The sequence below is a fragment of the Rhododendron vialii genome, chromosome 7a, assembly GCF_030253575.1.
Source record: "Rhododendron vialii isolate Sample 1 chromosome 7a, ASM3025357v1".
NCBI lineage: Eukaryota > Viridiplantae > Streptophyta > Magnoliopsida > Ericales > Ericaceae > Rhododendron > Rhododendron vialii.
Window position 1 is genome coordinate 14,706,982 of NC_080563.1, and position 59,948 is coordinate 14,766,929.

The 59,948-nt window shown below is 38.5% G+C and overlaps 4 protein-coding genes and 1 long non-coding RNA gene across 6 annotated transcripts; 2 read left to right on the plus strand and 3 right to left on the minus strand.

Annotated features, from left to right (window-relative positions):
- Positions 1-10,232: 10,232 nt before the first annotated feature.
- Positions 10,233-14,064, minus strand: LOC131333719 (glycine cleavage system H protein 3, mitochondrial-like). Its single transcript, XM_058368419.1, has 4 exons — positions 13,768-14,064; positions 13,559-13,647; positions 11,398-11,568; positions 10,233-10,500 (listed from the first exon to the last, which is right to left on the minus strand). The coding sequence occupies exons 1-4, from the start codon at positions 13,874-13,876 to the stop codon at positions 10,372-10,374; spliced, it is 498 nt and encodes a 165-aa protein (XP_058224402.1). The 5' UTR covers positions 13,877-14,064; the 3' UTR covers positions 10,233-10,371.
- Positions 14,065-31,284: 17,220 nt separating this feature from the next.
- LOC131333711 (uncharacterized) lies at positions 31,285-40,009 on the plus strand. 2 transcript variants are annotated; one of them, XM_058368405.1, is made up of 7 exons: positions 31,285-31,579; positions 33,699-33,831; positions 37,232-37,317; positions 37,421-37,499; positions 37,613-37,722; positions 39,165-39,229; positions 39,591-40,009. In XM_058368405.1, the coding sequence occupies exons 1-7, from the start codon at positions 31,457-31,459 to the stop codon at positions 39,682-39,684; spliced, it is 690 nt and encodes a 229-aa protein (XP_058224388.1). In that variant the 5' UTR covers positions 31,285-31,456; the 3' UTR covers positions 39,685-40,009. The 2 variants fall into 2 exon arrangements, 1 of the variants encoding a protein (XP_058224388.1); XR_009201869.1 differs by lacking the exon at positions 39,591-40,009 and adding an exon at positions 38,486-38,581 and having other exon boundaries at positions 31,296-31,579; positions 39,165-39,225.
- Positions 40,010-43,458: 3,449 nt separating this feature from the next.
- LOC131333677 (pentatricopeptide repeat-containing protein At5g46580, chloroplastic) lies at positions 43,459-45,868 on the plus strand. Its single transcript, XM_058368335.1, has one exon. The coding sequence runs from the start codon at positions 43,627-43,629 to the stop codon at positions 45,787-45,789; it is 2,163 nt and encodes a 720-aa protein (XP_058224318.1). The 5' UTR covers positions 43,459-43,626; the 3' UTR covers positions 45,790-45,868.
- Positions 45,869-45,925: 57 nt separating this feature from the next.
- On the minus strand, positions 45,926-51,016 carry LOC131333731 (uncharacterized). Its single transcript, XR_009201872.1, has 3 exons — positions 50,812-51,016; positions 50,113-50,187; positions 45,926-48,157 (listed from the first exon to the last, which is right to left on the minus strand). It is a non-coding gene; the product is annotated as an uncharacterized LOC131333731 (long non-coding RNA).
- A 3,801-nt stretch (positions 51,017-54,817) lies between these two features.
- Positions 54,818-59,253, minus strand: LOC131333686 (protein ABCI7, chloroplastic). Its single transcript, XM_058368350.1, has 3 exons — positions 58,080-59,253; positions 56,583-56,842; positions 54,818-55,260 (listed from the first exon to the last, which is right to left on the minus strand). The coding sequence occupies exons 1-3, from the start codon at positions 59,001-59,003 to the stop codon at positions 54,942-54,944; spliced, it is 1,503 nt and encodes a 500-aa protein (XP_058224333.1). The 5' UTR covers positions 59,004-59,253; the 3' UTR covers positions 54,818-54,941.
- Positions 59,254-59,948: the final 695 nt, after the last annotated feature.

The following is a 59,948-nucleotide window of genomic DNA, read 5'->3' on the forward strand; positions in this document are numbered from 1 at the left end:
CGACAATACAAAAGTTCAAAATCCTCTTATGAAGTTTCCAATCGTCATCAATAAAGTGTGCAGTTAGACACATGTAATTTAGATTTTGAATCGATGTCCATGTGTCCGTAGTGAGAGAAATCCTACGACCTCCTAGTACATTCATCAACTTAGCCTTCTCTCTATTGACAATCTTGACGACATCTCTAGCAACAGTATAACGAGATATAGGTTCAAACTTTGGTTGTAAAGCCTTGCAAAACTTTCGAAAACCAACTCCTTCTACGAACGCAAATAACAATTCATCAAGCATAACCATCTCAACAAGAGCAGTTCTAGCAGATTCTGCAGAAAAATTTGTGGCAACAAGTTCAAAACCTTCTTTTCCATCTTTTTTAGGTTCAAAACTTAAAGTTTGTTGACCACCTGTTGGTTCTCTATTGTAAGGGTACACTTCTTGCAGACTGTAATATGAGCCAACATGCTACTTGTTCCATGCATTTTAGGATTAGCCATATACTCGTTATGACAATACTTACAAATACCTCATTGTATCCCATCCGTAGTGTCTTTAGCCTCAATTTTATCGAAGTGATCCCATGCTACCGATTCCGGTCAACCAGTTGGTCCAGTTCCTTGTTTTTGTGCCTTTGGGGACTTAGCCCTAGCCTTTCTCTTAGTAGATTTTCTGGGCACAGTAGGAGTATCACCACCATGGATAACAGCTTCAACTTCATCACCCGAAGCAGAATCCATAACCTGAACAGAGATCACAAAATAAATCAAAACTCAGAAATCTACACACGTTGCATAAACATGCAGAACACATAAATCAAAACTCAACTGAAAAGTGAAAACCCATGACCCAAAGAAATTAAAAACCACCAAAAAGTAAATGTCTGTTAAAATCAAAACCCCCAAAAATCAAACCCCCCCCCCCCCAAAAAAAAAATAATAATAATAAAATAGTTTTATTACGAGACAGAGAGAGAGATTTACCTATTGGAAAGGTCTGAAGTTTGGACTGCGGATGATGGTGATTCAGCAAAGTTCAACAGCTAGATGCGAGATGGACGAGAGAGAGGAAGAAACGACTGATGAAAGAGAGAGACGGTGACCGGCGAAGGGTCACGGTGGAGGCGAGGGAATGGGGCCAGTGAGCTCAGTGGGGTGCGGCATTTTTTTTCTGGGGTAGGGTCGGTAGGGTTTTGGTTTGGGGCATCTGGGAAGAATGGGGGAAAGTGGAAGCTTTTTCCTTTTATATGCCTAGGGTTGATAATAATATATATTATATATTAAAAGGTCGGGTCAGATCTGATGGTTAAAAAAACTTGAACCCGAAGTCCAAACCGAAGTCATATTTTTAAGGGAATATGAACCCGCACCGTCCGAAGCAAGTGGTCGACCCTGCCCGTGACCCTTCTGGTCGGGTCGGGTCAGGTCCGAGTACCCGCGGGTTTTTTGCACAGGCCTAGTCAAGACGAACGGTCATATTAAGCGCTGCAATGAGGAGCAGTGAAACAGTGCGGTTGGAGTAGCACGACTCGTTTAATAAATGAGTAATGCTATATGTACCGACTGAGGGGGAGAGAAAACGTACCGACGGCCACCGGCAGGCCATCTCCGGCCACCAGACGGCCGATCTGAGCCGTCCAAAAATTCTAAAAAAAAAATCGATGGGACCTACGCTGGAATCAACCTCATCCAAGATGTGTAGGGTGTTTGATCCGAGTACCCATTTTTCGTGTATATATACGTGTATACATATATACAAGAAAAAGGGATACTCGGATCAAGCATACTACACACCTCAGATGCCGTTGATTCCCGTATGGGGCACCATCGGTTTTTTTTTATAGAATTTTTGGACGGCTCGGATCGGCCGTCCGGTGGCCGAAGACGGCCCACCGGCAGCTGTCCGTACATTTTCTCTCCCCCGATCGGTACTTGTATCATTTTCGTTAATAAATGTATCCGCCCACATATATACGCTAATGTTATCAAACTACAGATGAGAGTTCCCGAAAGGGTTTTGATTTTCATGCTAAAAAATAATAATTATACCTTTTGTTTTTCACTTTTACCAATTTTCTTTTCCTTCATTTTAGAGGAGTGATTTACGGATCGGTTCAGATTAATAGGCCCGTTTCAGAACCGGAATAAGAACTTATTCTTTGTCTAATAATAAGATGTGTTCCACAAAAGGGTGAATAAATACTTATTTTTTAAAAAGGTAATTTCAAGTTCAAAAATCATGTGCTTATGCAAATAATTTTTTGATCACTATAGATCTTGTTTGATAGATCTCATTGAGATCTTTAATACGGTGCAAAAAAAATTAAAAAATTATTTTTTATTTACATTATTTTTGAGTTTGAAAATATAAAAATAAACTGCTTATTTGAATTTTGTAAAACAAATCTCCAAAATAAATATTTATAAAATAAAAAAGTTTCTGGAACGGGCCTAGACGCCCTCTTCCCAAGCACTCCACCTTATTCTGGAAAAAGCGCCAACAAGGATTTCTGAAAATTTCTCCCAAAATTGCCCCAACTTCCACGCATCCCAGTCGCCATCGCCATCTGCTTCGTTGTCGTTATCCCCAGATGGTCTCACCATCGTTGATAGTCCTCGCCGGTGCTTTCGTTGTTCAAGAGGCGCTTGATGTCGAACATGGAGCGATCGCCGAGGTTTGAACTAGATCTTTCTGGTCCGCCTTCTCTGACGAGTTGCCGTTGTATCTTGCCGGACATCTTTTGCTCTCGTCGCCGGCTACCGTCGACCACCATTCTGAGCCCAATCACCATCTGCCATCAATATCCCTACCGCTTCTTCAATTGGAATGTCATTTACGGGCGACATTTATCCCCTCGGCGTTCGCCAACGTGTTAGTATCAATTATCATCATGAATTTTGCTAACTAGTATAATTTAGGACTGCACTGGTTCTGTAATATCTAGTTTTACATGAAAGCGATCATGATATTGATCGTCAAAATGGTGGCTTAAGCACACTATTTTTGCAATCAAGAGAATGAAAATTTAGGAGTTGCCGTTATATCCAATGTTCTGAATATCGTACCGGCCAGGGTTGTAACGATCCGGATTTTTGTCCCAATTTTTTTTAATACAAATTTATATTGTTAAATTTCTAATTCAATAATTAATTAGATTGAATAATTAAAATATATTATTATGTGTACAATTGATATTATTTGCACTACTGTATAAGATATATATTTAAACTTTAGATATACAGGAAATTAGGAATTCATATTCATTTCTTATTTTTCCTATCTAAATCCTAACTAGAACTCTGTTCAAACCAACTCTCCACTTCTTTCTCTCTTTTATCCTATACGTACACGCGTCCACATACATTCTCACCCTATACATACACGTGTCCACATACATTCTCACTCCATACATATACGCGTCTACATACATTAGAATTAAAGAAAATCCCACCAAATGTGGCACTTGTCTCATATCCCTCTTATTATTATCAGTATCACTCACATTCACTCTCCTTCCCCATTCTACCACTTTCACATTTATCCTCTCACGTCTCACTACCTTATACTATCTCATTATACATACCCACAAAAAATCAAAAATTAAACACCAGTGTATTATTTCGCTCTCAATTCTATTATTGAGTCTAGAATAGAGAAAGAGAGAGAGAGAGAGAGAGAGAGACGGATTTCTACATAAAATCCCTTCGTACATCATTTTCAGGTTCCCAATCAACCACTACATCACCAAACATCCACAAACCACATTCCAATTAGCCTCGAGTCCCCCGCTGCAGCCGCCATTTTTTTTTATTTTACCGAAATCGTCCGCAACTAGTACCCGCTTTTTTGACCGAATTTAAGGTAGAATAATCACTTCCCTACTTTCCCTTAAATATATTTGTACTTATATGTGTTAGTTTTAATATTTAGAGGTGGGAAAAAAAATCAAATCCTATGTTGAAACCGAATAGAACTGACACGCTGTTTTTCTTGTCCTCTTGCATGCGTATTTTTTTATTTATTTTTGGTTTTTGAAATTTTATGTTGTTATTACACTATTAACCCTGAAATTTGTATGCTTCCTGAATTAATCCCAAATGGTTTGTTGTTTTTGCAAGTTAACCCCAAACATGGTTTTCTACGACCCCACTGTATATATTTGTCTTGTTATGGTGAACAAACTTCGAATGTTTGCAAATGTTAATTACATAATGCCGATAATTATAAATGTTAACTAAATGTTAATTTAGTCCCTAGAAAGAAATATATATATGTGTGTGTGTGTGTGTGTGTGTGTAATGAATGCATTTATTTACTTAAGCATATATATACAGTATAAAACCTAAGTCGATCTATCTATGTTGGTATAAAAAAATGAACTTATCAACCGTTAAGAAGAAGAAGTATAATAAGGATCTAATCTTAGGAGTTTCGCTTATTAATAATACACCTTAAAAACCAAGATAGTGAAAAGAAAAGAGGGTAAGATGACATTACAAGTGAAGCCTTATAAGTTATAGAATAGTAGAATGATTGGAAACTTTTTAGTATAATAGCCTAACTTATAAAATAAGAAATCATGTAACTTGTTGTAAACTAAATTATAAAAATAATATAAACGAATGCTACTGATCTACTTAGAACTTTCAAATTTTCTTTTAATTATTACTTAAAGTGATACTAATATTAGTTAAGTTAATGAAATTACACTTAAACCCCTACTAAAGTTTTTATATACATAGGTCATATAAAGTTATCAATCACTGAACCCTAGGCGAATATCGAATTTCTAAAATACTCTCTATAAATCACAAATTTAAAACATAATCAAAGAACATAACTGTTCAATAAAAATTATAAGTAACTCCAAAGCCATCGACCCAATCCAAATCTCTTATGTGTTTAATTATTTACACATATCAATTGTTATATTGTTGTCTCATTGAAATGTATCATGTTTGAACTGTTGATTGATTGTATCATGTTGAACGTGCTAGAATGGACTTGGGTTCATGGGTGGTTTCGAGTAGTGAACAAGTAGACGTGGTTAAGTAAAGGATAAATGGTAAAGTTGATTGAGGATGTAGGGTGCCGGTAAAGGACCCTGTTACGGTAAAGTACCTTTAGTTGAGTTGGGAAACGGTAAAAGACCCCGAGTACGGTAAAGTACTCAGAGTGTGTGGAGGACGGTAAAGGACTCCGGGTACAGTATTTGGGATACGGTAAAGGATCCTAAATACGGTACAATACCCAGTGTGTATGTGGAGGACGGTAAAGGACTCCGGGTACAATATTTATGATACGATAAAGGATCCTAAATACGGTACAGCACCCAATGTGTGTGTGGAGGACGGTAAAGGACTCCGGATACAGTATTTTGGGAAACGGTAAAGGATCCTTGAATACGGTACAGTATCCAGTGTATAGATTAAGGGTATGGTAAAGTACCCAGTGTGTAAAGTTGAGAGACGGTAAAGGATCCTGACAATGAGATAGTGCAACCTTTAATGCTGAGTTGTCATGGTGAGCTGTTCCTTTATTATGGTTGTAAGTGAATCCAGACTGGATACATAATTTAGCAGTATTCGCTTAGAACCCTGGTGCATGACAAATAAAGGGAGAGTTATTCCATAGGACGGTCAAAGTTAGTGGATATGGGAGGAAAGGACCTTGTGAAGAGGATCCTTAGATTTCATGTAAGATAATGGATAGTAAAGGAAATGGCGATGTGTTATTATTCTGTACCTTCTGTGAATTGATATATTGTTGATCTGCTAAATGTAGAGTAAGGGGTTGGTAGGATTGGGATTATTCTACTGGGTGAATTATCATTCACGGATACGTTTGTATCCTAGTAAATCGTTTGCTTCGGCGATCAATTTGCCAGAAAGTGTAGAGTTCAATGGTGAAGCTGTTTGACACAAGAGGAATACCAAGAGCGGAGACCGAGTATGCTTGAGATCTGAATCAAGACTAGAGTTGCTCTGAAGATATTTAAATAAAATGTTAGATTCTTTTTTTGTATTTTTTTTATGTACATTTTATATAACGACAAATAGAGGCCTAGTAGTTTATAAAATTTAGTGTATTTTAAGGTTAATACTTCCGAAATTCCTTGAAAAATTGGAGCGTTACAAGGGTACCGATTTTCCTTTTGGTACGGTACATATCGGTACCGGTCAGATACCGGGTACCATTTCGGATTTACCGCGACTACAATATATATAATAATTATATATAATCATAATTCAAAAAAATCCCCAATACTATGCAATTCATCATAAAATACTTATGTGTTTGCATCTTGTCCCACATTACCTAGTTACAAAGCTTTTTTCCATCTTAAATGACTTTGCACACTAGTGGACTTGTAAATGAGGACACAAGGATAGGCCTCGAGCGCTCGAAAAAATAGGTTGTGGCCGAAGGCAATTTGAAAAAATTGATTCGGAAACCAATTAACCGGGTGCGCATCACGGGTTATTCGCATGCAGGAGGGGTGCAAATCCAGGATTTGAGCCTCGCACACGTACTATGATATTACATGACCGGTATTTGGTCCAAAACAGTATTGGAGGGATTTTGTTTCCCGAGATGACCGATACTAGGCGGTAACGACCGGTATTTGGTCCGGAACGGTATTGGAGGGTTAGGGTACCGGTTTCTCTCAAATCCGGTATGTACCGGCTGGTACGGTACGTGATTGATAACATTGGTTGTATCTTGCAGGACGTCGTTTGCTCTCGTCGTCGTCAAACTAGTGAAATTCACTAGATAAAATCTACACTCAATGAAATTTGAAATCCAACAAAAACTAGTGAAATTTGAAATGGAGTAGTGAATTTTACTAATTTTTCGAAGTAGTGAAATTTCGCCGGAAAAAATCACCGGCAGGATTGGTCGCCGGCCAGAAGTGATTGTGGGGTGGAGGCGGGAGGGGTGATGAAAATTTTGAAAAAATAATAAAGTATGAAATTATATTTAGTTAAGGATAAAGGATAATCTTCGTATAAGATTGTCCTTAGAGGTAAATAAAAATTGAGTTTATCCTTAAATCTTGATTTTTTAGACCCATAAATAATTTTCTGACAGAACAGTTGGGACACAAAATATTTTTTAGAAACAAAACTTGTAAGTTACACCAGTAAGGCCCAAACAACCCAGTGGGTTAGCCCAGACCAAGTATTCCATTTCTTGAGCTAGAATTTGCCTTGTTTGGATGACTTTTTGAAAAATATTTTCAACTCAAAAAATATTCATTATTCTTACTTTTAATTATTACTTTAATTTCTCTCTCATTTCTTCAATCATTATTCTCATTTCTCTCTCTATCTCCCTCTCTCTCTATCTCCCTCCACCCATTATCTTAATTTCTCTCTCCGCTCATGATCTAAAAACCAAACTCAAAAATTTTCAAAATATTATCCAAATAAGGCAGAATCTAGTCTTCTTGGATGTGCTAAGGGTTATTTTCAAAGATACTCCTTCAATTATCACGTTTTATCAACATGACTCCCTTACGTTTAAAATCAACCTTACCCCCTCAACTTACATTTTCCATCAACTCTACCCCTTTTGCTCACTCCAGTTAAAAATTTGGATGGAAATGAATGAAAAGACTAAGGGGCTGTTTGATAAAATTGAAAACTAAAACTGAAAGCTGAAAAATTAAGTACTGAAAGCTGAATGCTGAAATTTTTAAGTTGAAAAGCTGTTTGACAAATATATTAAACACTGAATTAAAAAAATGATGAATTAATTTTGTTCAAATTCTCTCTTAATTTACTAACAGTCACAAATATACTTATGGTAATGGTGGAGGAGTGGTGGAGGTGGTGGAATGGTGGTGGTGAAGTGGTGGTGGTGGAGTGGTGGAGGTGGAGGTGGTGGTGATGGTGGTGGATGTGGTGGAGGTGGTAGAGTGGTGGTGTAGTGCTGGTAGTGGCGGTGGTGGAGTGGTGTGGTGTGGTGGAATGGTACATGGGAGTGGGGGGGGTGGTGTAGTGATGGTAGTGGTGGTGTGGAGAGGTGGTGGCGGTAGGGGGGTGGTGATGGTGGTAGAGTCGTGGAGGTGGGGGAGGTGGTGAAGTGGTGGTAGGAGCGGTGGTGGTTATGTAGTGATGGTAGTGGTGGCGGCGGTGGTGGTGGTGGTGGTGGTGGAGAGGTGGAGCTGGTGGTGGTGATGTGGTGGTGGTGGTGTAGTGGTGAAGTTGGTGGTGGTGGTGGTGTAGTGGTGGAGGTGATGGTGGTGATGTGGTGATGGAGGAGTGGTGGTGGTGGTGTAGTGGTGGAGGTGGTGGTAGTTGTGGTGGTGGTGGAGCGACGGAGCTGGTGGTGTTGGTGGGAATGGTTGTGGTGGTAGTATGATGGTTGAATGTAAGTACACAAAAATTCAGTCAGAATTAAGTAGCTCAAAGCTACTTAATTTTTTTCAACTTTTTACCCTATAGTTTAAGTGGTACTTAATTTGTTAAGCAATGTAAAATGTGGTTATCAAACCTACTAAATCACTTATTACTTAATTGATTCAGTATTAAGTGCTGAATTTAGGTTATCAAACAAGCCTTAAGTTACCAATTGTTATATTAAAAAATAGTTTTGGATATTGACGAACTCATGTCGGAACCCACTTCACCGCTACCACAAACCCCATCTCATGCACCGTCAAACCACCCTCGGTACTCTATTGATGATCTCACAAAGATTACTTTTCATGCACCGTCAAACCACCCTCGGTACTCTATTGATGATCTCACAAAGATTACTTTTCATGCACCGTCAAACCACCCTCGGTACTCTATTGATGATCTCACAAAGATTACTTTTCAGCAAATAAAAATTTACTGATCCCATCTTTTACGGAATCCACCACAATCAACCATACCCACCATTATCAACCATTTTAAGCAAATTTGATCACAAAACACTTAATTTCAAAAAAAAAAAAAGAACATTTCCGATCACCCCTTGCAAACCCAAAACACTTCACTGACCAAAAATCAAATTAAAGATTCAAAACACTATGCCTTGTTTGGATCATAACTTGAAAAAAAATTTCCAACTCAAAAAATACTCATTACCCTCACTTCTAATTATTACTCTTATTATCTTCAATCATTACTCTCATTTCACTTTCTATATCTCTCAACTCATTAACTCTATCATCAATTATTATCCTACTTTCTCTCTCCATAATTACCCCAAAAATTCTTTTGAAAATTTTCAAAGTTGTCATCCAAACACGGCATGCCAAAACAGATTGAATCACTTCACCAACCGAAAAAATAAAAAATAATTTGACCCTTTGCGAACCAAAATCACACACTTCAGATCAAACACTTCACCTCTTCACCGACACTTCACCTTCTATCAATGACGTCGGAGAACCAAATTCAGAACACCAGGCGACGATGACGGTGGTTTGCCCCAACCCTCGCCTTCTTTCAACGCCGCCTCCGCTGAAGTGGATCTAATGGCTGTAAAGGCGAATTCGACAGTAGTTGGTGACCCCGAATCCAATTTTTTTCCAAAATCAAATTGGTTCAAGTTTCAACAACATCCTAATCCATATGGAAAGAATCTTAAAATAAAATAAAATCAAAGTACATTACATTACATTACAAACAAAACCGCCAAGGTCTCTTTCTTCGCTCTAGTTGCAGATCTAGGATCTAGGTTGGGGGAATTTGAAAAAAATGCCTTTTTTTAAGAGTGTGCTAATGCTGATCTCACCGAATGGGTGCTTGGGGGTGCGTCGATTTCGGCAAAGTGTTGGTCACCGGTGGTGGTGGTTGTGGTCCTTCGTAGAGAGAGTAGTAGAGATGAGAGAGGAGGGGTGTTTTAGGGTTTTAAAGGGGTATTTTAGAGTTAAAATTTCTTTTCCTGCCAAAATCTTAAAACTTTTCTTAACACATTTGGACAGAGGGGATGGAGTCGATGGGAAATGAAAATTGAGGGGTGAGGTTGATGAGTTTTAAACATGAGGAAGTCATGTTGACAAAACGCGATAGTTGAAGGTGTGTCCTTGCAAATAACCCATGTGTTAAACTAGAGCAGCTCAGTTCCAGAATTTTATTTGGAAGCATATTTTGACAGCCAACATTTTACTCCAAAATCACTAACTCACCTGATAATTTGAAGGGTAAATATTAGCTTGATCCCTGGAAAGAAAACCGCTTCTTGTGGAAACCGGTCCACATGGAAATAACTTTTTGTTAGATGCAGTAACAATCACCAGTTCGGCAGAAACATAGCATAGGGTGCTTAAATTTCATCAAATCAGATAGTTATTGTCATAGCTTTTGTTTTGTACATGAAGCAGCAGTAGAACAAGTGCGAAAGTGAAAGAAAATGAAATGCACGAGCACAACGAAATGCTAATGTGCAGCATCTTCTTCTTCGCAGAATTTCGTGTATTCTTTTGGACCCATCAAGGATTCTAATTCTGATGCATTGCTTGGTTTCACCTTGATCATCCATCCTTCTTCATATGGGCTTGAATTGATCTTCATTAGAAAAGGTAACCAAGTTAGGAAGCTAGAAAACATAATGTTCCATTTGGTTGTGAAGAAAGTGGGGTGGAAGCAATATTGACAATAGAAACTTGCATGCAAAATCTGGTTGCCAAGAAGATTAGGGAAAAAGAACGTAATTCACCCAATGGTGGAGCAAGGATTTGGATTCGGTGGGAGCCTATATTAGAAGAAAGAAGATTTCAACAACCATTGTTTCCCCCTATTCCATGGGTGAAAATGAAAACTAAATTTCAACCATTTGTATCTTTACATCATTTACTTGAATAAAGCATTCACATATTTTCTAAGATTAATGATGGTAAACAAAAGTAGTTTAACGATATATCGAAGTGGACCCCGACGCTCATTCAAGCCCCGAAAAATCATCTAAGATAGATTCTGACATAAACTTCATCGCGATATCTAGCAATTAGAGAGAATGCTCAAACTCTTCTTCTTTTTGTTTGGGCAAGCAAAATGCTGAAGTTACTAACTGTAATTTGCAAACACAAAAGAATCCACGTATAATCAGTGAGTCACCATGGTCAAACCAAATATAAAGGGAAAAAAAGTGGCAGGGGTTAAGGCCGCTAAGCGCCTAAACAGCTCTGCTGATAAATTCATTGAAGTATCATAGGAGACATTGAAGCGAAATGACAAGTAGGTACTTCAGAAGTTGTTTTCACATCCATTTCTTAACTGCCAATGGTATAGCCATATAAGTATTCAGGTGGCATATTCGTGTCTTTTAGAAAAATGTACAAAAGTATCTAGCAGACTAATGCATAAAAATATGCAATGTTACTGCCCGCAACTTGTGTGCTCTGAGTGGACAAACAAAACATGTATCCACAAAAATATACAAAAGAGGCTGGAGTAGGGAATTACCAAACCAGGTGCTTCAGTAAGCTTTGTGTTGACCTCAACAATCTCGCCGGATATTGGGGAGTTAACATCACTGGTGGCTTTTACACTTTCCACAGCTCCAAAGCTGCTGCCTTGTGCCACGGAGCCGCCAGGCTCCGGCACCTCCACAAACACCACTTCTCCGAGATGGTCCTGTATAATTTGCAACTCAACAACTTTGTAGATTTTGAAACAATTTAGAATCTAAGAAGCAAATTAGACGACACCCAACTCAAATCTTTATGCTAAGTTCTGGGAACTTACTGATACCACTGGTATTTGAATGCATATCAACATTTGAATTCTGGTCATTGCAGAATATCAGAAAAAATGGTTCATTAAAACTTTTGTTTTGCTTTTCGTTTTATGTACTTCATAGATCATCTTTTAGAGGAAAATAGATTAGCCGCTGCCTCCACTGATATAGCTTATTAGCTTTTGGCCAGTAAAGGAATCAATTTGTAAGGCAGTAAAAGAATTACAGTTCTACACTGAAAATTGTGCGTAACATACATGGGCTCGTAATACTCCAAGGGATGGTAACCAGAAGATTTAGTTTTACTGTTGATGGTTAATTGAAGGGTTTTATTTACCGTACAAGGTCATACCGCACTTACCGCTCAAAAGCAAAAGATACTTAATAAAGCAATTGACAATTCTACAGAAAGAAAAAAAAGAAAAAAAAAAGGATTCACATACAGTGACACAGATACTTTATGCCGAATGATGTGGCCTATTACAACAGTTGGAAATTCACGTCATTCTGTATGAATTTTCTGTTACAGACTATAATTGGCGCCATGTTTCCTATATGTAGGATACTTTTGTAGTTTCTCTTTAGACATGTAACTCTAGCAATATAGTGAATCAATAGCTAACTACCATGAACTTCTCCATCGCTGTCCGTCTGAATGAAACAACTGCAACATAAGTGTAGTATTGGGTAAAGTCTGGTGTTCTTGTGTGATTGCACTTTTGATTTTCTTACTTTCTCCATTTGTATGCCGTGTCAAGTGTCCGCAAATTGCTAACATTTCCATTTAAGGAAAATTTAATAAGCGTTCTAAGCAAAAAAATAAGGTTAATTCCACTTGTATCCCCTAAAGTACTCAGATTTGTTTACTTCGTGTCTCAACTTTTCATTGCACCTATTTCATCGCTTTATAATTGGATTAAACATTCTGAGTCAAATTGATTGCATTACATGCATCCAAATTTTGGACAGAAAATGTCCCATGTTGTGTACACAGGGCTTCGACATGCCAAATTTGACATTTTTCTAACTCGATACAAGAACCGCCTCTTGGGTTCAAATTCTCCCATTTTTTGCCGCACCATAGCCGGGTTTTTTTTTTACATTTAGTGATTTGCGGCCATCTTCAGTCCTCAAATTTCGTTAGTGTCAAGTTATGCACACGTCATGTGGGACGGTTTTCTCTTGATTTTGTCTAAGGGTACCAAAACTCAGGGATGCATTCCATGACAGTTATGAAGCCCTTCGGATAGAGGGGTTTCATGAGAAAAGAAAGGAAAGGGTTATGGTTTCTTATCAAATCGCTCATTGGGATTGAGTATTTTGGCGAGAAATGGAAAGAAAAGTTCAAAAAAGGGAAACAAACAATTTTTTTGATTGGCCCTTCTCCTTTCTCTCCCAATCTCACCAAACATGGAGTGATTTGATGAGAAAGAGCTCCACTTTCGTATCTCAAGTCTCAACATTCCTCACCATCCAAAGGGATAGACATTGGGAAGGAACATAAAAATGGAAATGATATACACAGATGTGTTCGCAACATTCCCTCGGATGCGTGTGGGTCCCAAGTGTTGTGCCGTAGGATCCAAACCAAAACACACAAAAAAAAAAAAAAAATTTGATAAGTAATACCAAAACACACGCACCCAATTGAGCACAGAGACAACAGATTTTACGCAGTTCGGCAAATCACCTACTCCACGGGCAGCAGATTTGTATTTGGAGGATTTACAATCTCTCACCCAATCCCAAGTGTATACCCACCCAAACTCACAAACCCTCAGATCTCTGTGATGCTTTTCAACACTAAAATACGTGGATATTTACAGGGAAAGAAACCCATGTTTATATGTGTCCATAGCATTACTAAAAGGATAGAAAGGGAAAGACCTGAGCATGATGGGTGATACCAATTGTAGCGACCGGGCCGTCAACCTTCACCCATTCGTGTGAAGATGCATACTTCAGCCCCTCCAGAACTGCACAATTACACTTGTTTGTTTTGATTTGATAGATAATTACACACGTTAAATAGAACGGAACAAAACCCAGAAACAGATATACTTCAGGGGAATGATAAAGGAGGAATCATTTTTTACCAGTCGAGAAGCATCTGGAGAGAGAAAATGCAGGAGAGAGATGAGATCTGGAAGCGCAAGAGACTCCCAGTGCATTTGCTGTTGAAGACGCCCATACTCTCAGTGCCATCGTAAATCTCTCTCTCTCTCTCTCTCTCTCTCTCTCTCTCTCTCTCGGTGGGTGGCTGGCTATAGTATAATCCCAATATAGAATGCGAGGCTTTATGTTTTTCTGTGGTTTTTTATCTTTGGATGAATGGTGGGCAATGAAAGCCTGATCCTAGACCTCATCGAAAAGCCCAACTAGTTTCCGTTAGTCCAAATGATAAAAGAATGTTTCTATTTTTTCGTAACCTCTCAGATGCTATCAATTTCTTTGAGATCAATTTATATGAAGTATTTGCTCCGACTTTAAGTGAGGCTTCTACTAATAGATGGTAGGTTTATGGTCCTTGGGATTAGTCGAGGTGAGTTAGTCTAGACTCCAGATTATTAAAAAAAAATACAATGTATCAGATTCTCATGTGTCAGTGTTTGATTGATATTGAATAATGAGGCGGTGTCACATTACCATATTGTGCATATAGTTGTGCAAAAGATTATGTTACTAGAATATTCCGAATGAAACATTAATTTCTTGTGACATCCTAATAAATCACAATATTTATGGTCTGTTTCCGTAATCAAACGTGGGTACTAGAGTATATTGTTCAACTATTTTTATATATCTAGTGTAATTCCATAAGAGGGGCAATATATTCACTACTAAGTGTGAGATGGGAGTTTGTTTTCGCCCTTTTCTTAAGAAGCAAGAGAAAAGGACTTCCACAAAAGTTGGTGTGTGAATGTCGCCTAGGTGCGAAACAAGGGCGTACCATGAGCTAAACTGCTCCAAGTGTTGATGGCGATGAAATGCGCCTGATTTGTAAACCTCCTTCAAACTTGGCTTGGTACGTAAGGAGAAATAAAGTAGCAAATGGTTCAGGTTGTCTCAATAAAGAGAAATTCTAAATTTAACAAGCTAAGATAAAATAACAAGTGCAAGAAAAAGAAAGAACTACTACTACTACTTATAATTATCAGTGTTTACTATTGAGTACTGTTGTTGTAAATTATCAATCAGTAATGTTGTTGTAATGATAGTACGTGAAGGTTTGTAGACTAGACTTAGACTAGCTAAAAGTCCATGTTAGTCTGGCACCAATTATATGTAGCACTATTCCCTGATGTCATGCATGATGCATTCGGTTGCCTCCTTACGCCTATAAAAGGAGAGCATCACCTCTGTAAATTAACCAAGTTAAAAAAGCCAGTCAGTGTTTGCAATAATATTCCAGTCTCTTGTAATTCCTTGAGTTGTTCTCTTTACGATCCTAACCTACTTAGTGTTTGTACCCACTTCGTGTCTGTAAATTTGACTTTGATACCAAATTTACAGACACGAAGTGTGTACAAACACTAAATAGGTTAGGATACCGAAAAAGAAGAAGAAAGAACTACTTATATTATAATGGTTAAAATAGCTGAAAAGAGAAATAACTAAAGAGAAAACTTTTAGATAACTATGGATGATGTTAAATTAAGAAATTATGACTGCCATGAGCTTGTTGGTGCATGGACCCCTTCTAAAATTGTTCAAGGAGAAATCGGAATCCCCTATAAAATTCTGAGCTGCTGAGGAGAAATCAGAGCCCATGAAGCACATCTTCGGCCCACTTTCTTCAGAAGTCCTCCTGAGCTGCCAAGTATCCTTGACCTAATCCATCCCTCTTTATTTGTCACTGAAAATAAATCGCCACACGTCCAGATCCGATTATAACTTGAACTCAAATTTTATGGGATGTTGAATCACGAAACTTGAACTCGTGCCACGGCGGTGCCGCCTTTCATCATCGTTAGTTAAAAGAGAGTGCACCAGTTGTTGGCATTCAAAAGTTCTGATATTTTCCATCGAAAGATTGGAACAAATAATGTTAGGATTTTCTTATGTGCCAAATATTTAATTGAGGGGAAGTAATTTTCAAATGAAAAGGCTTACTATTTGAATTTTCACAAAGGGCCCCCAAGACCAGAAGATGTTGCTAATTGTGTACTTCGGAATAATGACATGTTTCTAGCTTAGCTTTAAAATGAAAACAGCAAAGCATTATCCTTGCTTAGAAGTAAAACCATAGCAAATGATCCTTATTGCCGATTTAAAAAAAAAAAAAAACACAAATAATGCTTATCAGATTTTGATGGGGACACCTCACCTTCAAGTTTGCACATGTTTTAGGTAAAAGTACGGTTAAACTGAATCAAAAGAAATGGAAAGTGGAGAAAACGGTACACATATCTTGGTGTTTCGCACCGGCCTAAACTGGTGCGATATACCCAAGGCGGACTAGGGGTGCAAGCGGAGGCCCAGGTCCCCTCACAGCTTCAATTATCACAATATTTTTACTACATTTTAAGTTTTGTTTGTAAAAATTATGAAAAAATGTCCCCTCAAAATTGTGTTACTGGTAAATGAGGATGATATTTTGTTGTTAATTTATGAATACACATGTGGAGTGTCCTTGATTGGTTTCTTGGCAATTGTAGGTTTTGGGTCTCGGATTTGGCAGATGATTGTGAGCATAATGTTATTTCCTTGCTCCTGTCTAGTAACAATTTCAAGATTAATGAAATTCTTTTGCTGTTCAAAAAAAATTTATGAATACATGTGATTCGATCCCCTCGTATCAAGAATCATGTACCGACTTGTACTAGACTTGTATCGGAAATCTCGACTGGTACACAAATACTGATAGATCGTTTTTTCTTATGGGAGTATCGTTCAATGTCCAGTATTCCATGGAAAGATCAGAGTAAGTTTGTAAATTCATTTTCTGATTCACAAAGTACATTGTGACATATCCAGAGAAGAGAGCTTTTCAAAAAAAAAAACTTTCAAGAAAATATCTAGAGAAGAACTACAGCTTAAAGTGTGTACATCACATCCCATAAAGGGACAGCCTCTACGATTACACCCATCCAAGATGAAATTTATGTTGTTTTAGCTGTGGACTCTGCTATTTTTTTTACATTTCTGCTTCGGGCTCTTCCCTCTGAATCTTTGTATTTTCTATCATCAGGACAAAAAAGTGAAAGAAGTTGTATCTTCCTCTTGCTGCTGCTGCTCCTCTTCCTGTTGGAGTAATTACCCAAGATATGCGACGTGTCAATATGGCTCCAAGAATTCTTTCGGAAGGTAACCAGCTCTGTTAACCCACATATTCGTTTTAAACATTTTACTAAGTTGGGTTAGCGGCTAGAGTATGTCTATTGGTACTACCATACAACAATGGATGAATGGTATGACCTGGACAGATATGGTCATTTTTTGTGTATTCGTAGACTTGATTGAATTAAAAGAGCTTAATTGCATTTTGCTAACTTGCGAGATATAAGAGATTAGGAAATAATATGATAATTGAAACAATAATAATTGACTAGATAAATACATGGTTTCATCACAACAAGAAGCCACTATCCTTTGAATTTGGTTTCTAAGGTATCCATACTACGTTAGAGTGTTCCCTGAGAAACGATAGTGAAGAGAAGGGTGAAGCACCAATCTTGTTCAGGTGATCGATGGAGTGGTTTTACTCAAAAAGCATTTTTAGGGTTGTTGAAGTTGTATCGTATTTCTTTTTTATGCTTAGGCCATCTATCTACCTTGCTTAGTCTATGTTTTGGAGATTAACTCTTTCCGACTGTTAGATACGTTTTTATACTCTTGAGCTCATGATAATAGTGAATTTAAATCTTTCTTTTTTTCTCTTCATTGCTATGCCAGTATGCCCAAATTGTTACCTTGGCCAATCAAAAACTTGCTGAAGATGAGTTATCAGAATACAAGGAAGCTGGACTTCTTTTTGTGAAAAAGACTTGATCATCGTTCTTGCTTGTTTTAGCTTTGATTGAAACTTGTACAATCCACCGAGGTGAAGTCCTTGGACCATTAATTCCTAGTATGGGAGATTATAGTCTTATCCTTTCAAAGATGATGAGTGGGGGTTTTAATATAACTTGTAATATTCAAGTTTTTCTGTTATGTGTATTGGTATAGGTATATCTGAAGTCAAGAATCAGAATTCGAACGAACTGTCATCACTTGTTATGGACTTAAACACTTGATTACATGGTCCTCTGGCATCTTACGAATACTAACTCAAGACAATGGTAAAATATCAAGCCTAAACTTGTAATATATCAAGTTGACAAGCTGGCCAAGGATAAACAAGGAAGGTCACAATCGGCTGCGCAAGTCATCTCACAATTAGGAGCCACAGTACTAACATCTACTTCGACTATTCGAAGTTCTGATAATTATCAACGAGGTATATTGTTATGGAAACTAGCAGACATCTTCCATAAGGCAAGAGGCTAGAAGAATGTTGAATCAGAAGGTATTATGCCATTAGTTTGACATACGATACAAATTTAACAACCCTAAGATTTGTATAACGATACTACTAAGATTCAACAGTAGATTGTAATCCTTTTGACTCAATGTCCTTCTATGTTATAGGTTTGTATAACAATTTTAAACCCCATGAGTTGTGAAGAAACTTCAGATTTTAACCAATTGTTCTGTGCTTGCTTGGATCAGGTGATCACTTCCAGCAAGAAGCTCAGATAGACTTGCACAATAAGAAAAAGGCACCATGCAAAAGGATTTACAGGTGGTCATCTCTCACCCATTTGTGCTTTTCTTGTTGCCTAAATTTATTACGAACTCATTCTTGTATTCTGCACAATTCACACTGATTTCATGTAATTCTATGTGCAGTTCTTCCCACAAGATTTGAGTAAATTGATGGTCACCTGTGCAGATTCACAAGTCAGAGTCCTTCATGGGATTAATGTGGTGGGAAAATATAGGGGTATGATCATCCTTTCTCGCCTAAGATACTTCGTAGTTGGCATATTTGACTACTTGTTTTTTTTTTTTCCCCTTTGACTGTATTTGAATCAAGGTTTTAGCCTTTAGGTAAGAAAAAGGAAATGAAAACAGAAAAGTCGGAGGGAAACGGCTCCAAATACAGGCAAAATCCATTTCTGTTATACAAATGAATCATTACGATGCCCGCTTTCTGCACTGTTTCCATTTTTGTTGTACATGGTAAGCTGGAAACATGTAAATGCATTTGCTTCGGCTTTAGCGATTGTTATACTTCTTCATTTAGAGGAAGAACGATTCTACTTTTATCACTTTGATTCCATATGATGAAACTTATGCATACAACTTTTGCTATGCTCATCCACATTTAAAAGTTCAGAACCAATCAAAATCGATGTCCACAACGGGCATGACAGACGTGCCTTGCACTTCGCGATGCACCTAGTATGATAGAAAGGGTTGAATTTAAGGTATTTTAACAAAATTCAAAGTCCATTTTATATTAATCTTGTTAATTCGTAATGAGAACTAGCATTAAGGTGTATAAAAATGTATAAAAACGTATACTGTGATAAATTTGAAACTGTACGGAGATACAAACAGATGTTGGTACGTATCATCCCAGTAGATAAAATGGTATGCTAGCCGGTATGAAATTGATAACTTTGATCCAAACACAACCAAAACAATTAACAACTACTTGAGGAGTAATTAAGGCCGCTGCTATTCGCAGCTCCGTATTTTCTCCCATAGCCCACTGCATTTCGGTAAATAGTTGTTGAAAATCATATCTAACATTTCGGTAAATAGATGTTAAAAATAAGATTATATTTCGGTAACTACATGTCGAAAATATGTTCAACATTCGGTAAACAACTGCCGAACATACATTTTCGGTAAATAGCTGTTGAAAAAAATATTATATTTCGGTAATTGGATGTTGAAAATGTATCTCAATTTCGGTAATTAACTGTCGAGTATAATTGAAAATTTTTAACGGGCTATAGGAGAAATAAGGGGTTGCGAATAGCAGCGCCCGTAATTAAACACTCTCCTCAAATTTTGGAGCAGACTCGCTTGTCAAAATTATGGTGAGGGTCCAAATTTGTAGTTATGGTCAAAATTTGTCCCCTGTTTTTTCCTTCTGAGTTTACAATCACTCTCACCGCACAAATTTGCAAGAAGTCCGGCCTCGCCCATTCCTTAATAATTTAAGGACTACTTAAGGAGTAATTAAAACATGTGGGGCTATTTGAGTGGGCCCAAATATGGTTCAAATACAGTTAGGGTATTATTGATCTCATAAGGCATATGAAAATTGTAAATCACCTGTAAAAACAAAAGAGAAAATTTAAAAATAGCACTTAATCTTTCACACAAATCACGCATAGGCATCTAACCTTTTAATATTATCAAAAAAATACCTGACCTATTTAAAAACCCATCAATTTTCCAACCCCCATTAACTTTTCATACAAGAATAGACTGAAATGCTAAAATGGCCTACATCTACTGATTTCTCCCATCAAAACCCACCTGTGAGGCCATGGAGTTCCAATGGTTTGTTATGGGAGTAACACTTATAAGACTTCATCTTGGTTATTATAACTATTTGTCTTTGTTGAACTGGTTATTGCCCATTTTGGGGATTAAATTTGTGTGTCATTCTTTTTGGCAGAGCTTGAGATAATGTGAGGCAAATGAAGTAGAAGAAGATGTTTAGGGATTTTGGGACATCCCTATTCCACTGAACTTTTTCTATAGCTTTTAGTTTTGTTCTTATACGAATTTTTTTCGTGTTTCTTAGTTTTGTGCCTTACTTTTTTTGTTTTTTGATTCGTCTCGTCAAAACGAATTAGAAAAGTATAAAAAAAAATTATGTATTTACCCAAATATTTTGGGAAATAGTCAATTTTTTTGACTTAAAAGTGATTATTTTCTAAAATATATGGGTAAAAGTAAAAATATATTTCCAATCCGTCTTGTCGAGACGAATCAATAAGTCACAAAAGGTTGGCGCAAAACTAACAAACGTGAAAAAAAGAAAAGAAAAACAAAACTAAAAGTTTTAGAAAAAATAAAAATAGTTGTTATTGGAACTCCATGGCCCCACAGGTGGGTTTTGGCGGGAGAAATCAGTACAATTATGTGTTTTTCCCCCAAAATGTATACAACCATAGGGAAACCCCTGGCTACCTTGTTACGAAGAATTTCTGAGAATGCATTAAAAAAAGCTTCTAAAAGAGAAGTCAAAGGACTGAACTCAAAAAGTGAACTAAGATTCGTCTTGCTTTCTTCCTTTTATTCGAAGGGGCTGTCCATCGAAGTTGGGATTGGAACAAAGAACTCATACGTAGGAGAACACAAGCACACTTTCCTTCTTATGCAGGCCCACATGGAGGCTATCAGTCTGGCCTCATCTAGATGTGGGATAGAGTAGTTGACGATGCACCTTGAATGAAAAGAATTTGAATCTATCTCGCTTGCACCTCATTCAAAGTGGTTGATCAGGTGATTCCCGACGGAATCCAACTCAACCCATAGAAAAGTCTTGCCTATTCAAAATACAAGGTGAAAGAAAAGAGAGACGAGTACGAGGTTCATAACTTCATCACAAGGGCATTCATATAGGCCAAGCCAGTACGCCTATTTTGATTATGACGATTGCGATTGAAGCTCCCGCTGGTGTGTCTGGTCAAGCTCAAAAGAAGAGTGAGTTCCTCTTTTCGTAAGAATCACGCTTAGGCGAAGAAAGAGATTTGTTTTAGGGTTCTAACTAGATAAGACAGATAAGAATGTATTCTATCTTCCTCTAGTCTTGATTGAAGTTTACATCAAGCTAGGATAGATTCGAACTTGGTTTCCCTCTAAATGGCCAGGTGTAGGCCATTTCAGCATTTCTGTCTGTTTTTGGATGGAAAGTTAACGGCTTGTGGAAAATTGATGGGTTTTTAAATAGGTCAGGTGTGTTTTGATAATATTAAAAGGTCAGGTGCCTATGCGTGAGTTGTGTGAAAGGTCAGGTGCCTATACGTGAGTTGTGTGAAAGGTCAGGTGCTATTTTGAAATTTTCCCAACAAAATGACTTTAAGAACAACATTAGTATTGTTCCAATTTTATCGAATGTCCCCGAAGGAACAAGAACAACTTTAGTAAATTACTCATAAGTTGCGTAACAATTGAAAATTACAATACACTTTCAATTGTCTATTCCGCCTGCCAATTTTTAAAAAAACAAAAGAAGTAATATGTCAAGACTCGTCTCCCTGTTTCAAATTTAAATGGGTATTTTTCTCTAAGTCATATTTATTTTATTTTCAGATACAGTTATGAGTGTCGTCTTCCTCATTTTGGGTTTTATAATTCTAATATTTCCAAACACACAAAAAAAGATTTTGATTCTACCATGGGCCTGTACACCCTACATGCTACACAACAAATTATCTCTAAGGATAGAAAAGTACACTTTACTTACCTCTAAGGATAATCTCATAATAATATTATCATTTTTCCCTTCAAATATTAATGAAATTTCACTTGTTACAATTTTACACTTTACTCCACCTCCTACTCTTGCCTAGCAACCACTTCCCGCAAGCGAATACCTCTGGCCGATGACCCAAAAAGTTAGTTAATTCACTAATTTTGAAAAACTATAACTTTGTACTGGAAATTCAAAGAAACGATCAACTACCTCCTCTGGCAAGTAACTCAAAAGTTAGTGGATTTCACTAATTTTGAAAAACTCTAATTTTATGTTAAAAGTTCAAAAAAATTGCTAGAAAATTCCTACGGCTAGCGATCGTGAATTTCACTAAATCTCAATACAGAACAAGTTGTTTTGGAAAAATGTCAGGACCACCTAGTGAATTTCATTAGCTATATGTTCGTGAATTTCACTGAGATTCACGACACAACTAGCTCTTTCAAAACTATGGCAAAACCACCTAGTTAATTCCATTAACTTCGAGTTCATGAATTTTACCTGCTTTGAGCTTTGTCAATTTCACTAAATTGCAAAAATACCAGACCAGTAATAGCTCCAACATATCGACTAGGTCCGGCAGCACAAAAGTTAATAGAGAGTGCATGAGTTTCTAGGAAGATGTCCCAGAAAGATCTTGCAATCGGAATTTGATTGGTCGAGAAGCTACAAAAAGAAGACCTGTGTTTCTGGCGTCCCATAGTGCTTTGATTGTCGTGGGTAGATTTTTCTCTCTCTCCAATTTTTTCACCATCTAATTAAAGGACGTTACCTATAGATAGAGATAAAAGTGACAGAAAGGGTTTATTACCAAAAAATAAGTGAACAAGTCAAAAGAACAAAAACCATTCGTATAAGATATGGTTAGAAATTACAAGTAATGTCGTCAATTAATGCTCGTAATTTTTTCCTTTAACAAAAGAAACATGACTTAAACCATTCATATGATCTAATACCATGAGGTACCTTTATCTCTTATTCCCCGGCCTGTAAATGGACGTGGAGGCCAATGCGCCACATCATGTGGCAGAGGGGAGTACCTCCTCTCCCGGAAGATGGTCGGCCGGTCATGGAGCTGATGGTTAGTAGTGATGGTGAGGGTAATGGTATCTCGTGTGGGGGAGGGGGTGGTGGCAATGGAGATGAGGATGGGGATGGGGTGGAGATGGTGATGTAAGAAAAAATCTCCATTAATTGGTTATGTCCCACATGTTATTAAGATAATAAACATGACATGCAAGTGTGTTGTGGTGGTTTTGGATTGAACGGATTAGAATGGATCCAGACCAAAGTTTGTTGTACTCATTTATGATGGGTAAATGTGGCTTAGGCTATTGGAGGAGGAGGTCCTCTCTCAACCCATATAGAAAAATTGAGACTTACCCCATCTACGAAAAACAGTCTGAATTCGTAAGGTTTGAAGGTCAAGAGAGAGAAACTTCCTACTCCCAAGAGCTTGCTTTGCTCTTGCATTACGAATTGGATTAACGACAAGACTTATTATTTCTTCTATTAAGGGTTTGGATCTTATCTCTTATCTTATACATCTACATGGATCCAGGTTAGTAGATTTTATGTGAATCCTTTAAATATTTCCGCAGTATGTATTTGATTGTGAAAAATTCATGATGTTCTAGATTCTGTAATTTAAGTTTATAGGTGATTGTGGTGGGGCTGATGGGATTGTTAGATCATCAGAGGGTGGTGGAAATTAAAGGCTAGAGATGTGAGTTGTGGTGGTGGTTGTTATGGTGGCTCCTAGTCATCTTGATAATGGGGTTGTTTCTAGTGACAATAATGCGGCCATAATTATATAGAGCGAACTGGTAGTAGCGTAGTGTAGAGCAGATGGATGATTCTACTTGGAGAGAATTTAAAGAGTTGGAAATCCTAGGTGTTTACTAATTTGATGTTGGGACAATATAATTATGAAAATTAATGTCTCCAAACGAATTCCTTTCAATTTTAATTTATAACAATTTATGTCACATGTGAATTCCCATCCATTCTCTCATTTCTAGGTGATCAGATCTTGTTTTGGGCTAAAAATATATTTTATTAATCACGAAAGATAAAACAAATATTTAACTAATCACGAATGATAATTAGCATGTTGTGGTGAATATTTTGTATGTTTTGACAATTAGATAAGACAAATATATGTACTTCATGAATTTATAATAGTCGCACATACACAAATTATTTCATGCATAACACATGAATTGCACGGGAATAGCACGTAAATTGCACGGGCATAGCATGTAAATTGCACGGGTATTTTTTCTAGTTTTTTTTATTTTATAATAGCACGTGAATTTACATTAGTGATGCTGAGGGTCTTGGTAAATCATAACGGGGTGGAGATCAAGATAGTGGAAATGGGGGTGGTAATAAGGGTAATGGTATCTCGTGTGGGGGAGGGAGTGTTGGCAATGAAGCCGTGACAAGGAGAATTGATTTGAAGGGTATTGGCAAAGGACAGGAGTAGAGGCCGAAATTGTTGGAAGGGGAGGGTGACCGATTTGCCACTCTATCAACCTTTATCACATACTAATGAAAACGAAACTACCATAAACGCTAAACTTATATGTATAGTTGTCGATGTAAAGTTAAACACTCAATCTATATCATTTTAACACTCAATTTATATCATTTTCATTGTTTTTTCCTTTTCTTTTCTTTCCCGTCACAAATTCACAATTCAATAGAGTCTCTCTTCATGTGATTGGCATTCCAAATTGTTAAGGCTAGGCATATCAAAAGTTGACAACTCCTTACTTAATTTGACTCTGTTCTGTTTTGCTGCATGCAGTGATGCGGAAGGGCATCAATTCAGTAGGTATAAATTACAAAATTTTCTTTTTTTAAGCATACAAAGACGAGTGGACTAACCACAGTCATGGACTATTAATTTCAATTGCAGTATCGCAAATCAAGTACGTGCGAGAAACAAAACTCATGCACTATCAAACGCTCGAGCTTGTCAGATTCCTTTGCACTGAAATTGTCAAGCTAGACTACTTCAAAGCATGGCAATATTATCGGAACCATTCTTTACCGCGGCACGAGTTGGGATTCATCAAGCTGTGGAGGAGATTTTGGTTGCATGTCCTGATATGAAATATTCTTAGGATGGAGAGGGTTGCACCGCCTTAGGTATTGTAGTTATGAATCGTGGCATTGACATTTACAACCTCACCTCTCGGATGAGATACGACTGTAGGCAATTTTTATCCACTCAAATGGACCACGATAACAACACTCTTTTGCATTTGGTTGGAGCATTGCTGATAAGCACCTATGATTACTTGATCGTGGTGCTTAAGTCCTGTAGTTTATAGAGTTTTTATTTATAATTTGTCATTTTTATTCAATATTGCCTGTAAGGTGGTTTGTTGAGTGTTTCAGGTAAAATGCCCTTGAAAGGCGTATTTTGATAGCTAGCCAATTCCCCAAGTGACTTCAAGTATCCACGCCCGGTGGAACTTCTGCCAACAGGACCTAAGAACGAAGGCGTGAGGCATCAGGGCAAGGCAGTGAGCCATTGGGTGGCAATCTTAGAGGCTGGCCTGAAGACTTGAAGATAAACTACACGTATCGATACAGCCTTAATTAGTATCGATACGCATTAGCTTCGTGGGGAGTCAGAGAATTTTGTATCGATACGGTTTTAATCCGTATCGATATGGGAGCACTACGGGAAAATGGCCCTTTTTCACTTAACAGCGTGGTATCGATACTTTGCTTAATTAGTATCGATACTATGAGCCTTCGGCCAGATATTTTGTTACTTTTTGGACTTTCCACTTATAGAATAGTTGCCTTTATTAGTATGTTTTTTAGATATTTTGTGAGATAGAACCCATTTTGTATAAATAGGGGGTTCCTACTCTCTCCTTGGTGTCTAGTTCATTACTACTTTAGGTTTTTCTCTATTAATGTCTTCTTAAGCTTTTCAAGTGTAAATTCCTCAAGAACACATTAAAGTATTTGCATTACGTTAATTTCTCGAGTATTAAAGTTGTTCGTATGTGTTGGATCTTTTACAATATCAAGTTTAATTTCGGTTCTATCGCTTAAACATGTCTTCCAATTCTAGCATGCTTTCTAGCCTTTTCATGTTGTGTGAGTAGTCGATTAGGCTTGGCCACGGAGTGATTAATGCCATGTGACTTATGTTAATCTCGCCTTTCTCAACTAAATACTTGAGGTTCGGTATGGAAAATGTGCGTGGTTCGCCTTTTATGTAACAAAACTTGTCGATGTTAACCTCCGGTGATCATATGCTTACACATATGGTTCCGTGAGCTATGTCTCGCCTCATGTTTGCGAAAAGAACCAAAGAACTTCCTCATTTTCTATACTTTATTTTTAGTCTTTAATAGTTTCCTAGCTAAATCTTCCGGTTGATAGCCTATGCCGTGCGATTCAACCGAGTTTTCATTGAGAAGGGTTAGTTGGCCTAAGTTACGGGCGTTATGAACTTCTATGCCTTGCCGCTTGGTTAATTAGTAAAAACTCATTTCTAGTCATCTTAATAAGTGTTTATCATCTTTTAAAGTAAAACCAAAAGTTGGCCGTCTAAACACCACAAACCCTTACATCCATAAATCCTAGCAAGCTATAAAGAATTTTCTCCGTGGGAACGATACCGGACTTCCGGATATTATGCTGACAGCGACCTAGCCCCACGCTCGGGGTAATTCAACCAATTTCAGTGGTTAGGTTATGGCGAAGCAATTGCCGCCTAAACACAAACTCAATCACATTTCTCGTGGTGCAACCATACAGATCAAGAATAATTGTTGTGGTACAAGGTAACATGTTATTCACTTTCAGCTATTTCTTTGAGCCAGGATTAATTGTTTCCATGGGCCTAACTGACCTCAAATTTGACGTATCTAGGATACAAAAAGAAAAACAAAGGCTGGTTGATGTCTTTGTCTCTCATCTTTGTTTTGTTCTCTTTCTCTATGCTACACTTTTTCTCCTCTTTCCTCTCACTATGAAAGACTCTAGTGTATCCAACACTCTCACTTCCCAATCCATCTACAGACCTATTCTTTCATGTTTTTGGTACAGAGATTAGAGATCATCCTTCACCAATTAATTGTGTCAAAATCTTTCTTCTATTATGTGCACATGGATTTGCAGTGCTTACATTCTTCGATTGAATATGTTTTGTGATACAGGCCTGAGGTGTTTCATGGGTTTACATTTTTTATTTTCGAATTGTTTGGATTCTAATCACTGATTCATTTGCAAATCATCCTTAAAGTTTGTATACTAATCATCGATAGTATTGCGTCCAATTATTATCTTAAGGCGAACAGCCCAATCATGAACAATTTTGCGCCATGGATGACAAAATAGGGACACCTTTTTAACTTAAACCAATGATCGTGGTGCAAATCTAGGATAACTGGAGTAAAGCTAAGATCAAGGAAAAGAGGTCCAAATAGCAAAATAGTTTTAAGTAGACAAATCTCATAAATGAAAGATGGATGACAAGACACCAACTAAAAGAAAATACAAGGAGAAAAAACAGAAACATCTAACACCATACAGCCAGAATAAAAGAGATAACAAAACCTCAGCATTAAGTTGGTCTGTTTCTAAGCTTCAATGATCTCACTCCATCTAAAAATTGAACCAAATCATCTAAAATGCTAAATGAATGATCTCCCTTGTTTGATAAGTATATAATCCACAAAGTTGCTCAAAACTCTCCTCTTGCTCTTTTGTTTGACCTATACTAGCATACGTCCACCTTGCTTCTGAGAAAGGAAATCGGGCACGAACATTAGATCTCTGAAAAGGCGTCACTGGAAGAACACAAATAAACCACCAGGCCAACTAGCCAAAAACAATGCGACTACAGTACAAAACCCAAATACAAGATGAAGTGCGGTGCCAAAAGCAATCCACATGCATAGTATGGCGAAGAACAAGGTCTAAAGACCTATAATCAACCGTACGACCAGGACAATGAGAAAATCATATTCAGAGAACCGAGATGTGAAGATAGACAAGAACATCACCAGTGAATAGAGCAATGAGAGGAGAGATATAGTTATCATTGTGAAAAAAATGAAGAAAATGGGATCCTTTCCCAAGTTTGGCATGTCATTGTCACTGTAATCCCCTAGTATTGTAATCGCAGATGCAAAAATCACTGAGGCAAGCGACCATAGAGTACGACCCCGGCAAGTCTTTCAGCCACAGCTCTCCTTCCTTTACAATTTACATTAGTAATGCTGAGGGTCTTGGTAAATCATATGGGGGTGGAGATCGAGATGGTGGAAATAGTGGTGGTGATCAGGGTAATGATATCTTGTATGGGGGAGGGGGTGTTGGCATTGGTGATGAGGATGTGGATGGGAATGAGGATGTGGATAGAAATCAGGATGTGCCTGAGTTTCTAGGAAGATTTTCCTGAAAGATCTTGCAATCGAAAGTTGATTGGCTGAGAAGCTACAAATAGAAGACCTATGTTTCTGGCGTTCCATAGAGCTTTGATTGCCTCAATAGATTTTTTTTTTCTGACTGGAGATAGCGATGGCGATGCCAATGGAGGCGAGACCACCAGCTCAAAGCCATTGTCGAAGAACCTGAATCGTTTGGAGGGAGGAAAGGATATGTTGTCAAAAAATTCACGTGGTACTTATCTTATGACTAGGAATGGCAGCGGAGCGGGGTGGATTTTGCCACACCCCGCCCGAAAAATCTTTGCGACCTTTCAAACAACGTTTTAACACCCAAACTAATTTTTTCTAGACTTCTTGCATCTCAAAGATGATATCTTGCTAAATTAATATTTTTTTTATTTAATTTACTATTTATTGTTATTTCTATAGCGTTTCCAATCAAAAAATTATTTACGACCTTATAAACCTTATTATAAATGCCTGAATAATTTTATTTAGACTCTCTATATTCTAAAGATGAAATTTTGTTAAGCGTAACATATTTTAATTTGTAAATCATTTATTATCTATTTACTTCACTTTCGGCCACTTTATTTAACGTCTTTATTTAAATTAATCCCGTGACCCTCCGAACCCAACTTTTGACACTCAACTGGTTGCGTAGGACCTTTAGGACTCTTATTAAGGTCATGATATATATTCCAATATTTTTATCTAATTAATGTATTTAATTAGTTTTTAATTAATCTATTATCTTAGAATTAATTAATAAGGGCCCAGAAAATTTTTCTTTTGATTTCTTTTAAAACTCTTACTTTATTATTGACATTGTGACTATACAAGATTAAGGGCAATGGCCCGTTCATAATAAGTTGCGTGATTACATTGTTTATTAATTGTTTTAATTATTATTGATTTGTTGTATATTGCATCGATACTTGATTTGAGTGCTAAATTGGACCCTAGAGACATGGAGTGGTATGCGAATAGAATTCACTTAGACGGTGCTAAGTAATAGATGAATTGAAATGTTTTATTTCTAGATTGCCTGCAGGCGTGATGTTGAGATTTGTGATGAGATTGAAACTGGCGAGTGTCCAGTGATGAATTGATAAACTGGCGTGTATCCAGTGATGATAGTGAAGTGGTATATAAGATAGGCGAACCCTAGTTGTGATTCAGGCATGATAAGTTTTCCCCTTGTTGTAGTTATTGGGGTGCACACTCGGTATATAACTTAGGTGTATCTGCGACAGCAAAGGGAAGTGACCTCATGGGACCGAGCATGGCTAACGATTGAAGGAGGAAAGATCTCGCGGAGAGATCTTAGATTTCACATTAGGTTATAGATAGTAATGAACTGGCTTATGTGGAGAATATTTGTTTAGCTTCTTCGATTCAATATTATCTTGTTACCTGCTAATTGTAAAGTAAGAGGGGTGGTTGGGTTGGATTATTCTATTGGGTGATTTATCACTCACGGATACGTCTGTATCCTGGCAAATCGTTTGTTTTTCGGCGATCAATTTGCCAGTGGGCGCAGGATTCAATGGAGAGGATTCAAAGATGTTGCAGTTCAACATGGAAAGAATATCAGGAACGAAGATCGAGTATACTTCGGATTTGTTTCAAGCCTAGAATCAGCTCTGAAGTTAATGTATTTTAAATCAGTAGATTTATCTTGTGATTGTAATAGCTAAACTTTATTTTTTTAAAAATTATATTTATTTAGCAAATTTTTTTAAGATTTTATTTTATATTGCTTCCGGAAAGTCAGGGCATTACAGAAAGGGCCGAAAGAAAGGGGGAGGCGGGGAAGGGGGGCGGCTGAGGGGGTGGGGAGGAACCCACCCTGACTCTCTCTCTCTCTCTCTCTCTCTCTCTCTCTCTCTCTCTCTCTCTCTCTCTCTCTCTCTCTCTCTCTCTCTCTCCCTTGCGTTCTCTGGACGCTGCATGATATTATGTGGTATTTTAGTTATAAGGATTAAAATACAAGAATAAAAATAATTTTTATGCATAAAATAATTTCAAGGCGAGGCAGGTATCTGAACGGGGCAACGTCAACCCGACCCCCGAAAAATACAACAAAACCCCACCCAGTTGAATTGTCATCTCTTCTTATCCGTGTATTTCCTGGAATGGCTTGGAGTTAGTGGGAAATAGGCTCCAAAAACAAGAGCGGTCCGTAAATAATCCTGCTATGGAAATTGACTAGAAGCACCAACGGTCATGCGGGGCCATTCCGGGCTCCGCACAAATGATTCAAGCCATTCAATAATTTTTATTAAAAAAACCTAGTGGGCATGTGAAAAATCAGCTCAATCTGATATGTGTAGATGCTCAATCCAATTTTCCATTTAAAAAATGGAAGATTAAATCTAGTACCTACATAGATTGGATTGAAATGATTTTTTATAAGCCCATTCAGTTTTTTAAAAATTATTGAACAATTCGGATCATCCGTGCGCAGTGGGTGGGCTCCCGTGGCCGTCGGTTTCGCACCGTCACTCTCCCCGGTCAATTTCTTTAGCTTTTTTGGTCCGTAAAAAGCCCGCATGCTAACGGACCCAAAAGGCCCAGTTCACTCTCCCCGGTCAATTTCTTTAGCTTTTTCGGTCCGTAAAAAGCCCGCATGCTAACGGACCCAAAAGGCCCAGTAACTACTATCAATCACTAAGCCCATATCTTTCGGTCACAATACACCCTGTCCAGACTTCATCAGAATCAGAAGAAGCAGAAGAAGAGGAAGAAAGAGTTCGAACCCCGTTGCTGGAAAATCTGTTTGGCCGAAAGACTTTAAAGCCTCCGTCGCTGACGACGACGACGACGGCGTGAGCCTGGTTGATTGTTAAGCCCTAATTTTGTGAAGCGATGGTTGAGATCGAGGATAACAATCTCAGCTGTGGAGGGGAGGGAGATAAAAAGGTTCAAATCTCTATCAAAACCGTCGGCCCCTTTCCTCCCTCTCTCCTCAATGTCCCCTCTCCCATCAAAGTACTCTCTCTCTCTCTCTCTCTGATTCAAAACTTATATGGTGTTTTTTACCTCGTGTCTGGTAGATTAGTTCCTTTTTTTACTATTGCGTTTGGCACCAGGGGATTATGTATAGGATGGAATTAGAGACCATTAGTTATGATTTCGAACTAAGATCACCTCTTGTGAGGATATTTGGAACGAATTTTTCACATATGAAAATGAAATAAGTAAGAGTAGGGACCCTTTCTTTTCTTTTCTTTTCTTTTTTTCACATATGAAAATGAAATAAGCAAAAACCAATCTCCAATGGCACACCCATTTCTCTACTCAAAATGAGTTTTGCCCATTTCTCTACCCCATCATGGGAAAATCCAAGCCTTGACCCATTTCCTTTACCCTTTTTTTCAAGGCTCAATCTTGTCCCTCTTATTTACAATGTTGCCATTGAAAGTGGGTAAAGATTGGGTTTTGCTATTGGAGATGCTCCTACCAAAATAGAGTGTTTTTGCACACATTTTCACTCAAATTTGGGTAAAATTTTGGGCAAAGGAATGTGTTCAAAATTGTGATGGGAACATGAGCTGGGTTATATGTGTGAAAATCGTTTTGGATGGCCAATTATACAAGTTCATTTGGGACTCCTTCATTTTTGCGAATGATATGATATTTGAGTTGAATCAATGGATGTCGCCTGGATCCGCATTGCTAAAAGCCACATGATTATAGTAAGTCCGCAGACTATGGACTTTAGAGGATCGAACCAACAGCAATAGCAACTTCATTTAATGTGTTGGCGCCATCATTCAATGCATCTTAAATTATGAAGTGGATTTGACATTTCATAATAGAGGTATCAGAACTGCCGACTTCCTGCATAGCCAAAGTGTTCAATCAGTTGCATGATTGTGTTAATGTGTCAATGTTTCTGTATGAGAAGGGTAGAGTAACAAGTAGCAAACAGTTTAGCCTTTTTAAAAAACTTGCAGCAGTTAATTTACCATTAAGATGGACTAATCTCTCCTTAAATGGACGAAAGAAAAAGGACAATACCTCCTGTTGTCCACATTTTTCATGAAGTAAGGAAGACAATATTGAGGGTCATAAGCGTGAGTATTTTATTTTGACCTCAACTAAAATATCATTGCATAATGGTGTTTCCCTTTTTTTGCAATGAATCATAGCTGCACTAAAGCTAAGTTGAGTATGCTTTTAGAAATGTTTCCCACCCCTGGGATGATTGAACTGCTTAGGATTTGTTGTCAATAGAGAATAGTATCACCTGTACAACTGTAGTGTTAAAAACAATTCCCTTTTATTGCACTAGTCCTGAACTGGCTAATTCCTGAAGGACCTTAATCACCCACATGAGCATTATCCAACTAGTTCAGGTGCTGTTTAAGACGCGCTGGATAGCTTTTGTCCCTCACGCATCTCTGATTGTTGAAATGAGGAGTCAACTATTTTGGCCATGACATAATTTGAAAACATAATGCTTGAACTCTGCACAAGGCTTCCTGTCACAACACGGTTTGCAGAGGTTGTTGGTAGACAGCTTTATGGCTTTTGTGGCATTCCAAATGAATTGGGAAAGAATTTGCCTAAGATAGGTATTGCAACTGCCTGGTCCTTCGACTTAGATTCACTGTCAATTTTGTCTCAAACTTAAAATGCACTGGTCAGGTTTAGGCAGATTGGATGTCCGATGTTCCTCCACCAGTCCTGTTTAGCAGAGTTGAATGATCAAATATGTTAGGCCATGGGGCAAAAACTAGAAAAGAAGTTGCGTGAAGCTCCCCACTGCTTCGACTTGAATTCACCCTCCATTGTGAGATGAACTGAATAGAAGCCTAGGAGATTTAGAGCTTAACTTGGTAGAAAGTTGAGCTTCACTTGGTAGAAAGTTGAGCTTCACTTGGTAGAAAGTTGAGCTTCACTTGGTAGAAAGTTGATTGGTCTGATCAGCCTGATTTTATTCTGTCTAATTAACATTTATGCTAGCTAAGTAAATAGACATACCAGTAGATTTTCTCATTTTTGCAATCAGGGGAAATTTTAAAATTGGTGAAACTCGTGAGAAGAAGAATGCATCCTCTTGTGAAATCGTGTGCTGGGCTTAAACTGTTTCTACCACAATCAGGTACAGGAGTTGAGAAAATTGATTGGTGGGAATGCTGATTTACCTATAGAGCATTTGAGCGTTATACTGCGAGGGAACGTATTGCATGACAACAAAAATGGTATAGAAGAATTCATCCAACTTAAAAATGGAGGTATAATTTTCTATTTTAATTTTTATGTCAATTCAATAGTCTTGTAATTTACTATTCTAAATTCATGCTTCTGTTTATTCATGCTGAAATTGCAAGTCTTTTCATGATATTTTTATCAAGGACAACCAATTCCTGAATTTACTTCCGCTGTTTTGACCACGGTCTTATGGGGTGTAGTTTGGATTTTGGCGTATAACTTCCAGGTCGCATTGAGAACCATACTACTAGAATATGGAAAGTTATGTGATGCTCCCAAGTGGTATGGGAGCTGATGCTCCCATTGAATATGACTCTTAGATGGAAAAATATGTAAATTACGGCCGTTAGATCTAAACCACCCACCCAAAAGTAAGGTGATTTTGCTAAAAAGATGGTTTTACTATTTTTCAGCCAAAAAATCACAATATTAGTACTTACCACAAAAACAGGGTTTACATGCTTTTACTAAGGCAACACTTGCTATGTTATATGGTTACACTTGCTACATTGTATGGCTACACTTACTACACTTATTATTGAGATGTTTTGACAATCAATGGTTGAGATGAACTCATAAAATCCTATGGTTAGGAACAATCGGGAGCATCATGCTCCGAAACCGCTTGGGAGCATCATAGCCATTGCCCTAGAATATAGTTTGGTTTATTTGCTTTAGTTGGAAGCACATTGCATCACAGTAATGAAGGATAGAGAAAAAGAACTAGGATCTCTCTCTCTAAAACTCTCTCTACCTTCTCTCTAGGTTGGGGGGGGTTGTTTGGTGCCCCCCTGCTCCTCCAATCACCCACCCCCAAAACCTTTCTCACTCTTCCTTTTTCTTGCCTTGCTTGTCATCCCGATGACCGGGCTTCAAGCGACTACTATCCTCTAGTGACGAAGCCAACAGATACGACAAGATATCATACTGCGGCATCAAATCTTGGAGTCTCTCATAGATGGATGTGGAGACGGGCCTCTCTGCTCTCATCCCTACTCTTTCCGTTGCCATTGTTACAGAGTTGGTCTCAAATCTGTCTGAAGTCTTTAGTCCTCTGCTGTTTACCACGTTGGGTGAGCACCTCCGTGCCAGAAATGTCTATCTTGTAAAACAGAGGTGGGTACTACGGCACACCCTCAGGGTGGTTACAGAAAACTGAAAGTGGGGTTGTTTCTTTATCTTTTTCACGTTTTTGTGGTGGTTTGTGATCCTCCCTTCATGGAGGTTTGTAGGTCTCCACGCGTTGGAGGCCGTTCTCTCCCTCTTGGGAGCTTTATTTAGCATCAATTTACTTCTTTGGTCCACTTTTTGTCGGTGTTGCAGTATAGTTAGGCACTCTGCCTTTCTGATAAGAAAAAAGCACATTGAGTTTATTCTAGTTAGATCAAGGGAAATCCAAGAATTATCATAGGTTAATTAGTTGCGAACCATGCTACTCGAGCAATGTGTTATGGGTTTGAATTCTATGATTAATTTATAGAGCTGAGTGAAGGGTTTATCAATCCCAGTGAAGGGGAGGGAGAGATTCTTAGTTAAGTTTTGTTATTCTTTTCAAGCTCCTAATGAGGTAGCTTCCTATGTGTGGATTTGACTTTTGATTCAGTTCTCACTCTATGCGATTCGGCCAAATAGGGGTTGGGTTCTTTATAACTAGTACTGTATGTGCTGAAAGGGCGACAAGTCCATGGCTCCATGCATCATCATTTGCTTCATTTTGAGATAGATAGAGATTTTTGGAGCTTACTTATTTGGCCTTTGGGGTTATTATGTCAATTTCCAGTGCTTCAGCTTTGGGATAATCATCTCATTAATGGCATCTAAGAGGGTTTGGAAAGCTTGAAGGGTGGCACCCGTGTGTTTGCTATGGACCAGTGTTGTATGTAGGGGAAGAGGGTTAGACATACATTTGAGAATGTAGAAATGGTTATATGTAGGATCGAGCTATGTTTGCTTCATTGTGCTGTTATTTGGCATGAAGAAAATTTTCTGATTCTTCTTTGCTTTGGTGGTTTCTTGGTAAAGGCTTCATTTTCAAGTGGGTTTTTTTTTAGTTGAATGCTGTTCTCCTGGTTTGCTTTCCTAGTGTACATTGGTGACTAACTGCTGGGCAAATTTTCTGTAATACTTCTTGTCAATTGTCATCAATGAAGCTTTAAAAAAAGGGTTAGCAAGAGTTAGAGAAAGAGTTTTGTGATCCAGAATTTGAGAAAGAGTTTGGCGTTTCACTCTTTAAGGTGATGTGATTAGTTAAATACAGTAGAGTTTTAAAATGATTCAATTAAGGCAATAAGGATTGTGGAGTCCCTCAGTTTTAGACGACTCTGTCATCTGATCATCTCAAATTGTGATGTTAGGTTTCTGGTACTTGGTCCTGCATTTCGTAACGTGGACTTACATGATGGATGTTACATTTACATTTGGACTTGGGATAACTTCTCGTAGACAGGTGCCTAAAAAAATCCTTAAGGAATTCTTTTGCAATGATTTGTGAGGTGCTGAGCTTTGAATTCAAAGGTCCACCTCTTAAATAGCAATCAGTGGGGTAGGGCAAACCTGCGAGATTAGTATCTTGGATCCTTTGCCTAGGAAAAGTTATCTTCAAATTAGGTTCGTGTTTATTCCTTGGGTTAAGCAGGAAGTGGAGAATTCATCAAAGGCAAAAAGATATCGATATTGGCGTGAAAGAAGAGACAGATTTTTATTATCAGGCAGTTTTGAAGAAGAGAGACAAACACTATGTTACTTTCTAAGAGCTCAGAGCAGGTGACTTTTACAGTCTAGTTTTTCCAATCGTAGGGAACGAATGTCGAAATTAAAAAATAAGCAAGCTTGCTTGGTAATGAGGGATAGACTAGTTGTAAGCAGATAGAATATAGATGGCAGTCGAGAATGAGAGAAGAAAAGGTGTGATGGGATTTAAGGGAACTTGGGTGTATCAAATAGGTGATGAGGTATCCGACTGTGGTTGGAACCAGTATTTTGCTAGTGAATGTAATCAATTGTGGAAGAGGTTGATGGAGATGAATAAATTTGGATCCATCGTTTTTAAAGGTAGCTGATTTTCTATCTATATTCTGGAACTATAAAAAGCAACTTTGCATAAAATTATGTTAAGAATTACAAGAAGGTCTTGTAATAAGAAAGTGGGATTGACAGGATTTCCTTGGTAATATACACATTTAATGGTTTAGCTTAATCATGTTGGATTGTTTGTCACAAGACCAAGCCCGAATGATACCTATTTGCGACCTCAATGTGGATTCCTCTGAAATTTCACCGCTGATTTGACACTATACAAGAGATTGTCTTTGTTGGATTATCTCTTGTTTTGTATAGGGTTTGAGTGATTCATTTTCTCTGCGCAATATTTGTTCTGGTTCCATGTTTTGTTTGTGTTACAATTTGGCTCTTTCTTTAGTTCAGATTCACTGATTGTTGCTGTTAAACCAAAGCCACCAGTTAAATATAATGGTGATGTGTTAGATGAAGACGATGATGAAGAGGATCTGGTTAGAACTGAACAATTGTTCCATTTAGCAGTTTTTTTTTTGTTGTGTGTGTCAGTGTGTGGGTGCATTTGCAGATTTTTTAATCTTTCATTTCTGAATTCAGAAGTTTCAGCTTCCTCGGTTAACAAGTGGGTGGAAGAGGACGCTTTTCTCTTTTTTACATGATAAATTGAGGCTCCCTGGTAAGCTTACGATTCATATTACTTGTGCTTCTATTTCCTTTTTATTTCTGAAAGAAGTGCACTTTATTTTGGTGACGATAAGGCATTTTCTGACAGCTGCTTGTTATTGGTAGATATGCTGTTGATGGCAATTTTCTCCGTCAGTCTGAAGGGGTGGGCCATAATTGTCATGTGGTTTATATTGGCACCTGTTGCTCATAGATGGGATTTGGGACCTTTGTATGTAAGTTCACTTCTGTCCCATGGTTCCTTTGTTGAAAGCATAGTACATGCTATTTAGTTGGGTTCTGTTTGGATTTTATGTAATGCTTTTGCAGTTTTAGCGGACGCCTTGTTATACAAGAATCATGTGACATAAGCTTTCTATTAAGTCGTGAAGAACTCACAAAATGGTTTCTATTAGAATATTAAGATCGAAAGACTAACAGTTGTCCGATAAGAAAAGTGATGCTATCCAAGTTGAGGGTAATGGTAAGGGACAAGCGAAGACAATTGAAATTGGGTTAAGATAATGGGGCCTGTTTGCCTCACACAAAAGTTGACATAAAACTAATCGGAGTTTCACGCAAATTATCAGAGCCATTCAATTCGTTTAAAATAGATTTTTAAGAGTTCCCATTAAAAAATAAACTCATTTTGATATCGGTAAGGGCTTCGTTTAAAATAGATTTTTAAGAGTTCCCATTAAAAAATCAACTCATTCAGGAACCCTTGAAAATATAAACAAATTGAACGGTTCCGATCATTTGCGTGGGACTCCAAAATGGGTCCCACAAAAAACTTGTATCAAAACTTGTGTCAACTTGTGTGTGAAGGGAACCAACCCCTAAGATTATATGGAATGATATGTTCCCTTGTTTAACAGAGATTCATCCGATTGACCCAAGTAGTTAGGATAACCCTAGGTGATCTGAGTTGAGTTGAATTGAATTGATTAATAGAGAATTAGAACTCTCAAACATGTTGCATCATATTGACCTGCGAAGATTGGGGAACATCTGCACAAACTGCTCGGCTGATCAGGAGGAGGGACAATTGGAATCCCTTGACCTGTGAAGATAGGGAACATCTGAAGATTGAAGGTTATTGACTTCTCCCTCTGTGCAAGAGTACTCTCTTTTCTGGATCTCCTTGGTTTTAGCATAAAAGGGTGAATTCGCACGAGGGTTTCCTAAGTTTGTTCTTTGTTGTACATTTCAACTCAACAAGCTTTTTTCCAATTACTGGCAATGAGTTATGCGAAGACGTGAATCAGTTTCCTTTAATTAGTTCTATTTACAATCATCTCCTTAGTTAAGTCACTTATTTCCTATCACCTCAACCCCGTTGTTTTACCACCCTTCACATGGATCAAAATCAAATTTCCCCTCCTTTCAGACACGTTAACGGGTCGACTACATACATTGAGTGCCGTTCCCTCATAATATCTTTTGTTGCAACACCTCTCAAGTCTCATCCATAAACATGATTATTTCGGCTGCACTCTTATTGTGGACTTGTTTGTTTGGTCCTCACAGAATTTTTACCACAGGTTGTAGCACATGTTAGAAAAAAGAAATCACTCCCCTTTCATCGATTTGACCCAATTGACTATTTCACCCCATCTTCTATAAAAGAACTGCAGATTATAAACTCACTTCTTGCTTGGTACTTCAATTTGTTCAGATACTCGCCACAGGGTTTGCCATCATTTTCTTTAATCTTGGAAAGCGGCAGCAAGGTGACGTGAGGTATGTGCCATAAGCCTGTTATTGGATCAGTGATGAGATACTGTATTAGAAAGTGCAATTCATACTGAATATACTGGTTTAAGTGCAAACAAGACATTTTCCTTCATGATCTCATGCATATAACGCAGTCAAGGTATCCAGAAAAATGTTGTGGGTTTCATATATTAAATAGATGTGTTCTGTTGCCGGTCCTCCACCTTCACCCTCCTGCTCTGTCTCTGTGCATGTAATTAATCTTTTAAACGTAAAATTTAATGCCAAATGCCTACACATAAGAGATCACCTCTTGTTTAACAATGCGTGGAGCCAATACTCGTCTACAATTCTTTCCCTAAATATTGTTTATTCTGAATACCTGCAGCGCGTACTCTATCTTCAATGAGGATTTCAGAGAGCTTCCTGGGACCCTTAATGCAGATCGCCTGGATAGAGACATCCGAGCAGGCCAGTTCTGAGCCTGCTTTTGCTACTCGTGAGGCGCCCAAATATAGCGCAACCATGTACATGATGTACGTACAGACAGACAGCGCAGAAAACCTATCTGAAGGAAATCACAAGAGGCGAGTAATATGGAGGATGTTCATTCATGTAACCATCGAAACATGTGTAAAATGAGTAGGTTTTTTGTTTGAAGAACCTGAAGAACAGAGCAAAGTTTGTAAGTTTAGAAATATCCCTTGGTTGAAGAGTGTGAATGTATGGTGAAGAAATCTGATTTAACAAGAGGCATATTTTAGCTCCGATCAAAAAAATAATAAAAATGAGGCTTATTTTAGCTCACTGCTTCGGCAAATCGGTACATCATATTTTGGCTTAGTGAAGCTGCTATGGCTAAAGAAGCAATAGAATTTCAGAAAACACATTTACCACCATAATGCTGCAACCCCTGTGCAGGCAGTAAGTTTTCGTTTTGCGATTTCGAGTTTTCTCCCTCTTGCTTCCCTTGAGAACCGGAAGTCATTTTCTGTCACGACATAGAAATCAGGTAATCCTTGAAGAGTGGAGGAACTTTCAATGGCCAAACATATTCAATATCAAAATGTCAGACCATGCTCTCTCAAATCATGGTCGTCTTGTTGAAATCGCCAGAACTATGGATTTCCGGTCAAATTGGTTAGTTTCTGATTCAGGCAAAGTTGAAAAAGGCTTTAAGATGTTAAATTGAGTGACGATATTTGTGTCTGATTTTTCTTTCCATAGCAGAAGACTAGGAAGTCTAATTTTGCACTACAGAAGGAAAATTCAAGTTAAGTTTTGTTGCCCTGACAACACACTAGTATGATAAGTAATTGCAAAATTCTGGTGAAGCAGTTCTAATGTATCAGAAGTTGTTTTTGTCAAAAAGGTTTGGATTCTGGGCAGTTGGGGACCCAACTGCAGCATGTAGTATGCCCATTGCGGGCTTGATCTGGGTTTGTTTTGATAATCTGAACTGTTCTCTTTGTATATCTCGTCGAAAATTTTAACCATGTGAACAATCATGTTCATCGGTTATCGATCAATGTTCAGAGCACATCTATGCTCTGAAAAAAGGCCTCAGGCGCACTGAATCAAATCCATTTGTAGGAGTGTCCATGGTCCGAATTGATCCGATTCCACAAGAATTGAGTAACCAAACCATTTTTAACAGTTCAGAAAAAATAAGAACCGAAACCTAACCATTACAAATATAGAACCTAACCATAACCAAACCACTATACCGTTCTGGTTTCGGTTCTACGCTTTTAGGATCCAAACGTTTCCGTGAAATATGATACTCAAACACATAATCCCAAAATTGTTCATAAAAATAGTCCGTAGCTTCAATAACACTTCAAGTCTTGCTAAAATGAGAGGCTAACGTGATTTTCGAAATAAAAATTACAAAAACATGCGAAGCTATTTTTCTTGACCAGTTGCACTATATCGAGAAAATCTTGAAAAATATCATTATGATAATTTCAAGCATGTAGTTACTCCTAATAATCCTAATGTACATTTATTTCCTGTCAAAAATGATAAGGACGTGATTGATCAAAAAAGATATGCTACCATAATTGGAAGCTTGCATTACTCAATTGAATATACTCGACCTATCATTGCTTACGCAGGTACTTGAGCAGGTTTAGGAGCAAGCCTAGTGATAACAGGCTACCCATTAAGCGAATAATAAGATATTTATTTGATACCAAAAATTATAGCTTGTTTTATAAAAATTATCCTATAGTACCTAGAGGTTTTAGTGATGTCGATTTGCTGATTAGAATATTAGTAAACCATAGAGACAAGCCAAGAACCCATCACATGAGAAAGGGACTCATCTTGGCAAACTTTCTTTTTCGCTAACAAAACCAAGTTAGGGCGAGCTGTTTTTGGAGCATCCGTCGGACCCGTGTGACATTCGACGAGGAGTTGGCGGCGCGGAGGAAAAAAGAGCTCAAGAAAAAAACTAATATAACTAATTCTTCTATGGAGAAAAGAGCTCAAGAAAAAAACTAATATAGCTAATTCTTCTGTGGAGGCTAAGCTAATAGCATTAGCTTCATAGTAAGTGAGGATGCGAAATGGTTGAGAGATTTAATTGACGATGCTAAATGGTTGAGAGATTTAATGAATGAAATCTCACTTTGGGAATAACCAATTCCTCCAATGTTAATTGTGGATTTACATATATAAAAAACATCGTCGTTTCATCAATACATTGTGGATTTACATCTCATTCACTAGTTCAGATCTTATTACATCAAATACATCATTACAATCAACACAATACAAAACAAACCCTTTCCCAAACCAAATCCTAAAACCCATATGAAATTAGCGGCTTTTCACTTCTTGGATCTCTCTCTCGTAAGAAGACCCACCAAATGAAGACCAACCACGTCAACAGTAGCACAATCAACATCTTCCTCTCTCTCTCACTATGTGAATCTAGACCTATTGCTCAAGCACGACGAGTGGATCAACCCACATGAAGTAGGTGAAGGGTTTCAAATTTTTTGAAATGGGGAGAAACAATCAAAACTTACCCCAAATTATGCACAATCAGGAAACCTTCTCCCACAATAGTTATTAGTCCAAAAAGTATTCATTCGGGCTCTCATTCCGCAAAAGCACTACGACGGCTCTATCTCATCTGTCAGCATCGCTATTTTGCAGAACGTCTTCCCCTGTATATGTAACACAGAGAGGGATTTAGAGCTTTTGGAATTCGACGCCAATTTGGGATGAAAAGTCCCTTTTGCCCCTAACGTCTTCCCCTCTAAACCTACTTTCTGTCTATTGCACATTCCCGTTAGCTATATTGGACAAACATAGAACAAGAGATAAATTTGGAGGTTTAATTTAGCACAATTGAATATACTGGGACGGAAATAAAATTTTGTGTAAACTAGGGACTTCGGGTTGATGCTGTGTAGTGATATGCGCAGCATTGTGCTGCGCACCTTTGAACCGTCAGATCGTGCATATGACGGCTCGGATCTCATTTCCGGCAATAAACTGCTCTCGATCGTTGGTTGCCAAGATGAGATCTGAGCCGTCGGATGCACAATCCGACGGCTCGGAGGTGCGCAACACGGTTCTGCACATACCACTTCACAGCACCATCCACAATCCGTAAACTAGATGGAACATTTCTAAACCAATAAAGATGCAAGTACAACACATGATGCACAACAACCGCACACAGATCAATTTTGTGCCCGTCTCGAGTTCCGCAAAGATAATCGGAGCCGCTCATTTTGTTCAAAATACGTTGTTTAGGATCCCCGTAAAAAATCACATCAATCCGATATCAAGAAGGGCGTTTACGAATTTTCAAAGTTGGATGATTCATAAACGCCTTCTTGATATCGGATTGATGTGATTTTTTTATGGGGACCCTAAACGGCATATTTTGAACAAAATGAGCGGCTCCGATTATCTTTGCAGGACCCGAGACGGGCACAAAATTAATCTGTGCACAGCTGCTATGCATCATGTGCTCTACCTGTAGCATCATTCTTTCTAAACGTTTGCCCTTTCACATTTTTTTTTCCGGTCAGAAAATCTTTTTAGAGATGTGAATAGTTATTTACGGGCCAATCGCAACTGTAAGTATTTTGGACGATCCGAATGTTAATGAAACTTTTCAGGGACAAAATTTATTAAAATTCAAATCGTCCAGAATACTTTTAGACGATTGCGATTGATTGTTGCTATAAAAAACTTGTTCACGGCTTGAGCCGTGATTAAGTTTCTCTCTTTTCCAATTCATCGTTCTTGCGTTTGTAGTTAGGGTTTTCCCAGTTCACTGAATTAAGATAAGGGGCACTAAAATATCCAGACATTCACAAGAACAAACCCCGATATTTTTGCCTCAACAAAACCCTCATTCCATCCTCTCTCTCTCTCTCTCTCTCTCTCTCTCAGGCACCATGGCAGCAACTCTCTCCAGAGCAGTAGATGTCCACTGCACTCTACAAGCCACTTCAGATTCAAATCGCCCATTTTTCCTCACCTCTCCATTAATAAGGCTCCCCAACAGAAGGAGATTCTTCACCATCTCATGTTCCTCCTCCTCCTCCTCCTCTAGATATCCCCCCAAACCCCCACCTGATTATGAAGACATTCACCCACAAAACCCATCTCTATCTGACCAACTCAAGTCCCTTTCCACCACCCTCCTCAATCAAACCCCCCAGCAAGCCCAGCTCCAAACCAAGCCTAAATCCACCTGGGTCAACCCAACCAGGCCTAAACCCTCTGTCCTCAACCTCCAAAGGCAGAAAAAGTCTCAGCAGCACTTGTACAATCCTCAGGTCAGAGACCTCAAGCACTTTGCCAGGAAGCTGGATGAGTGTGAAAACTCTGAAGCTGCTTTCATGGCAGCTATTGAAGATATGCCTCACCCACCCAGCAGAGAAAATTCACTCTTGGTGCTCAACAGCTTGAGGCAATGGCAAAAGACCCTCCTTTTCTTCAACTGGATCAAGACCCAGAAGCTGTTTCCCATGGAGACAATCTTCTACAACGTAGCAATGAAGTCCTTGAGGTTTGGCAGGCAGTTTCAGCTCACGGAAGATCTTGCCTATGATATGATTGATAATGGGATTGAGCTTGATAACATTACTTACTCCACTATAATCACTTGTGCCAAAAGGTGTAGCCTTTTTGACAAGGCTGTGGAGTGGTTTGAGAGGATGTACAAGACTGGTTTGATGCCTGATGAGGTCACGTACTCCGGTGTTATAGACGTGTATGCTCAACTGGGCAAAGTTGAGGAGGTGATGAGTCTGTATGAGAGAGGGAGGGCAAGTGGGTGGGCACCTGACCACATTGCAATTGCTGTGTTGGGGAAGATGTTTGGTGAAGCTGGGGACTATGATGGAATTAGGTATGTGCTTGATGAGATGAAGTCTCTTGGGATGCAGCCCAATTTGGTTGTGTACAACACGTTGTTGGAAGCATTGGGGAAAGCTGGGAAGCCTGGTTTGGCAAGAAGTTTATTCTTAGAAATGATCGAATTGGGGGTAACCCCGAACGAGAAAACCCTAACCGCGTTGGTTAAGATTTATGGCAAGGCTAGGTGGGGGAGAGATGCGCTGGATTTGTGGGAGCGAATGAGGTCGAATGGCTGGAAAATGGATTACATTTTGTGCAACACATTGCTGAGCATGTGTGCTGATCTAGGATTGGAGGAGGACGCGGAGAGGTTGTTTGATGATATGAAGGGATCGATGACTTTTAAGCCGAATAGTTGGAGCTACACCGCGATGCTCAACACATACGGCAGTTTGGGGAATGTAGATAAGGCGATGAAGTTGTTCGATGAAATGTCTGAGACAGGTGTTGAGGTGAATGTCATGGCAGTGACTTGTTTGATACAATGCTTGGGGAGGGCTAAGAGGATTGATGACTTAGTTAGGGTCTTCGAGTTCGCAATGGAAAGAGGTGTTCAGCCAGATGATAGGATGTGCGGATCCTTGATGTCTATCATTTCATATTTCGAAGAAGGCAAAGATGTCGATAAGGTCCTTGCTCTTTTACAACACGCAAACCCAGAATTAGTTTCGTTCATCAAATTGCTAGAGGAAGAAAAAACTAGTTTTGAAACCATCAAAGAGGAGTTTAAAGGCATAATGAGGGCCACAGAGGTCGAAGCACGAAGACCCTTCTGCAATTGCTTGATTGATATATGTCGAGACGGGAATCTCCATGAGAGGGCCCACGAGCTGCTTTACATGGGGACAGTATACGGTTTGTATCCGGGATTGCACACAAAGACGCCTGATGAATGGCGACTGAATGTCCGATCGTTGTCAGTTGGTGCGGCCAACACAGCATTTGAAGAATGGATGGGGACCGTAACAAAAGTCATTGAGCAGAAAGAAGAATTGCCAAAACTGTTTACTGCTAGCACTGGTGCAGGAACACACAAGTTGGCACAAGGACTGGCTAGTGCTTTTGAATCTCAGGTGAAGAGACTTGCTGCACCGTTTAGGCAGAGTGAAGAGAAAGCTGGGGTTTTTCTTGCAACAAGAGAAGATATAATAGCATGGGCACAATTGAAGGCTCCATCTCTCGCTATCACCTCATAAGATCGGTACATTTGTATCATGTTATACAATTGTAACTCATTTAGAAAATTTTATAGAATCTTGATCTTGGTAGAACAAATTTAGTAGTTCATCAGAGAAATTCTGTCGCGATGATTCAAGCGTAGTGATGTCCGTGTGTTGCAACCACTATTTTGTCAGCACAACTAGTTCTGATTTTTACAAACTGCTTTGGTGGAAATACACTCCTTTCACTAGGAACAGTTTCACTGAGGGATCCAACAATTCTTTGATATCACTTTCCACTTTCTTTTGGAGAAAATCGCGAGGCAAACACTGAATCACCTCAGCTCCAAAGGAGAAGATGAGCGCTCTTCTAGCCGTCTGTTAGTCAACTCCCCTTGCCTGAAAGTAGAAGAGTTGGTTCTCTTCTAGAAGAGCGCTCGTTGGTTCTCTTCTAGATCACTAATTGCAGCTCCATTTGAGCACTTCACATCATCAGCAATAATCTGGAGATTTGGTTTGACATTCATGGTTGCACGGGGCTCAAGGAGCAGGCTCCTTGTTAGTTGACCTCTGCATCTGTCTGCTGTGCATATCTGCACAATGAATAACACTAATTAGAATTACAAGGAACATAAACAGTTTCTACCATCTGACTTCTGAGTAGTAGAACAAAAAGGAAAAACATAACTCCACATGACACTACACAAGTATGTTCATTTTCAAACACGGAGAGCTTCATTCCACTGAGCTCCTCACATTAACGATACCAAACCCAAAATAGCATATTAATCTTGGTAATGATTTTGCACTTCTTTTTTGTATTTCCTGCTCTCATTTTTTGGTCTTGATTCAAGTGAATTTACATATTTACGCTTTTGTTTGCTCACTTTTCCACACAGAAAAGGACAATATTGTAGATTCACGTCATAAAGACAAGACAAGGAGTACAGATGGTAAAAATGGAGTGCTAAAATCAATTACTTTCCTAAATCATAAAGAAGTCACAGAGTATACCAAAGGTAATTGATTTTGCACTCCCTTTTTATACTATCACACTCCTTTTCTGTCTTCATAATTTATTATGAAGACAGATGGTAAAAATGGGACACGCCACGTAATATAAATTTTTTAGGGGGACACGGCTGGGGACACGCTATGTGGCGTGTCCCATAATTTATTATGGAACTATGGATGTTTATCATGTTTTGTTTCAATTGGGTATTTGGACTGTATTGAACTTATGGATCATAGATGTCTTGTTTTGTTTGAATGGTATTAGAATTATGGATATTATGTTTTGTCTACATTTTGCCATTTAAACTTGAAAAATATATATATTTATATATATAAATAAATATACACATGGCGTGTCCCCCGCCGTGTCCATGTCCCCATTTTTTTAGAATTCCTGTGTCCCCTTGTTGGTGTCCGTGTCCGTGCGTCGTAGCTCCATTCTACTAAGAAGTATGAATAGACACGAGACATGGACACAACATGGACAACCACTGGCATGGCAGGGACACATCAATAACTGTACATATCTTTTATGCGTGACCAAAAGAATAAAACAACTTGAATAACAGAGGGCTTTTCCACTTAAGTTAAGTAAAATTCGACTTTTGGCCATGGTTCCCAAATTCTTGCAAATCATGAATCAACTAGAATAACTTGCTAAAATGGGCCATTGATGATTGAGGTTTTAAAAACATCTTATTTAATTGATTATCAGGCAAACATAAATATGTGTCAATCTGTGACAAACAAAGAATTAAAGTTTCTCATAAATATGAAGGTGAGGAAATGGTAAAACATGATGTATATGGAACGAAAAGTTCCAAATACCGAAAGACAACTTTAAATAGATGATGCATTCTAAAGTAGCATAACAAACATATTACACTAGTATTGAAAGGTTGTCGAAACTTGACAACATAGATTATTAATAAAGGTAGCCTCAGCTCATTTTACACAATGATCCAGATACAATAAAGAATTTTGTCAAAGTTAAGTCAACATTATTCATCCCTCCCTGCACTTGTGAACCACAAACTAATTTACAAAGCATCATCATGATCATGCACACAGTTGCACAAAGAGAGACTACAAGATGAGGAGGAACTTAACTCATTGGATGTATTTGGGGATTTCGCCTTTTCTTAATAGAGAGAGGGAGTAATCAGCAGCATCAAAGAGATCTTGGATGTTATGAAGGGATCGCTCCTCAGAAGCCACCATGAAGATGGCACGAACCTCTGCTCTTTTCGCCAGGCATGCTGCCAAGTTTAGCAGCAAATCAGGGGAGTTAAGACTCCGCAATAGTTGGCGATAAAGAGAAAGAACCTGCCCTTTATTTCTTGCCAAATCCTCTGCTGTTGCCCATATCAAACCTTTTGCCATTTTGGTGCTGAATCAGAAGGAAATTTGTGCACTTTAGGACTTCATTTTATGCCAACATAGCATTTTCAATTCTCAATAAGAATTTCATATTACAAACAAATCCCTCTAAGAACCATCAAATCCCATTGCCATAAGATCATAATTGGAGGAGGAAAATTGAAGGCAATTTACTCATCACTGACTTCATTCGGCAACTTATAGCCCAATTTAATTAGTCAATCGACAAACATTGTTCAAGTTCCCAGCTGATTGCAAGACAACATACTCAGGCTCCAAGCCTAGGGGACGAAATAAAACCTACTCGACCAAAGGCCAGGTATATAGGAAGCCTGAGGCCCTAACTAGTTAGGCTTTTAGAAGCAGTATTCTTGCCCTTCAATGGCCAGGTCTTATATAGGAAGCCTGTAGGCCAAACTGGTAGCATTTTTTTGTTTTCATTTCAAGGATAACGGCACAAACTGATAATGGTAACATTTTATGTATTCATGGTTTAATTATTTATGTATTTCATGATTTATTTTATTTATGGTCTATGTATTCATGGTTTATTCATGATTTTTTTTATTTAGCCATAGTGTATTCCTATAATCGAGGTGTATTTCTTTGGTTCATAAAATCATGGTGTATTCATGAAATCGTGGCTTAAATTTGTATTTTTAAATAAATCATGGTGTATTCATGAAATCATAATTGTTTTGGTTTGATTCAAGTTGAAATATAAAAGTAATCAATCATATTTAAATTACCATGAAATCATGAATTATTATTGTTTTGATTCGATTCAATTCAATTTGAAAAATAAAAGTAATAAGATAAAAATAAAAGTAATCAATCATATTTACATTTACCAAATTCCACTGAATTCGGAAAACAATCAAATCCAACCCCACTAAATTAGGAAAACAATCCAATCCAATCTCACAAAATTAGGAAAGCAATACAACATAATATATGTATATCATAGTGAAAAAGGTAAGAAAGGTAATTTACACACTAAGAGAATGAAAACATAAGCACGAAAAGTAGGACAGAGTAGTTCCCTATTCAACATCTCTTTGATTGTCAAAAAACTTTCTACCACCATCATGAATCGAATTAACCCTATTTTTTAGGAGAAACAATCAATACTTTTGTCAATGTATATACTTACACAGGCTCCTAATCTTTTGCCACAACTTATTTCCAACCAAAATCCTACATGTGCTCCCAAGTTCCACCTTCCCTACTGCCACTATGTGAGACCACAAACAACCAATGTCAAATCTCATCCAAACCCCTAATGTACTCAATACAACTTTCAATTTTTACACCTCCACTCTCCTAGCAACCTACTATTTCTTATTCCACTTCTTCAAGTCCTCTTTTGAGAGTTTAAGGTTTAATTAGTTCTTCCGGCTGTAACAAAGCTAGGACTCCACTTGACATTTATGCATATCGAAAGTACTCCGCTCCTAAGACATAAACCTCAACAGTCGTTGAGCATATGTGTCTTTATACCTCGACAATTAGCGAGCATAGGTTTGTGATTCGGCCGTTGTTTACTTAGTAGTTTATCCACCAGTCGAAGTTGGTATCAGTAATGAAATTTGAACATTTGGGAAATAAAAGCTCCCACCTCATGCAGATCAGAAATGGAACCTTTCAAAGGCACCTGAATATAGGAGCACCGTTTGGTTATTGGAGTATATGCTCGCTATCCATTGGAGATTTGAACGAAAAAAGCTACAAAAATTGTATGGACTAATTAGAGGCATATCTTTGAGAAAACATATTACTTCCCTCCATCACTGTGCTTAGCAATCTATCATTTATTAGACTGTGCATAGCATACAGGCCTTGGCCTTTTGAGAATAACAAGATCCACCACCCATTTAGAGGTTTCAAAAATATAATTTCACTCATTGAACTACGATGTTGCCAGTCATTAGTGACATCACAAATGAGTTAGAACATCAGCTGTACCTCCATATTATAGTGGGACGAGAAATGAGTGAGCAAAATAGCTTTGTTTCGGATCCACTGAGCATGTTCTATAATCTGTAATTTGAGCAATTCATAATATCACAACAAACAAAATTATCATTAACCTTGCTACAAGATTTGATGAACAACCACACACAAAAAAGAAGAAGAAGACTGGTTAAACCTAAGTCCCTCAGCTGCGACTTGTAGTTTTGATGCACAATAAGTGCATCTCCAATAGACTCAATGGGAACCTAAGCAATTTGTCCAAAAAAAGTGCACATTTTAGCTTTGTCTAGCCTCCAAATATTTTTACTGCCCAAAATAGCCCAGACAAATCCCTACCCAAATCCCTTGATTTAGAAAAAAAGAAAAACACTCATCGCCACCACCATTCCTCATCCCCGACTCCTCCATCGCCACCACACCCCACCACCAGCTATACCCATCTCTCTCTCTCTCTCTCTCTCTCTCTCTCTCTCTCTCTCTCTATGAAATCGCAAAACCCATATGGAACCCAACAATTTTGCACTGCCGTCGCCCAAATCGGAAACCCCAACTGACCGACCAAATCAAAATCCCACAAACTGAAATCGGAAGACCTACAAATTAAACTCGACCACAACCTACAAACTGAAATCTAAAGTTGGAAAACCCACAAATTGAACTCAAACACAAACTGAATACCATAAACCAAACCTCAAACTCACAACGACGTCAGAGGACGACGGCAACGCTGGCAACAACGGAGCCAGCGATGGCTGAACTGAACCCGCGGGAATAGAATATCACGACGGTGACGGCGAACCCCTTGACGACGGGTAAGTAGATCTGGTGGCAGAGAGAGAGAGCCGAGTGAACAGTCGATCGCCCCTTGTGGCGTGGCACCGTAGCAGTTCGTCGGAGTAGCCGAAGAGGAGGCTGTTGAGGATGCTCAGATTGGCGGACTCGGGGATCCAGCAGCTCTGCCGTACTGCAGGAACCATAGAGCGCTAAAACGACGTCATTTTGGTGCCAAATGAGGATGCCACTAAAGCCATCAAAACTACGTCGTTTTGAGCCAAGGAAATAAACCAATAGATACCTCAGTGCAGCCGCAATACAGATAGAGCCAAGCTATTTACAACCACAAATTTTTTAGGAAAATGATATTAACATTCTAAAAATTGATGCAAACATTTTAAAATTAATGTAATTTCAAAGCCATTTTCTTTTGTTTTTGGAGTGCTAATATCATTTCTCATTTTTTATACATAGCCTGTTTTAAAATAAATCACTTTCGGACAAAAATACCTTTATTTTTTGTTGACAAAAATATCCCTAAAGTTCCTACTCACAACCCACTCCTACTTCTCCCTTTTCTCTCCCGGTTACCACCACTTCAAACCCACCACCATCACCCCACCTGACCACACCACCACGACAGCCGCTCCTCCACCACCATTAGAAAAAAATCAGTTCCCGTTGCCACCACTTCTCTCTCCCCGTTACTATATGGATAGCTCTTTTCAGAGCTTGGTCTCCAATAACCTCTTGATCGAGAAAAAAAGAAAGAAAGATGAAAACCCATACCCGAAAACAACGACGATGACATCATCGCTACCACTGCAAAAACCAGGTCCCATCGCGCATTAGCAAAATGCGTGATGTTAATCGCGCATTTACAAAATGTGTAATACGAAGGCATTATGCATTCGAAATCTACTTTTTTAACAGGAAAAAAAAAAGACATGATGCATTTTCAAGATGCGTTATAAAGGGTTCAAATATTAGAATATGAATTTTGTGGATATTTTCGGAAGTTAATTTCCAGTTTTGGTAGCCATTTTCAAGATTGAGTGTCCAATTATTATTCATTATTTTTTTTGGCAAGTAGTGTGGTGTTGTTGATGGCGGTGACTGGTTGTAACTGGGGTTGAGGGGCGGTGATGGCAGTGACCGGAAGAAATCATCACATTCCTTCTGGAAGAAATTCTATGCCCCACCACCATTTATAGATGGTCCTGCTCCGACCGTCAAGAGCAAACTCTGCAATAAGTTCAACAACGCAGAAGGATGCAACTATGCAAGTTTGGCAACAAGTGCCGTTTTGCACACGGGGAGATGGAGCTGGGCCGGCCCAGTTGGTGATGGCGGTGATGATTGTGGCCGACGGGTGTGGGGATGTGTTGGAGGAAGGGTTGTCTGGAGTGGTAGTGGCGTCGTTTGGTGTGGTGAACGGTGGTGGTGGTGGTTGTGGTTGTAGTGAACGGTGGTGGTTACAGAGGATTTGGTGGTGGTGCAAGGGAGAGGGCAATTTTGAAAGTTTATGGATATTTGTTAGGTTGCATATAGCAAATTGTTACATTTGTGAGTTAAGCTTAGAACATGCTATGTATAAGAAATTTGTAGTAGCAAATAGCTCGGCTCTACAGGTATTGTAGGGCACCAAAACGACGTCGTTTTGGTGCCAAATAAGAATATTACGCTCTCAAAACTACGTCGTTTTGCAGTTTGCACCCAAAAAAATTGGACAATAATTTCCCGTTAAAGATTATAAAAGCTAAAAAATAAGGCCACTCAAGAGGCAACATCCAAAGTCCTCCCTATCAAATTATCAACCAGAAAAATAGAGTGAAGAACTTGTGCATATTTAAATTAAAAACCATTATCCACAACGCCAAAATCTGAAATTAAAAACCATAACACCAAAGTCTCAAACCACCAAAACGGCATCACCATCCTCCATAACCTTAATAGAATGTGTTAATTAGACAATAAGTGTCTCACCAAAGAGAGAGTCATTGATATCTAAAATTAAACCCCTCATTGTCCTTACATTACAATTCAATTTTTTGCGGGTATCCCGAATAAGTCAATATTTCCATAAAAGAAGCATCATCCAAGATTGAGTCGCCAGCCCATGAAGAGTAACTCGTTGCATCAAATGGCATCTCCTGAGGAAAAAAAATACAAAGAATAAGTTAAAAGCAAATAAAATGAATGACGTTAGTTTTCCATTTTAATTTCCAGAATTGATAGTAACAATGTAGACACACCTTCAAAGTTTGTGGATTATACGACCTGGGTGCTAGGCGGCGCCCGGCCACCCGACTAGCGCCTAGCGACCTTTTATTTGAGGGTAAGTGCTAAAGGAGTTCAGACTAAAGAATGGAGGATGAGAAGTCAATTAATGCAGTAATCAAACTGCTGAAGACGTACGTCACTCCACGTGCAACAAGTTCTGTGAATATCAACTCTTAGGGTCAAATTTGATGTCTCTTCCAGATATCTCCGAGCTGGTTGGGATAAAATATACCGAAAACTAATGGATACGATGCCCACACACAAAGAATCAAGTGAAGTTACCAGCTTTCTTGGCAGCACGCAGAAGAAGCTCCCCCTATTAGGTGTTGAGCAGTGGCTCCATCTGGAAACTTGTCCATAAAACTCCCAACATGAGAGACCACTTTATGGTGATGACTGATGAAGAAAGAATGGAGAAGAAAGATCCACTGGGAATGAATGGTACGTTCCCCACCAAGGTCAACACGGCCTCAAATTTTTCATAACTGTAAACACAATAAAAAGAAGTGATGAGATTTTTGAAAATCTCCGAGGCAGCACCATAAAACTTGAGCAATAAGAGGACAAAGCATTCGTTCCCAAAAAAAGTCACAATTATCATTTGATTCATTTCTAACCAAGCTAACCAACCAAACACCAGTACCTTCCCTACCAATTTCATGACTAAAATGAAATCTACCAAGAAACAGAGACAAAATATCATAGTGTGATTAAACTGAGAAGGTACCTGAGGAATTAATATTCCACATATTTTCACCGAGTGAGATTGGCGTAATCAGTCGTCCGAAGGAGAGTATAACTACTGATTGTAATTAGGGCTACTTCCATCACAAAATTCATACAAAGTGCTACTACTGCAGAAATGGCTGGAGAAGTCAACTGGCTTTATTAGGATGCCACATACCCCAAAATTTCTCAATCTTCCAGCACATCATCGCTCCTACCAGTCTCAATACCTCGTATCTTTAATCACAACTCCCAAGTGATATTGTGCATGTAAAGGAAAAACAACCACAACAACCCGTAAGCATTATGTTATAAAATTAGAAATAACCGATGTAAGCCGAGAATAATAAGAAACTCCACAGAGAAGAGACATATATACATTTAATTCTGTTACAAACAGGACACGTAATCCTTAACGAGCAAGTAGGATGTTGTAATAAAACTTGAGTTTGCTCATCCTGGGTGTTATGATACAAAGGACAACTGTATAAGACAACGGATAAGACTATCAAAGCTTCTTTGAACCTACAATTCAACCAAGTTCAACATGTCTTGTGCTATTAAAAAGAGAAGAGTTAGGGGTTATCCAGATATGAAGTATCATGCAATTTGTAGTTGTCAGATGGAACACACAAACACAGCAACTGCAAAACAAAATCAGCACCAGAAAAATGGTGGATAGTAATTGATAACAAAGCAAACCACAAGAAGAGCATCAAAAGAAACATGATCAAAGAAAAGAAGAACTCACAAGGACTCCAAACCAATCAATGAACAACTCCCAAATGTCAACGATCAATGAAGGATTCAACTGGGAAATTGAACAACTCTGTATGGCCATTGGCCGTAGTGTGCACCAATGTATGTTCACACACAGACACATACAGAGAGAGAGAGAGAGAGAGAGTAAAAATGATGAACAGTGAAACTCAACTCATTCTTGTATATGGATAAATGTTCTTTAAGAAAAGGAAGGGAAAAATTGAAACAATGATAATTTACAGAACAAATTTAGATCTGTATATCATCTACCCCTCTCACTTGGAACCTTTCACCGCAGGATCCAACAATTCTTTAATATCACTTTCCACTTTCTTTCGGAGAAAGGGGTGAGGCAAACGCTGAATCACCTCAGCTCCAAAGGAGAAGATGAGCGCTCTTCTAGCCGTCTGTAAGTCAACTCCCCTTGCCTGAAAGTAGAAGAGTTGGTTCTCTTCTAGATCACTAATTGCAGCTCCATGTGAGCACTTCACATCATCAGCAATAATCTGGAGATTTGGCTTGACATTCACGGTTGCACGGGGCTCAAGGAGCAGGCTCCTTGTTAGTTGACCTGCATCTGTCTGCTGTGCATATCTGCACAATGAATAATACTAGTTCGAATTACATGGACCATGAACAGTTTCTAGCATCGAAGTATTAGAAAACCAATAAAAACACAAGCTACAAATGACTACAAAAATAGGTTCATAGTTGCTTTCAACAACAGAAATTTCACACCACTGAGCTCAATCTCAGATTAAAGATACCCAACCCAAAACATATAACCCTTTTCCTAAAGGGTCCAGATTTTCGCCTCTTTTTTTTCTTTTTTTGTATTCACGCTCCCTTTTTTGTCTTTATTCATGTGAATATATATATTTACCCTTTCATTGACTCACATGGAAAAGGACAATATAGTAAGGTCTATGTAGCACAGACATGGATACGGACACGGGACACGGCAATTCTAAAAAAATGGGGATACGGATACAGCGGGGGACACGCCACGTGTATAAATAAATAAATAAAATATATTATCATTCATAATTTTTTTTTATGAACCATCATTGTATATGAATAATTTCACTAATTGTATAATTTTTTTTCAAAGGTATAATTACAGTTGACTCCATTTTTTTTTAATAATTTCATGTAACCCCCCCAAAAATTAAAAATATTACATTTTGACTTCCCGCCATGTCCCCTATCAAAAAATAATAAAAATTATTGGACACGCCACGTGGCGTGTCCAATACGTGGATACGGCGCCCTTTTGGAATGTCGATGCTTCATAGAGTAAGGTTACATAAACAAAGACAAAATGAGTACAAATGGTAAAAAAGGGAGTGCTAAACATTACCTTCCTAAATGATAAAGAACTCACAGAGTAAATCAGTGATCACTATAATTGATTTTGCACTCCCCATTTCAATCACCACGCTCCCTTTTTTTTTGGGTCTTTATCCATGTGAATGTACAAGTAAAATATTGGACTTCCATACGTAAAAAACTGAATGGTTTTTATGTAAGGAAAGTGCTAAAAATAGCGCACTAGGCTATTGTTAAGGTTGAAAAAATGTATTAAAAAATGTGTGAAAAGTGTATTGAATAGAGTAAAAAGTGTAATGAAATACGTGTTTCTTTATCATGTTCTTAGCTTATTGACAGTTTAGTGGGCTGTCAATAGAAAGACCCTTTCTTTAAAGTTAAAAGGAAAAGAAAAAATAATAATAATCCGGATATAAAGAGGATAGTCTGAAAAACACTATCCTAAATCGGGGAAGAAATCCATATTGAATTCAAAAAAGCATTATAATCTATAGACAACACAATCTTGAGACCAGAGAAAGTAAATTGGAAATGAAAGATGTATGTAGCTTCAGAACTGCAAAAAAATCTGATGAAATATAATTTACCTATTCACCTGGACATTCCCATCAAATACAGCCTGTCCCAGGGAATGAGCCACAATGCACTTGTGAAGTTGCCGAGAAAACCCTCGTGGGTGGTCCAACACAAGTTTACTATGAAGATCTTGTGTTTGATCGCTGAAAGACAAGTGAAACGTCGATAGCTCTGTCACCGTGTCTGGTCCGACTTGCTGAATATGGAGATTGTGTCTGCTCAACTTCCCACCAGTGCTTACCTCTACTAGCTCATATGTGCTTTCTGATTCCTGTAATTGGTGAAATTCTTTCAGTGCTAATGTTCTACCTTGGAAGGTTACACATCCCACGTAGCTGGACAAATGAAGAAATGGGTAACAATAGAAAGTTGCAGAATAGGCACTACCAATTGACATTAAGGCACTGTTAGTCTTATGACTATGACAAGGTTAACAACTCGCACATTTACATTTAACTGGAACTATTTCTTAGGAATCACATTTTCCCCTAAGTTTGGGAGGCAGGGAATTGACGCAGGACGCGTAGGTGTTAAATACCAGTAGAGAAAGCATTTAGAGGAGTGTTTTCGTGTTGTTCACTAGTTCCTGTTCTCCGAACAGTGACAAATAACAATGCTGACTTTTTGTTGTAGAAACTGAAGACGAGGGAGAAGAACTTTAAGAATTATTCTGGGAACTAGGCATCACCCAAAGGGGCTAGAATTGCATCATACAATATGATCAGCCGACTGGTAGCACAGGGACCCAGGTGGCCAGGCCTCCCGTCCAACTAGGCAACCAGGATGCAAGAAAGCTTCAAAACTCTGTATTTTGCCTAAATAGCTCACCTTGGGCATCCAGTGAAGCTTAGTTTGTGTTGTTCGTCTACCACCTAGCCTAAGAGGAAAGTGCAGCTTAAAGAAAAACCACATGCACAATGGATCATATGATGATATCCCTTGTTGATTATATTGTATTGGCGAGTGATGAGTGATCCTAGTCCATTTGGCAAAGGTGTTGACCTCTTTTCTTTCTTTCTTATCCCAACAGGTTCCCAAACCTCTTGATTGAAACATGAGTTTTTTGTCCTAGTTTCAATCGTTACTGCACATACTTGTAACATCCATGTTTTCAGTCAATGAAGCGATTTACTTTTCGACAACATGAGAAGCAGTTAGAGGTAACATTCCCATCACCAGCAACAAATTTCTGTATCATGTACATCTTTCCTCCGTAATTGTTTCAATGTTTCATCACTGCATACAACATCATAAAAAAACCTACAAAGGCTGACAAAATTGTGCGCAATAGACATGTACATACTACATGGTTTCCAGTTGCTCTCCTCAAGGCTCAAACATAATGAGATGTATTTTTCTTCAACGCCTAGAGAGTTTTGATGACATAATTAAACTTTTAAAAAAAATCTGAAATCAGGATTAAACAAGAAAATAAAGAACTAACATTGTGCTTATGTGCACATGTAGACCATCTCTAGCAGAGTATGAAAGGGGGAAAAAAGGTTTACCTGCCTAACAGAAGTCCATTTGATATGAGCAGCATTCAGAGACTGGCTCTGAATGTAAGAATGGCTAACCTTCGCCCCTTCTCCAACCACCACTTCCGTAACCGAATTCGCCCAATAACACTTCTGTCCATCTCCCCCCACGTACTCCTCAACTATACCAACCTCCCCTCCCTTCTCCACCACCACCAACACCCTCGGGTTCGAAACGGGCAAAATTTTCGACCCGCTATCCACCCCTTCGACCGAACAATACCTCAAATGCAAAGGACTTTCAACTCTACACCCCTCTGGAACATACACAACCACCAAATCAGGTGTGCCCACCCCATTAAGTGACCAAAACAAGTCTCCTTGGAAATTCGACACGAATTCAGATACCCTTTTCATAATAGCCTCTGAATTGAGGCTTATTAAGCTACCAACAAAAACCCCATCAGGGAGTGGGGGTAACTGGGAGAGAGAATCTACAAGAAACCCATCAATAAAAACAAGATTGGGCAACTGGGTATCTGTTGAAAAGCCCAAAGGGTTGACGGATTGGGGTGGGGAAGGAACGGGCTGAATCTGGGAGAGCTTGATGAAGGAGGTGTCTGTGAACCGAAAAGGCTCATCTTTGCGAGTGGGCCATGGGGTGGAGAGGAGGGACTCTGCTGAGGTGTCTCTGAGCTTTTGGAGAAGGGGTGGTGGTGGGGTGGTGGTAGAGAGAGAGTCTTCTAGGGTTTCTGCGATTTGGAGGACGAATGGATCGGAGAGAGAGGCGGCTGCGGCTAGAGAGTGGTTTTTCGTTGAAACGTTGAGTTTGGTTGGTGTGGGTCTGATTTGGAATCTGGGTTTTGGGAGGTTTGATGGGTAGGGCGATGGAGATTTGGAAGTAGATGCGTATGGGTTGAAGCGAATGATAGGCGTGATGACTGGAGTAGCCATTAATGGGGAGAGAGAGAGAGAGAGAGAGAGAGAGAGAGAGAGAGGTACGTGTGTTAAACCGACTGTAGAAGAAGCTGTGTATGGAACTGGGGACTGGGAGTGAGGGAACAAGGGACGGTCTCAGCCCCTCTCCAGTCCACGATGGACCGTGGAGAATTTTTCCGGTGCCCGTTCTCTCCTTTTCCCCCTCTAAATTTAAGTCATCCAAAATCGCAATAAACGATTAAGATATGCCAAACGAATACTATGTGATACTCACCTAACAGGCCGACAATACCAAAACGGAACTTCTTTATGATTTGATATGATTTCGCAACACATTTGTCAAAGACCACATGGGTTCCTATTCATTGTTTACAATATTATTATGCTTTTAAGATAAATGTATCCCAAAATTATATTAACTGGTATCCGAAACCTAATTTTTAACATGATTAATATTATCAACGAGCTCTAAAACATTAATCGTTAGGGCAGTGGCGAAGCTAGGAGTTATATTTCGGGGTGGCGTTGATTAATGAAACTCCACTTATTTTGTTAAATTATTTTCGTAAAAATGTGATCAGAAAGGTTTAATGTAAATTGAATACAATATTGATATTTGTTTATTGTTACAATGAATAAAGACCTGTTTCAATTCTCTTGTGATCTTTAAATGAAAGCCATCGAGATAATTTTTTTATAATTCGAACCGTTTACTTTTTACTCGCTATTTTTTCATCATTTCTATGAAAAAATAGTTGTTTGGACACCAAAAGTGCCTAATTTATATGTATAAAATAGCTCTATTTACGAAACCGAGGGTGACCCGTGCCACTTTCCCTTCTACGGCACTTAGTTCCGCCCATGCGTTTGGATTATTTGAATGGGTCCAAAAATAGCTAACAAAATAGGCCAACTTGATAGTCCAGTCCATTTCCATGGATAAGAGATGATCCTTCCAAA

Excerpts from the sequence above, each read along its gene's own strand:
- LOC131333719 (XM_058368419.1), bottom strand. The coding sequence starts at position 13,876 with ATGGCACTGAGAGTATGGGCGTCTTCAACAGCAAATGCACTGGGAGTC. Across the intron at positions 13,648-13,767 it reads CTCCAGATGCTTCTCGACTG|TTCTGGAGGGGCTGAAGTAT; the intron begins GTAAAAAATGAT and ends GTAATTGTGCAG. Across the intron at positions 10,501-11,397 it reads TTACTGAAGCACCTGGTTTG|ATCAATTCAAGCCCATATGA; the intron begins GTAATTCCCTAC and ends TTTCTAATGAAG.
- LOC131333677 (XM_058368335.1), top strand. The coding sequence starts at position 43,627 with ATGGCAGCAACTCTCTCCAGAGCAGTAGATGTCCACTGCACTCTACAA.
- LOC131333711 (XM_058368405.1), top strand. The coding sequence starts at position 31,457 with ATGGTTGAGATCGAGGATAACAATCTCAGCTGTGGAGGGGAGGGAGAT. Across the intron at positions 33,832-37,231 it reads CATCCAACTTAAAAATGGAG|ATTCACTGATTGTTGCTGTT; the intron begins GTATAATTTTCT and ends TCTTTAGTTCAG. Across the intron at positions 37,500-37,612 it reads TGATAAATTGAGGCTCCCTG|ATATGCTGTTGATGGCAATT; the intron begins GTAAGCTTACGA and ends TGTTATTGGTAG.
- LOC131333686 (XM_058368350.1), bottom strand. The coding sequence starts at position 59,003 with ATGGCTACTCCAGTCATCACGCCTATCATTCGCTTCAACCCATACGCA. Across the intron at positions 56,843-58,079 it reads AATGGACTTCTGTTAGGCAG|GAATCAGAAAGCACATATGA; the intron begins GTAAACCTTTTT and ends CACCAATTACAG. Across the intron at positions 55,261-56,582 it reads GGGAATGTCCAGGTGAATAG|ATATGCACAGCAGACAGATG; the intron begins GTAAATTATATT and ends TTCATTGTGCAG.